General features: G+C 38.4%; 1 protein-coding gene across 2 annotated transcripts; it reads right to left on the reverse strand.

Moving 5' to 3' along the window:
* Nucleotides 1-30,659: 30,659 nt before the first annotated feature.
* fign (fidgetin) lies at nt 30,660-58,773 on the reverse strand. 2 transcript variants are annotated; one of them, XM_082508751.1, is made up of 3 exons: nt 58,507-58,773; nt 57,625-57,659; nt 30,660-37,388 (listed from the first exon to the last, which is right to left on the reverse strand). In XM_082508751.1, exons 2-3 carry the CDS (start codon nt 57,647-57,649, stop codon nt 35,155-35,157), a joined length of 2,259 nt encoding a protein of 752 aa, XP_082364877.1. In that variant the 5' UTR covers nt 57,650-57,659; nt 58,507-58,773; the 3' UTR covers nt 30,660-35,154. The 2 variants fall into 2 exon arrangements, with proteins under 2 accessions (XP_082364877.1, XP_082364878.1); XM_082508752.1 differs by lacking the exon at nt 57,625-57,659.
* Between the last annotated feature and the right edge of the window lie 10,347 nt (nt 58,774-69,120).

Raw genomic sequence — 69,120 nt, forward strand, 5'->3', positions numbered from 1 at the left:
TTCCTCCGAAGGGTGGCTGGCCTCTCCCTTAGAGATCGGGTGAGAAGTTCGGCCATCCGGGAGGGGCTCAGAGTAGAGCCGCTGCTCCTCCACATCGAAAGGAGCCAGCTGAGGTGGTTCGGGCATCTGACAAGGATGCCCCCTGGGCGCCTCCTAGGTGAGGTGTTCCAGGCATGTCCCACCGGGAGGAGGCCCCGGGGCAGACCCAGGACACGCTGGAGAGATTATATCTCTCGGCTGGCCTGGGAACGCCTTGGTATTCCCCCGGATAAGCTGGAGGAGGTGGCTGGGGAGAGGGAGGTCTGGGCCTCTTTGCTTAGGCTGCTGCCCCCGCGACCCGGCCTCGGATAAAGCGGATGACGATGGATGGACCATTATCACCTGCTGGTGAAAAGTTACATAGTCCCAAATCACCACATGAAGTAGCATGTTGGCTCTCACAATCACCACTTTCATTTTCAGGAATGAGGGCATTTTAGTTCCACATGAATTACCACATGTTCAGCAATAGCAGCACGCTGGCCTGGCATATGTGGTCCTTCCATGGATGATGTTCATGTAATATCTCTCTATTTTATTCAGGTCAAATCCTTCCTCAACCATGTACACAAAATTGTGAAGCATCTCATTGGCCTCCAACTCAAGCCATCTCTTAGCTGTGAACATTAGAAATATTAGCTTAGAAAATAGAGAAAATATGTCTATTCTTACCTGTACAGAGAGGCTGAGCTCTCTCATTGTTCCTGTTTGCAGAAGGACCAGTCTACCGGAAATGGTGAGGTGGTGGTACTATTCTAACAATACAACAGTTATCAATTTATCAGTTATTATGCAAAGCTGACTTGAGAAACAATTAAAGAAACTTCAAGTAAAGTGAAAACACTAATGCAATGCTGGAAAAACAGTTCTGAGGAGTTGTCAGTCAGATGAAGAAGAAATGCTAATGTGGCTGGTGAGAACGACGTTCCTGATGAGAGAATTGCATCAGACCAGTTGAGGAGTAGAATTGTAAAATGGCCTTTGGACATCAGTGTTTCTGCTATAAATAATGGAGGTGGCATCAAAAAACCACAAACTAAGCACAAAAGTCTCCGTTGGATGCCTTCACCATTAAATACTGTTTTCCTTGATTTAAGTGATTTGGCAAAAAGTTCTCCTGCTGCATATACAGATATTTATGAAGACATGTAAAACAGAAGAGGGCAGTGTTGAACAAGAAATAAAACTAGACCAGTCAACCGGTTTTATTTATCTTACAGTTGCTTCAAATTCTTGACTGTGAGGCATTGCCCATAAATTCCCCTATGATATGAAAAACACAAACAGTTTTTTAACATTTAAAATTACAGTTGTTAACACACAACAGGACACACTTGTGATCTATAGTTCCAGAACATAGGAAACAATCGTGCTGTAATGCTAATATGTTGCTGCTCACAGTCTACTGTTTGACTGATGAAATCATATTAACTAAAAAAACAGAGAAAAAAAAGATCCAGTGAATTACTCCTTTTACTGGATTGCAAAGTATGCATTGCAAAAATTGTGTAACAATGAGCTTAATTAGTTTGTATTAAACATACTTTTGCAACAAGTGTTAAAATGAAACTAAAATAAATCTAGAAATTCTATACAAAACATTATCTATATCTATCTAGACCATATATATTCTTTTCTTATTTAATACACCTGGGGAAAATACTGTTTGCCTGCCTGAACCATCCCTTACTATATTCTGCAGATATATCTAGACACCTAGCATTTCCTGCATCCAGGAGAGACATCTGATCTTGTGGCTGGTGAAAACAATGCCTATGCGGGGTTGAGTAATGTAGAGTACGGTAGGAAAAGTAACACCATCCATGGAACAGAATGTAGACTATGGTGTAAATGAAAGGTAGCTGTGAGCAATGGAAAATTATCTGCATTTTTGGTTTGTTAACTGCATGTAGAGTTTTGAAAAATGAACTCAATGTGAAAAAGGGCCTTGTATCATGATGCATCCAAACATACATTGTGAGGTGACATGATAATTATGTCAAGCTTGAGGATCGTAATGGTAATGCTGTCAGAGCGATCTGACTGGAAGGACTAAACTGATGGCACGGTGTCTGCTGGATTGCTACACTGAAAATTAAGAGATAAGAGTTATAAATCTATCAAGGCTTGAGGCCGGCTGAGAACTACAGAGACACTAGATAGAGAGACAGATAGGTAGACAGATATCTTTCTTAGGGAACAGACTAAGTATACTTTGAAGACTCTAAAATAAAATAAAAAATACAGAAAGACGGAAGGTGTTAAAAGTCATTCTTAAGTGTGGCACTGATGATAGAAAGTTGTTCTTGTGAGGGGGGAAATGGTGCCATACCTATGTAACATTCATATCATTTGAATTATGAATCAGAGCAGGAAGAACTCTATGTTCTTAAATGATGAATATTTAAAGGATTGAGTATACACATCATCATATTGACAAAGGAAGAATACTAATGTCCTCTTCTCTGAGTCTGATTAGAGGTTAAGCAGAATGCAGACTGCATAATTCATTTTCATTCTTGCATTTTTCTGCCTTTTGATTTGGCTCTTCTTGGGTTTGATAACTTCTTTGTGCCAAAGTCCGGCCCTTTCAAAACTGAAAATGTGGAAAGGTGCGGAATGCTAATGAGGGATAATTGGTGCTATTTGTGTTTAGCGTGTCAAAGTTAAAGATGAATTTCAACTTTCATTGTGCATAATATTTAATGTGCAGGACCTGCTTGTTAATGAGTCTTTTCAAGGCCCAGTAGCAGTTGATGTACATAGACTAGCTGCCGTCCCCACTGACACAGACATTGTCCACAGTTTATTAAATTGAATGTTGTATTTAACTGGTTTGGAGCCAGGGCAAAGCTACATGCTTTTGTACCATTCAAACTCCTCTTTCTGGAGGAATGTGCTTATTTCAGGGGGAGAGAGAGAGAGGCTGAGAGAGAAAGTGGGAGTTAGAGTCCATGCAGGTGAGAGTGTCTAACAGTGAGGAAATCAATATGATGTAAATTATTAAGAGCTCAGGAATGCGTCTGACCCCTACTGTCTTGCAGCAGACTGGGCTCTGAAGGCTGGCAGGTGGACGCGAGCTTGGACTCTCCCTCTAACACTCATTAGTGGCTGGAAGCCGGGGCTCCTTGTGAGTGGGAAGGCAGGGATCACAGCGGGGAAGTGATGGCCCAGGCCTCTCACATCCCGGCTCAGCCTTCGCTCTGGCTTTGCCAGCCTCTCCCTGGAAGCTCATTAGTAAGTGCACTGATGCATAAGAGCTAGTCATTAGCTGGGCTTTTTTCCGTCTTCATCTCTCTTTCCCCCGACACCATGTCTGATCCTGAAGACCGGTGGCAGTGCTGGTTTAAAAGACAAGAGAAGTCCACATTACCGCAGGTGCTCTAGACATATGGATATGAGACAGTAGTAGCCATCTGAGTTTATACTTTTTTTTCCTCTTTTATTTCATGGAGGGTGTTGGGTGGGGGTTGCAAGGTGCGGTGGGGTGGACAGTCAGGGTGGGGGAGGCAATTTGGAGTTTTTCAAATGGAGTCCATCCACAGCCCTTCAAACCAAAGAGTAAACATTAGCACTTGACCAAGGCTTTGGCTGGGCTCCCCTTTCTTCCTCCATGGTTGGTTTTGATCTGGGGTATTTGCTTTTGCTGCTGGCCAGATCCCCTCAGCACCTGATGGTTGCCCAGGCTTTGAGTAAATAAGATCCGGGGCCCAGGCCTCTTCGGGGCTGATGGGTAAATAAGGTCTCTGGTGTGTGTAGCGTGCCTGGCAGCAGGGTGAGCACTGGTGTGGAGGCCTCTAGAGACACACCATCCCCCCTTTCCTATATCTCGCTGTTTAATTCTGTTATCCTCTCTCTCTTTAACTTACTCCACCAGCACACACACACACACACACACACACACACACACACACACACACACACACACACACAGACTGAAGGGGGGAATGAAACCACTGAGGTTATTCAAGTGTCATATACATAAAGTTATTCACATGTTTTCTCCGTATATTCCTGTTATGCTTCAAGTTTGCAGATTGCCACTATTAGAATTTAAAGACCCTGTAATTAAAAGTGTTTGAACATCATGTAGGATCAAGCGCTTGTCTCTGAGGAGCAGTTTGGCATTTAGTACGTCTTTAAATGTCAGAAAGATAAATGATGATAATAGCACCTGAAATAATGTAATTACTTTTTCAATGGTAATCTTCCTAGCCCACAAACAAATGGGTTTCATATACTACTGAAAGATTAAGCAATTTAACACCTGTTGTCTCGGTGATTTATTAAAACAACAACTACAATGAAAAAAGGTCCAAACAGCAGGGGACCTTTCGAATACAGCAGCCTTCATATTGCTCAACCTACATATTGTTTACCTTGTTGCTTTCAGTTCCTCTAAAGCTAACGGTCGTCTTTTATAAAGACATAGCTGTTGTGTCCTAGTTTTCCCAGTGGATGTATATTACTCAGCTGCTGATATAGTTTTACACAAAGTTTTCTTTCTTTTTTGTCTTTCACTGAGCATTAGATAGGTAGTTAAATTTACATGCTATAGTATCATCCAGTCACTGTAACAAGGGATTTGCCTTTGTGGAAGTTTACTGAGTCAAATCTCACCAGCTTAATGTGATCTGGCACTAACCATGTTGGATGCCCTTATGCCAATTAATGCAGGTTGTAACTCACAGACTCCTGCTGACCAATTCACATCCATTGTTGATAGTTTTTGGCTGCAGGAGCCTCAAACCTCCTTGTTAGAGCCAAAAACCACAAGAAACCCACCACCTCTTTCAGCCCCATCATATTGTCTGTTGATTGCCAGCAATTAGTAAAGCCAGGCAGGCTGAGAAATGACAAGATGGGGCATGGCTATTGCAATGCATGGGCGTTGTTGGCTCACACGCCAGCTGAAAGCCTCAACAATGTTTGTTAACCCTAGGGGTCACAACTGATTCACTAACTCAGACAGAAAACAAGATTTACGTAGCACAAATCAATACACATTCAGACTTTTACCATTGTGCAGTGCCAATCCAGACACTTTGCTCTATCAGTTCAACATGACACTAATGTGTTTTTATTCCTGTTTAACCCAGCCAGAGATGAATCTGTTGGCAGGCCAAGAAGGAGATGGCGAGAAGCAGACTGCCCTTGATTAGCTGGGGAACACATGTCAACATGCAGAGGCTGATGCAGTGGCGTGTCATGAAGGCAATGACCTATCAGTTTTCAAGTTTCCTGCTGGGGATTGTTTATCCACTGTTTATTAATTCCGAGAGAAATCGGCAAATTTAATCGCAGTGCCTGATATTGTATCAAATGAAATAATGGCAGTGTACTTGAGTGTGTATCCCACTCATTGCTGTCTTAAGCAAATTAGAATGAATTCAGGTTTCTCCAGTTGGGCCCGTGGGGAGTGTTCACTAGCCAGCCTAAGCGGTCCGCTTTATTCTTGATGCCATCAGCTCTGATTTCATTAATGTTGCTTGTCAACCATACGCAAAAAAAGGACACACACCTGGCAGAACACTCACTGCAAACAATTCCAGAGTAAATTGTTGTACAGTAGGAATCCTCTTACAAGCTGGCAGGCCAATAATGTAAAATTTGTTTAATGTCTTCCCCGCTTTCCATGTTAAAGGGGGAAATTGGAAAGTGACATGAGTGACGGGTGGTATTCTCTGAGCATTGACCAGCAGGCACAATAGAGGAGTTGAGTCTGGTGCCAAGTTCTATTTCAGGGGCTGCATTCCAATTGATTAGGAGGCTTGTGAAACAAACGGTGGTGACAGAAACAAGAGTATGGCCTTGGCAACTGTTGGGCAGAATGCCAGGTGTGCAGTCTTTCCTTGCAGCAACTCTCTTACTCGCTCTGTCTCTCATACACACATTAACAGCACATTAACGACACCCACAATGTGACCATTGGGATAACTTAGCGGCATTATCTCTCTGCATGTCATTATGCATTGGGCCAGCTTTTGCTTATTTTCTCTCACCGGCACAATTGCTAGGACTCTTCAAATGAACAACCTCTATTTTAAGAGAAAAAACTATTTTGCAGGACTCATGAAATGCACAAATATTTCCAGAATTGCATAAAACTTGGTCCTTCACAGTGAGTACTGAATTATGCTTCAGTCAAGTATAGTTCTGAAGTACTTTGAGTACTTTTGCACTAAACTTCAAACTATATAAATTTTTGTATGTGTATGAGTGTGTGAATATGTGTGTGCGAGGGCAAGTGGGTGCATTTGTCCGTGCATATGCCTGGTCTTAGCGGCAGCACCCTGTAAACCCCAGCTTGTCTTTATAGTGAAGTTGATGATTGGATAAACAGTCTGAGTCTGGATTATTGTACTGGAAAATGAAAGCATATGCACAATTTGCATTTTAATGAGCAAGTAAGCATTATAAAACAAATTGTCCTGGCAACAGCAACTCTTACAATAAAGCTGTGGCTTAGTATAGCAATGAAATATTTTATTAACCCATTTATAGATAAGTTATCATCATAATTCTATTTTAAAGTGCTTTTAGAGTTTATTTAAAATTAATTTGAGCGCGCAAAAGCTTTTTTCTTTTTGATTTCTGTTTTGGCTCATCATATGCTCAACCTACACCCAGTCACGTGTTGCGTCTTGCTCTTTGTAAATCTGCTTTGATTGGGACACGTATGAGGAAGCCATGCATAAAATTTATGCATGACTGATGCAAAGTTCAGTAGGCCTGTGCCAAACAAAACACTGTTCAATTAAAAGGGAAGTAATGGCATCCTATATAATAAAGGATATCTGAGCATACACAAACTGACAGAAAAGCATGATGGCTTATTCATGTCATGCTATGTAATTTAGTTAATGCATTTCCCCTTGCTCTTTAAAACACTTGCACATTCAAATTTGCCATCATAATCTCTATGACAGAGGACATTAATTATGTTCGTCGGCTGATCTCTGTTTCTTCACAACATCTCTGATTAAAATTTCACACATTGTAATGATGTGCTTCAGAGCTAGAAGCTGTGAAATTTACAAAGCAGTCAGTGGGCTCGCGTTCCTATTCTTGGGAGGTTCATTCAGCGCACAAAATTTACACATGTACACACACATTCACACAAAGTATTTAAACAAAAAGAAGCAGTGCAAAAAACAATGCATATAATCCAAATCAAAGCTGTTAAGTGCTTGAGGAAAAGCTTTATTTACATGCAAATGGCAATATATCTTAGCAACTTGTTCATTAAAATATTGTGCAAATGAGGGAACAACAAAGCAGTAACTTCTCTCCAGATATGTGGGTTCAAATTTCATATTTGGGAAGTTTAATTAAGCAATAGATTATATTTTGAAAGGAGTGTTCACTTTAATGAATCCCTAGGGGCTGTAGATAAACACTGCAATGGTATCAAAGCATCCATCTATTTAATGGATGTGAAAATTAGGAATGTAAATGGCTTTGAGCCTTTATTCTCATTGCTCGTGGGAATATTTACCAGGTAAAGACGACAGTTATATAACCCACATTATACATATACTTTCATTTTTGGAAACCATATGAATACTGCTGAACCATTTTCAAGGACAAGCAGCAAACACTTATTTAAAGCATTCTTTTAACAGCCGCACCTGACAAAAAAAATGAAGCTGGCAGTTATTTTTTTTCTTTTACCATTAAAAACAAAACAAAACCCAGTTCCATGTAGATTATATTACGCATACTTATCTTTAACATCACGGTACAACAACACTACTGCTACAGTATCTGATTTTCACTCTTCTGTTTGGGTGAACTCTTGTCTGAGCGAAGAGCATATCTTCACAGAACCACTGGTCATTTCAGCTTTCTCAATAAGATGTTTGCCTGAGTGTGGCTCTCTATTCTGCAATCCCGAAACAGTGCAGAGTCAGTGAACCCTGGTACATTGTGTGATGGAGGAGGGCTACGTGCCCAACATTCACCTCTGTGAGGCCGGCTGTTGTTTATCCCTGTAATGTCCATTTTATTGGGAATCTCAGCGAGCCTTCACACTACCTGCTGTGCTCAGCAGTGTGGAGAAGCCAGGGCCAGTAGAGTGGTGGTCAGTGTCTGTCAATCACAATCACAAGGATCAGTTAGCAGCCATCATTCTGAGAAGCCGTACCCAGATGTTGCCTGTCTTCCATCTCCTCATGCTCTACCTCCACATACTATCCATTTTCCATTATTTGCAGTTTGAGTTTTCTGCCTTTACAGATCATAAACTAATGTGGTCTGACACTTTTGATCATTTTATTATGTGTTTGCGTTGGGTTATTTATTATTTAGAAATATAGAATGAAAGATATACCTGCTCCTAAAACGGCTGCAGACAATGTGTTAAATTTCGACCTCATGGGAGGCTGTTTGTTTCTATATTTGTGTTGGAGTCTATAAAAGGGAGGGCTGATGTTGGGGAAGAGAGCAGTCAGAGGTGATAAGACGGGAACACCACAATATACTCCAGCTGTTAGAAAACAAACACAAAACATTGATTTTATCATCTTTACAGACACCCGAAGCTCACAGTGGTTGATGTTTACGTGACACGAAGTAAACAGCATATTGGACTGTAGACTTCTACTCTGCATTTCATTTGCTGCCTTGCCCTCAGTATATGTATGCCTTTGACCTGTTCCCGCCCCTAATTTTCCCCATCACATTCAGAACAGACCTGCCAACGGTCAGCTTCATTACAGCCAATATCTTAAATCACCTCTCATGTGTTACCCACCAGTTTGGAGCTTGGTCTCCTCTGAATCGCAGTCATTTAAATGTTCCTGTGCTGATTGTGGGTGCAGGTGGTAATACATTAAGGGACTGAGACAGCCAGCGGCACAGTGCTGAAAGACCTTTATCCATTTGCACTAAGTTTTCCCTCACATTCGGAGGCATGTCGGTCTAATTAGGCCAATGGTTTTGACTGTGGCCATATTCATATGGGACAGCTCACTTTAAGTTGTACAACAAGGTGATTCTACATCATATATACTCCACCAGGCCAATAGATTATGCCATAGTCTTGGGAATTTTAAGAAGAAATTGAACATTAATGAAAGCAGAGAATGGCTGTGGAGAAGCATTGTGACAGAGTTATTGCTCTTTTCCTCAACATCCTTTTAGTAGACGAGTCTCAGATCTCACGAGAGGTGAAGATGTCTGTGGTACAAAACATTAGTTTTCTATTTGTGTAGATGAAAAAATGAAAATTGCTTCAAACTACTTCAGCAGAAGGTCAATTTAAAGTATATAAAATTAAATTTCTGCACCTTAATAAAAAGAGAGATGAATGTTTTACAGTGCTGAGTGTCAAGCCAATGGCGCTGGTTCAGTTTTATAAAAACAACTTGTCTCTGTGTTTGAAGCACATTGAGTTCTCAGTATGTCTCTGTCTCTCAATGATGAGCTCTTCAAGCAGGTAAAAGCTTCAGAAAGCCCTCGGTCCATTTCCATTCTTGCTTCCAGCAGTGTGAGTGGTGTGACAGCCTCTTGGGGCAAAGGGATTATTGAGATCAGGCTTCCCCCAGCTCTATGCCTCTGGCCCAGCCAGCCAAGCCAACCCAGTCAGTTCCTTGAGCCCCCCGGTGCCTTACGGAGCAGCCCACCAGGCGCACAGAGAGCAAAGAGGCACCAGGGACCCCTCTAATTGTCCATGCTTTGGGCAGCTCTCCGGCAAGCCAGCATGAAGAAGGCCCCCAGTCCCAAGGCTGTTCCACTGCTCCCCACTCAACCCTCACTCAGAGATTCTGTGGACGATATAGCGTCTGCTTTGAGGCTTTACGTTTCTGTGGCTGTCTTATAGTACAGCTGGCAATTTAAAATGTCTTTGAAAGTCTGCTTTCAACATGACCAGTGCTAGTATTACTATATAGCCCCATATAAACATATATATATTGTAGCTAAGAGGAACACTAAACCTGGTACTTAATTGATTATTAATTTTGTAAATTGATACTTGTTTACCCAACTTATTTTTTAATAAGAAGCACAAATATATTGTGGAACACTACCAGCAGAAAAAGCAGAACCCTAATAATTGAGAAATCAGTAGAAGTTGTCTCGTGGTATAGTTATGTATTTCTTTTTTTCATCAGTCTTTGAATATTGCATATAAATTTGTGCTTTATGTAAGTGGAGCGCTAAAGCCTTGAGAAGCTCATATAATTAAACCACATATCCATACTCTATAAGGAAAAAAAATGTTTAATTAATATATCTTTTTGTATTGTATCGTGGAAAAAACGTTTTCAAGAGAAGCGGCTGTTAACCTACTGGAGGAATAGTAGAGGCCATGGCTGCTGGAAACTGGATGACAAGGCCACCCAGACAAAGAAAGGGGCAGCGTGTAGTCAGTCGGTGGGGGGATGGGCTGGAAAATGAACGTGTACAGAACACAGTAAACAGAAAATTACTTTGATACCCACTGAGTGGTTCATTTATGACTGTGGTTCTTTATCAGTCTCAATGGGTGTGAAACTATTGTCTTTATTTAATAGCATCAGAATATTAGAAAATTATGTTTCTAATAACTTCTGTTAACAGTTTAGAGGTTATAATTATTTAATCATTTTCTGTATTCAGGAAGTACTGGACAGCACTCTAAAAAGAGATTGGTGAAATATATATACATATATATATATATATATATATTTTATAGGTGCAGATTAAAAATATCGAGTCATATGCTAACAGTGACACAAAATACACAAACACAGTGATAAACACTTAAGCACTTTGTTATGCTTAAGAAATTATTGTGTATGCTCTAGCAGCTCATTAGCAACACAACACCAGTCAGTTAAAATTATTGCAGCATTTACACTGTTGAATTTATAAATAGAAAAACCTTGCACCTGACACGACACGCAGCATGTTTCAGATGTTGTTTCACTTCTGTCATTTCCTTTCCAAACCCTTCATTGGGTATTGCACACACACAGTATTAAAAGGTGTTTGGGCAGGGCTTTTTTTTTTTTGCCTTTATCTTTCGTTCTTTCTCTACATAATGTCTACATAATAGCAAATGCGCCTGTGCTTTGAATATTGTGCAACTATTGAAAAAGTTATGAGCTCACTAAATAGGTAGTTAAGCATGCTGGTCATGCCAGTAAGAGCTACGCAAAGGATAGCTAGACAATAGCCCCTAACTGGACTGTGACAGGGTAATTACCGAGCTCACATAATAAAATTCTCTTTACATAGGTCACTCGGAAAGTGTAATTTAAAAAGCGTTATAGATTATTTTTATTGAAGCAATTAAATCAAAAAGCAAAAAAAGTAATTAAGTGTGGAGGTAATAATAGTGTTGGTCAACAGCATTTGTTTTGAAAGAGGGATTTGTCAGCCTCACCTCTCTAATGCAGTACAGACATCCTTTAATTTGCAATCTAGCATTTTATTATATTAAACCCCTTTTTTTTATTGCAATTACAAGTATGTTATAATGCCAAAAACTAAGCAGGATTTAATGAAATCATTATCATGGGTGATAATTGTGAGTAAATGCTAGATATGAATTTTCTTCCTCTAAATTAATGAATCGTTACTATTCATACTACTGGTTTATAATTATGTTAAATTGGCTGTCTTATCAGCAGTCAAAGACTTAGGATTATCAGCGTCTTGACTATGTGGACTGTGCCAAATTCCTTGTGGATATACGCCTGTTCCCTGCACAAAGAAAAAAGGAGAGATAATATTGGGAGGTTAAACTCCACAATTTTCTTTTAAAAGATGTAAGGAGAGCTATTGCACAAATGCTCTCCTGCGTTATGAGGGAAATCAGACTGACGGGTCTGTGGGGCATTAACATCCACTTGACTTTCAGTGCAGCCTATTTTACGTACCAACACATACATGTAGCTGACACATCAACAGTGTTGATCTCTGCAATTGTGTCAGGTAACCGAATTCAGATTATATGTTAATGTGAAGGGGAAATATTTTGCCCTCGTTAGCATATGGGCCACTTGCATTTCAGGAACATATTATCATTCAGCCTGCACATTTGTGAAATAACAGTAATAATCTAGTTGTCATAGAAAAAAATATTTAATGGACTAGGGGCAAAGATAAATTGGTAGAAAAAAAAAAGTCTTTGTTAATCAAACTCAAAGAATTTTTGCTTGGTGGAATATTATTTTACATGTTTCATTTCTGTTATAAAGGACATAGCTTTGCTGAAATGCATTAAAAATGTGACTGTTTAACACTGGGAAGCTCTATATGTATACAACACTAATATCAGATCTTCTGATGCTTGAAAATAGCAGGAAAGCTTTACCAGCTGTGTAGTTTCCACTTTATGCTTATATTACCCACCTCTTCAACCTCAGTGTTGCCAATCACATGAAGAAAAACAGGTGTAAAGTGTCACGTGCCTTTTGATTGCTCTACATTCAAGTAACTGTGACACACAGTAATAGGAGCTTAACATAGCTCAATGCAATATTTTTTAAAAATCGTGAATCAAGCTAAGGAACAGGAAAGAAAGCTGAAGACTGCTAAATATTTCACATGTCAGACTTTGGACATAATAGTTGTGATTTCATGCAAAACTTTGTGATATCCCTTTGTTCCATCTGCTGTCATTGGTAATGCGAACAGCAGAGGGCAGCTTGAATACATAAATACAAACTAGAAGGGCGCATCTCCCAGTTATCAAAGGCATGCTCTCTTTTACATCGCTGGTTTCCCAGCACACAGATCAGCTCCTGTCTGACAGCTGGCTGGTCCGCAGAGAGCCAGGGACTCTGATCAGCATCAGCCCTATCACAATACCACACTGGGGACACAGTGGAGGAAGTGGAGAATAAAAGAATTGAGAAATGTCAGGTAATTGACCAACACCGTCCAAGTAGCAGGTAATATTTTGAAAGCCCCGTGTCAATTTGGAAGGCATATCAAATCTCGAGCTCTCTCTGTTGTGTTCGCGCTCTCTCTCTCTTCCTCTCACTCTCCACCTCACTCTTTCCTGCAGGTTGCAGAGAGTTACAGCACCTGCTGCTGAAGAACAAACCTCAAAGACAACACTCTATGCTGCTTTTTTTGTTAAACCTGTGTTCAGCCATTGTCTACTCCCCTCCTCCCCCTTCCTGAGCTTCAGCTCTCCTCCTCCTCCCTCTCTCTCAGTCCCTCTCTTTCTCTCAAACACACACACCACCTCTCTCTAACCCTCTCTCCCTCTCTCACTGTGGCTCAAGATGAATCTGCCAGCATGTGCCCATGCTCTTCATCACTGTCAGGTGCCCCATGGTGGTCCTCCTCCTCTTTCTCAAACTGGGCACCAACCGCTGGCTAGAATTATTCCTCACCTCCAAAACTCTCCCCACTGTTTCTAAATAAATGTGGCTGTAGTAACCGAGGAGTGTTGCTCATCCATCTTTACCATGTTGTGTGTGGAGTGTGCAGTGTTTACTGAACTAGACAGAGACCCTAATAAGCCACACAGTAAGTGTAAAGACCTAAAGTAAAGAACGCAGCACAAAGTATCAGATTTTTGGCATTGGCTTAGAGTACTCATTTGTTCCACATGACAATTTCAAGAAATTAGATTTATTTATTAGTGCCAGCAGCCGAATTTGCATTGCGATCCTCTAAAAAAAATGATACAGAGACATCCACAGTAGCTATCAGGTTCGTAGCAGCTCATTAGCAGATATTTGACCAGTTATATTAGACTCATCGAAAGGGTTTATTGATAGATAAGAGACTGTTTTTGTTACATTTGACACGAGAATAACTGCTAATGTTAAATTTGTAATTAAGGCACAAAACATAGCTGCACCTGCATCTGTTGTCAGAATTTGTAAGTGTCAGAATGCCCGATAAAGATGCAACACTGTGCCCCAGCTTAATGTTTAAGTAGAAGACACCTACACATGATGTATCATGGTGCATGCAGCTGTTGAACAAGGTGTGCAGCGATTCCTTTCTTCTGTGCCGATGATCAGCAGACAATTAAAGCGGAAGCATTAATTTGTTTTTCTTTGAGGTAATTAAGCTCTTCCACTTGAGTGGTATTGTCTTTATTGTCTCCAGCTTCATGCAAATGTGCTTTCCTTTCAATCTTTTGTTGCATTTACTGTAACGTCTTTCATGCAGCCAACATTAAATAATGAGGGAATGCAGACAACACAAACGATTTTGTATTTTGCCTAAAAAATAAAAAGAACAGGGGTTCCGAGTCGCTTAAATGAGCAAAGCACCTGGAATGCAACTTAACTTGCAGTTAAGTCAAATGACCTGCAGTACCAGACCTTTAGTTGATCTCTGGTGGAGCACATTAGCTGGGATTCTTTCCTTTTCAGAGTGAATCTCATTCCTCAACACAAATGCACATACTAAGTTCCTAAAGTTCAATTTTAAATGGCTTCGTAATTAACAAGTAAGCCAAGCTTTAAAATGTCACATTTATTGTATTTTCATATCTCTGAAATTCAGTCCTGAAACAGAATGATGTGTGTTTTATAGTGGTTATGATAAGAGGCTTACACAGTCAAAATCTCAATATAGATCATTTTGACAAACGTCTTTGGTGGCCACTCGTTAAATTGGTTTCACCCGCATATTTGGGCCTTATTTAAAAGATATCTTTGAATAATGGTAAGCAGTTTAGCTCCTCTGAAAAGAGGAGGGTGAAGCAAATGAACTCCATTTCAGTCTGTTTTGTTTAATCTATAATGTTGTAGGTTTTCTGCAGTCTTTTCTCACTGAGTTTATTGCTTCCATATTCTAGTACAGATTAATACGGCTTAGGCATACCTATCTCGAATTTAAGGCAGTCAAATACTCCTTGTTGCATATCAAGGACGCAAGAACATATTATCTGATCACTCCTTGCATTCATTATATTAATGAATCAAACATGAATAAGTGTTGCTCTTCAAAAAAAAAAAAAAAGCGCATTACCATAAACATTAATATTAATGCCATTATGTGGTGATGCTGAGCTAAAATATCTAATGACATGTTTCAATATGCCAGTGTTTGCAAAAATAGAAAGAAATTCAAATAAATGTAATTGCTTCTTCAGTATTTATGACAATGATGTCTTTTTGTGAACGCAAACATGTTTTACTCGTCTTTAAAAAGATGCTACAATGTGTTGTTTGTCAGGCAGGTAAGATCTACAATATATTCTCCACCTTCAGTGTTTTTGCTTCTCACAGGCATAGCTGTTTAGAATAACAATGTACATCTGCTAGAACTTAACAGATTTTAAAATGCTGCATTTTGGTTGTACACGGGAGCAAAAAAAAAAAAAGGACCAAACAAAAAAAAAAACTCCATTAAATATTCTGTGAAAATATATCATGACATTTCTAGAGGGCGAATAAAAAAGTATATCATATATTTCAGCAACATGGAGCCACACGTTGATATCGACACACAGTGACTGCGTTATATATCTTTAGCTTTTCCTCTGGAGAGAACAAGAAAGACTCTGTGCAGTTAATCATAAAGAAAACAACAAACTGTGGCATACATCTGAAGAATGTGTCCCAAATATTTTGAAAAGCTGTTGCATGGTCACTTTTTTGGTACCAACAGGCTGGTTGTATTTTACTCCTGCTGCAACGTTGGCTGTCAACAGAGCTCCCATCAAAAGCAGCAGTACCATCCAGCGCCTAGAGCGTCTGGCTCTGTCCTCTTTTTCAGCCAGACTCTGGCAGCTGCACGCATGCACACTGGCCGAGGTCAAAGCTGTCACTTCAGAGGGCACTGTCAAATCTCAGCCAACGCTGGATGATGTGGGAGTGCTCCCTACAATCACCCAGATGTTTCCAATCAGCTGGACTTCTCCAATACTCCTCCACCACTTTCTGTACTGAGTGTGGAGTGTCACCCTCTACTACTGGAAACATTTTAAGAAAGTGTGTGAATGAGAAAATCAGATTAATTGAAAGCTCTGGTGACATTTCAAATAATAATTTACATTTTCCCCCCAACTCATCACCTGATCTCTTGGCACATTCCACTCCTTTAAAAGAATCAAAAGCCACAGTTAATACAAAGAGTTTTATGAGCAAGTTTTCACTGTAATGTTTCAGTGTAAGATTTTTAACCAATAACAGTGATGGGAATGTAATAACTCACTGACAGGTGCCTTATATTGCTTTAACTCTTCTTAACCCTATTATTTAACTGAACTATATTTGTTTTCTGTCCATTTTAATAAATGGTAAGACAAAATATGTTACATCCTTCAAGGCTATTTTCAGAAGGGCTGATAATTAATTGGCTTAATTAATATAACTGTTGTGCTGCAGTATGTATGGCTGCACAGTAAAAAAAAAGCCACATGTTTTTACAGCTTGTAGTATCTAAAACATAAAATATGATAACAGAAAATCTGTTAGTTTACAACTTCGCAGTTAAGTAGGAAAACTGACATATTCTGCTTTGTCACCTTGTCTCCATGTCAGACAAAAATAGCACATGTACTTATAAATTATAATAGCAGGATAAAAGGAACCAGGACAGATGTAGAGGACTTTGGTGTTAACCAGTTTTCACAATAAACTGGAAGAGACAAATTGTAGCTATATAGGCAAATGAGTGTTGGATTGTAAAGTGTTTAGAGAACTGTAAGGTCCTTTGTGTCCAAAAGTAATAAAAAATAATGAGCACTGAGAAGAAAAGACACAAAGTAAATCTTTGATTAGGCACAAATTGGGAAACTTTTAGGATTAAAAAGAAGAAGAAGAATTTTTGTAATTAAAAGCCCATTTTTTTATGTCAAAAATTGACTGGTCTTAATTTTAGTTGCACTGTATTGCATTACCTTTAAAGGCATTGCATTTAGTCTAACTCATGCCAAACCAAAGTTACATAAAAAAAACGTATTTTAATATAAACCCCAGACCATTATTTGGCATAGGTAAAGTTTAAAATGTAAAGTAAGTCAGTAGCTCAGATATATAGTGCGCTCTGTCCAGTGTGCTTCAGAGTGGACCAAGTGAGGGGATTTAGGATGTGAGAAGCAGGTTTCCCCCTACGGGCTTTAACAGGGTATTCTAGTTATTCAAAAAAAACCAAACAAACCCCAAAACAAAACAAAAAACACACAAGCTTGCCTATTACAGTTTGTCAGTGTCTCTGAAACTCAAAATGAATCTACAAGTCTTTTATTTATTTCAACTGTAGGAATTACACCCCCTGCAAAAGCAAATGTGTTAAACGTGCCGAATGGCATTATTTAATTCTAGATGTTTGTACCTCGAGGAGCAAAAATGAATGATCCTTGACTTCGCAACAGCACAACAGCGAGACAAGGCGTGCCTCAACCATCCAATGCAAATTACCGCAATTTAGAGTGTTATATTCAGCGGGAGACCATTGCTAAATGGTCAGACAAGCTAGTCACAGATATTAAAATAAATTATGTCTAATTTGAATTTTAGTCACGCTACATTAACTAATAGAAAGTTATTAACATTTCAAAAGACAGAAAAAAAGCTTTTGCCTGCAAAATTAACAGTGGCTGGGCTGACCTGTAAGCCATGCTGTCTGATCACTGTAATGACAGTGTAATGGCATATTTACATTAAAATCTGGTCTGCTAATATGGGATTCAAAATGGGAGGCTCAGTCAAGGATTATTTAGTCTGCCCTGTTGGCCTCTCGCTGAATGTTTCTTCCTTAACTTCAATACAAAGCAAAAAGTTCTCATTTCATGACTATTTATGTGGCTGGTCTCTGTGCTTTGCCTTCCCTCTCACCGCCCTAATGTTCTCTTTAGTTCCAACCTTTTATCTTTCATCTCCTCTCTCTTTCCTCTCCTTGGTCTTTAAAGGCAATAATTATTTCACTTCAGAAATGTCAAAATACTATACTTCAGTTGTATCTTAAGGAGCCTTGTTGGGATGAATGGAATTCTTCACCGACACAGATGAGTAGCCCTCTCCCACCATCCCTGAACCGTCTGATATTGCAGTCTTTGAAACAAGAGAATTTCTTTGCATTTTAAATACTCCCAATTCATTTCCCTCTACTTTGATATTCTCCAAGAAACCGCTGCGCTATTTCAAGATAGAGGATGTGAGCAAAGCAGTGATAGGATCACAGTGGCGGAGAGGCTTTAGGTTTAAGGTTTAATTGGTGTGAAAGCAGTGATGGAACGAATTTCTTGTAATGTTGACTATATTTTCGCTTTGAATTAGCCCGGCTCTGCACGAGTGCAAGGCTGAATATGAACGGAAACAACTTGGGCTGCAATTAATGATTAACCTGCAGATTTCTTTTGTTAATTGATCAAATCTTTAGATGAAAAAGAGTCAGAAAAAGCTGTGAAAAATACTGAAGACAGGTTCGAACAACACACCATGACCTTTTCAGATGTTTAACGCTCATGATTTAACAATAAGAAAGAGACTGAAAATGACATTTATGGAGGAGTTCCAGGGCAAAAACTGCTGCTCACCAATAAGAACACAAAGCTCATTTTACATTTTTTTTACATTTTATGCTAAAAATTGTAACTCTATTGCCATCTACGTATACAGAAATTCATATTAGACAGACACACTGCTTACAATCAGAAATTATGAAGTTTTTCCATGAATTTTTCCACAAATAGTTGCTGCAGGATATTTAAGAGCAAAACCATGCACTTGGCAATCCTGCTTTTATATGGGAATAGAACCAGAATAAAACCAGATGCCAACCAGCTGACATGAGTCTCTTATTGCAAAGAGACAGATGGGTTGAGCTCATCAGTGCAGACTGACTCAGACTGATTGCAATGTGTTGCCAATCTGTTTTTGTTTATTAGTATGATGACAGTTATTTGCAGATCTTTGCCAGTCTATCTGAGAGCGATTGTTTGGGGATAGGTTTCCCACCAGGTGACGTGTTATGTGTACTTAACTAGGTAAGCTTGAGTTCTTTTTTTAAAAATCTTTGTTATTTTATTAACTTTTTAGGATTTAGAATTTATTTTCTGCTTTATTTATACTGGATACTTCAACTGAACACTAGCAGGAGGTGTTAAAATAAAATGTTACTCAAAAGACTTTAATGGTGCTTTGACTTTGCTGTCCTTGCTTTACTTTGTTGCCTTTTAGAAACAAATCCATTATTGCCACATGGACTCCACATGACTGTTGGCTGTGAATGTTGGACTCTTCCTTCCTGCAGGTGGGAGGAGGTGATATGTATTTAAAAAAGCAAAATGACATCTAATATTTAGCATTAGTGCTTGTTTCCCAGACCCAGAGTGGACCTGACCATCTGCTCCCCTGGTCAGATGGAGCTATGATTTTTGGCAGTACTCAGAGCTATTCCATTGGCCTCCATCTCAAAGGACACCAAGTATTATCAGATTTCTCTTTCCTAGAAAAACTGAGATAGTGGCACTATAAGAATAACAATATGCTTAGAGGAGGAAGGGGTGGAGGATAAAATGGGTAGAACGGAGGGAGTGGGACAACAATAACAACAAGTTGTCTTGGTAGCAGCCAGATACAGTCACATTACGGATGGATTCACTTCAGAAACGTGGAGAATTAATATCCTAATGAAGCTTCGAGTGGCTATTAGGTGTGTGTAATGTGGCTCCAGGGGGCTGGGATAGATGTCCAGCAGCTTTAGGCCCTTATTTGCGCGCGGTCACCTCAGCGGTTGCTTTTATTAGGGTAACATTAGAGGAAAAGGGAGAATGCCACAGAAAGATAGCGTTTTATTACTCTGGTTCCCAGGGAGCCATGCTCTACCTGTCAGAGGCACACAAAGCATGCTGTTTTAGTTCATTTTTACAGCTAAATATCTCTGTTACAAATGTTTCTGTCTGTGGAACAACATTTGGGCTATTATCACCAAAGTGGTCCAGCGTTGCAGAAATGAGTTATTTGGTGTAATGTTTCAAACTGTGCGAAAGGATTTCGGTGCCGACAGCTGTGAATAAAAATTTCATTCACATTTTTCATTCGCATTAATATACTCACTTTCTCTCTTTTCTCCACCTCTCTCTCCCTCTCTTTCTCCTTCTTTTGACAGGCCAATTGCATGCCTCTGCTTTTTATCTCTTTACATTTTCGGGGAACGAATTGCTCTCCACTGTCACTGGGCTCTGGCCAAGAATTCATTTTTAGCGGGTCAAATGTTTCAGAATGTCATTTTTGACAGGAACCAACCAGCACAATGAATACAAGGGAAGACACGGCCTGCTGAGTTTTTTTTTCTTTCTCGATCACTGCATACACTTACAGCATGGCAACCATGTACTACACAAAGCACAGGCACAAATTGTCTATGTAGAAATCAATATTGAATTAAAACACTCCCCACTCATGAATAAAAAAATGAATAATGGTAAGTGGCTATTGGAACAGCAGGACTCTACAGTCAGCTAATGAAGGTTATGTTGCATGGCAGAATTCAGTAATTGCGAAGCACAAGTGAGGTATTAGACAGGATGTAGCTAATGGAAAACAATCACATTTAACATGGCTCCTTGGTTCTAGCTGTTCAATAAGTGAGCAGCAGGCTGGCTCACAGCAAACAGTAGGCAGGGGGAGGGTGTGTGTGTGGGGGGGTGTTCTCAGACAGCACAGGGTTTTAATGTGATCGGACTATAACAGACAATCTATTTACAGTGTGCTCTGGGGAGCTAATAAACAAATGTTGAGTAATTTCAGCCAGCAGTAATTACCCTTGCAGCTGACAAGGAGAGTGTGATACTCTCTCCTTCACCTCCGGCTCAGTCCACGAGGTGTGGGCTCTTTGGAGCGGTCCTCCTCACCTCATAGATGTGGCTGCTGGCCAACAGTTAAACATACAGGATCATTTACAGTACACTTCTCTCTGAGCAGTGGAGTGTCACATCTTACGCCTCAGTTCTTGGTAATTGCAATGCAGAAAGGAACAGTATGTACAGCAAGGTAGAGATTCACAAATTACAGAAAATTTACGAGCATGTGTTTCCATATAATCCAAATAGCCACAGAGTTGCGGAGAAGGTTGCGAGATAATTAATACTGGTCCGTGTTTTCATTGAGACTCCTCAGTTTAGCCACATGCTAATGCACTCTAACCTCATTTATAAATCAGCCATGGAAGAAAACAAATATTAAGTTTAGAAAGCAGATAAATTACTTTGCAGGTTAGAATGGAGCGAAGGCCAAAGGCATCTTTATCCAGAGAGCACGGACTTGACACTAACAGTTAGGTGAAATAGATTTTTATGCAAATATGTCTATTGATCTCTCTGCCTATCTTTGACAGAAAGGGATGGAGAGACTGCTTGTAGTTGGATCGAGACAATCATTATGGAATAAACATTAATGTGCCATGTTTACATCGGCATATAAAGGTAGCTGTGTTTCATATAGATTCCCAAAAGTTTGAACACTCTTGACAATTATTACCCGTTTGAGCACATTTGAACACAGATTAAACATACAACAAATTTCCTCTTCAGTTATATACTGTGTGTGTTGTGAGCAACTTGTATCAAACACTGATGTTTCCTGCTGCAGATACTGCCTACAGTGCATTAGCCTTAGCCCCCTCTGTCTTTCTGACCAGACTGCCACAAACAATGCCGCATATCAGATCCCTGCGTTCTCTCCAGAATAACAAGGAGGGAGTGGAGCAGTGACGTGAGGGGTCCAGTCTGAGGGGCTGACAGACGGATAGTGAGCCAGCCTGTCCCTTATCCTCAGACAGGCAGATGTCCCCTCTCCCCGCGTGGCCGGCTGCTGACCAGGGGAGAGCCAGGCGGCTGCTGAAATGAAGAAACTTGAGAGCTCCTCAGGGGGTGAGCTGGTCATTTGATGTCCAGCACAAGGGCAGAGTGTGATGCTGAATGAGCTGAGAGAGAGAGACGCAGCCTCTGCAGTCTGTTACAAAGGCCGGTCTGATAGGTTGGGAAGGAGGGAAAAAATACTGTGCACAGACAGACCATTACTACATTTCATCCATTTTGTCAGAGAAAATGGTCACAGAGAACTTGTGAGAATTTGGTGTGAGGAAAACATAGATAAACATTACAAAAAATGATTTCACAAAATCAATTAAGAAACATTTCTAACTCTGTATGTTTCACAACTGTTTTATCTATTAGCCTTTGTAAAACTTTACCAATTATCAGCTTTGTTATGGCTCATGATAACTCACTGGGCAGGGGGGAGTGATACTAACACAATCTACAACTGAAGTCCCATTGAAATATGTGAAGTACAGTCACTGAGGAACCATGGCATCTTTCTTACCTGGCCTAGGTTCAGTCTTGCAGGCAGTAGAGAGTCCTTTGAAAGCTACAGAGGGGAGATGAGAGGAAGCCCTGCCTGTAGAGGGATCAGCTCTGCCTAAATGCCAGCACCACAGTGCTGTAATTAATCGCCAGCAATGGTAGTCTCAGTCTTGCAGCCTCGCTCAACTTTTCCCTCACGACAAAACCTGCGGTCAGGAGATGTTAGGCAACATTAACTGCCTGTACCATTTCCATTTTCTGAGACAGGGCGGGGGTATGTAGCGGGGGCGTCTGGTGTTGTGGGGTAGGTCTGTAGATATAGGACTACTGTGGGGGCTCAGGTGAGAAGAGCGACGGTGCATAAGCCATGGCTATGTACCTTTCATCTTGGAGGAGATTTGGAGAGGTTTCAGACCACAGAGACTTCTTAATTCTCACTAATTCATTTGCGTTCCAGATTCACTGGGCCTGGGATAACCTGAGAATGATAATGAACTCGCAAGGGGAGTGCATGGTCCCTTGCCTTTGAATGTGCTCAGAATAGATTCAGATAATCTTTCCTTTTGAATCTTTCTCGAGGAGAAGAATCCTATTAAGAGTGATTGCTTGTCATGAGATGTTCTCTTAAGTTGGGGAGGTTTGGCCACAGATACACCCTGCTCTCTGAAGATATAACCTTAACTTTGTGCTTCTTTTAAATCACAGAAATACAATATATCTGTGCTAAGTTTTCGATTTCAAAATCATACTTTATAATGAATATTTACTTGCAAGCTGCACAATCCTCAATCAATACATTCTACCCACCAGCTCATAGAAAAAGTCTGGCTGTTTTTTTCCTCCCTGGAAATCAAGCCTCAACCAAACACTATATTATCATTACAAATGAGGTAGCTATCTATTTACAATTATGGATAAAAAATGCCACATTTTCAATACTGTACACAAACAACTAGGCTTGTCTGTTTAATGGCAAGAAAAGTTTGCTCTTCAGAAATTACTTGCGCCATTTCTTCCCTGCGTTTCTGCTGCATTTACCATTGAACTACAGAATGTTTACAGTTACAGTTTGTTCAATAGAAAAAAAAATCCTTTACAAATAAAACTCTTTTTTTTTTTTGCAACTGCACTCCTGACATTCACAAGCAAACAGTGTTTGTCCTTTGCTGTCAGATCATGACTGATATTTGGATTGAAAGAATTTTTTATATGCTTCTTTATAGCAGGCTGACAATGAATAGAGAGATTTTCAAGAGATTTATAGGTCTGTGGAGTTCTGAGGGATAGATCGCAAACTCTTGTGAAAAAAGGGAGGGAAAGCTGCCTTACTTCAGGGCTGGTCTCATCTTTGGTCAAACAGAAGTGAGCTTAATTTGTGGGTCTGCCTGGGGAATTTCAAAGGAAAAAGGCTTTGAGTGACGCCAAGCTTGAGCTCCCTGATGTTAGTGAGATGAATGAAAGCAGGGTCTAGAGGCTACGGGCCTTCTCACACTCTCACATTAACAAAGGTCTTTTAAATTCTCATCAGGGTAATTGTATAGGATGCAGTAATATGCAAACCAATGCTTTTGAGGAGACAGGGAGCACTTGTCTTATGTGTGATAATACTGACACATTAGAAAGTAACCAGCGACAACACACAGTATATTGTAATAGATTACTGGTTTAAAATAACTAGTGGTTATAAACAGCCAAAACATGTCACCGCACCAGTCGCACATAAACTCACATTGTGTCACATAACTTTTGAAGCTATGCACATTAACTATAAATTAAAATGCAGTTTAACTGGATATCTGATCATGCACAACACAACAGTCTTCCTAATTTTGTCCTTTATGCACATTTGGCCAAGAAATGACCTGATCTAAAATATAGCAGACTTTTATGATTTACTCACAATAAAGCTATAATATCTAGTTGTCAAAATAAAACAACTCTTATTTCCTCGCTGGTTCGTATTGCTGAAAATACAAAAAATTCATTCTTTGGCTCTTGGTGTTTTTCAACAGAAGACTTACTGTGCTATTGTATAGAACTGACTGGCCTTGATAGAATGACCTAACATTTTGACAGGACAAAATATAAAGCTGCTCTTTATTCTGTGGACAATTCACCAGATGCAGGCATGTGAATAGTTTTAATCAATAGAAATGTGGGTGTACTCTATGATTTATTCCAGGCTTTGCTTTATGTACAAAGAAACTGCGGACATTGCTAAGAGTGCAAGCTGTAATGGGACCCACTCAATTTTCCCTGAAAGCTCGTGTTGTGATGGTTGTTGCCGTGAAGTATTTACAAGTGCTATCTGATCAGCCTCAGAAGGTTGCCAACGTGACAGATGATTAGGTATGGCAAACGAGCCTCATCACCAGCTAAATTGATGACTCAATGCTCGATGACAGACAACTCTATTTGTATCTAGATAAGGCCCTGGCAGCCCTGTACCAATCAAAATGGAGTTATTATTGAGCATAAAGAAAAGCATTTGTAATATCATTAAATCCAGATATGCCTCTCTTCACATCTGGCAGGCAGCCATGCATGTGAAGAAAGGATGGAGGGAGAGGGGGGTTTAAGGGACAGAAAGAGAAAAGCAAGGCAAGAAAAAAACACTCGGGGCAATCATTCCTGGCAGTGTGCTGGCAGCTGCAGTGTTTTTTTGTAATTTCAATATGTTTCTCTGCACCTCAAGCGTGGGTGCAATAACTGCTTACAGATTGCTTATGTCATCAAATTTTGACAAACTTCTCAATTGCTTTTGGCCTTCGTCTGTAGCCATCTGCTTTCTCCTCTTCCTCCTTATCTCCCCCTGACCTCCATAGTCTATTTCACCTGAAAGCAACTATACTTGAAATGGGAAATGGTTGAAAACAAGCCATTTTTGAAAGCAACAATTAGTTGTTATTTATCTTAGACTTGCAATGACTGGTGCAGGCGCAACAGAGAAAAGCTAACACAACAACTGACAACTGATCCATGTGCTCAACCTTTAAGCACAGTTGAATTAGACTTGATTTGAAGCTTGGGATCAACACAACACCCTTGCAGTCGTTTTGTGATCAAAATAAATTATAGTTGAGCATAAAAATGGGTGAACTCATCAAATCCAATTAAACCAAAATCAAATCCTAGGTTACTGTTTTACAGATATACAGAAAGCATTGATATGGAGAAAATTTGGTTTTGGGAAATTGTCTTATGCACCAAACAGCTGAAAAATGCGGTTTGCTTAATCTTCAGCATCGTCTGTGGGCAACAAGTTAAATTGTAGCCAATTCCAGGTAGCTGCTTGTTACCTCCAGTAATGAAATATGAACTATAAAAGCAGCAAGGCTAAAGTTGTGGGTTAAAATCCAAAAAAATAAGCTTTAATACCCTAAAAATCCCTGTAGGGTTGAGTGGAATTGCAGGTCAGCTGGCTCGCGCAAATTATTATGGCTGCTTTAGTATGATTATATATATGATTATATATATGTAAGAGCCCTTTACCTTACTCGTCTATATTCCTGTTAATCAAGTCAGTCAGTTTATTCCAATGTCGGAGATTTCCTCTACTTGCACAGACTCAAAGCATAATAGAGACCTCTTAAATTGTAAACTCACCATGCGGCATTAAGATGTATCTTGTTCCATGAGCCGGTGATCAGAGTAAACAACACGCTCCGTATAATATAGTCAATCCACAGTTTGACATTTCTCTCTGCTTTTCATATCTTTGCTTGAAATGACAGTCTGTGTAACATGTGGAGGCTTTAAAAATGCCATGGCTGATATGAAATCAATTTGCATTTCCCCAGTGCCTGGATAACATGGCCCTGTCAGAGGACCCTGCAGATCTGCTGGAGATAATGACGTTATAGAGGGCAGCTTGCACTGTGAAGAGGATGAAATTGAAAGAGTGACGCTCTGTGTTTCCCATGATTGCCTTGACAGGGGGATGTGTGGCTATTGGACATGTACTCTTCTGTCTTTGCTCCCCATTAGGTCCACTTGTTCCCAGTCAGGGGTTAAGACAGACTAAAGAGATCCACCAATCTGACCAGTCAAAGGCTCTGTGTGTCAGTGATGGTATTTCAACAACATGAACTTTTATCCAAAGGAATGGTAAAAAACTGTCAACCTTATTAATGTTACAGTGCTGATTGTCGCTCAACAAATATCACAAATAATTCTTTAAAATCAGAATTTAGACAGCTTTCAGCATTATATACTATGGATGTAACTTAATACACTGACTAGTGAGCACTGAAAAAGAAAAGATCTCAGGAGCTAAGGCCAGTTTAAAGGTATTACTGTTTAATGGTTAAAAGAGAAGAGAAAAATAAAAAGGGTCTCTCCCTTCTGCTCACTGTTATCCCACTGATTTTAGACAGCTTTATAGCTAGCCTGGTATTCCAGGAGTAATTTGTGAGCCCATCATTATATTTTTCAAAAGAACTCCTCTAATGGCAATACCAGTTTGGCTACTTTATGAAAATGTGTAAAGAAATTATCCACATACAGAGGTATACAACAGTATGCAACCTAGAATTTGTTTTGGAAACTGGAAGCAGAGAGCTGATGATGCTGACCTGAGGACATGTAAACTTGATGACACCTGTGGAGGGGGTCTGCTTGTTATCGAGCCCAGTGTATGGTAAAACAGAGGGACATCTCTCCCACTGTTGCAACACTAATTTAAGTTGATATAAACTATAGGTAATTCCAGCTGAGTTTTTCCTCACTTTGCCCATTTCAGGCCACCGAATCTGAAAAACTCTGACCTCAACTGTGGAGTCAGTCTCGCTCTCTCTCTGCTGAAAAAGAAAATGTTATGATCGCTTCAGCTGCTATCTAATAATTTATTGTCGGCATCGATTAATGCGCTTTAGCAAAGGCTCAAATTCTATTACCACCGTTAATAATCATAACCATCATCAACAAGTAAATTCATGAAAATCACAAATGTTTGACCAACTGGCAAATGCAGAGCCTTCAAAATCATCCAATGGGATGATGTTACAGCGTTTATTTATTCTTATTTTTTTCTTTATTTATATTGCTTCCTCGGTTCCACTAAAGTCACGACTGTCCTTTGCAATCAGTTTTTTTTTCAAATGCAAAACATGAGAGAACTGATAAACCAAAGCAAAACAGTTAAAAGTCATTTCTTGATAATTAGAACTGACAGTCTGAAAAGCTTCTAAAGTAAATATTAGGAGTTCAAAATGTTTGGAAAAAAAAAAGAAGAAGAAATCACATGGAAGACATACACATGCTAATTATATTTGTGCATTGCAGACCAACTTATTTTCTGGGTTTCCATATGCCCAATTATTATTGCTATTATTTTTTTTTTCATATCGAGACAGAGATGCTTTGAATGCCTGGGGATTAAAAGGGTCATAGTATAAGTATCTAAGAGTGTATGGTGGGTGTGATGCAGCAGTGGGATCAGTGAAGTAGAAAATGTGATGCGCTATTACAATAAATACAAAAAGTCGACAATGTATGCACAAGTGGTCCGCTGGGCCTTATGTCTACCTTTGGCAAGCTGTCATCTATATTTAAAATACACTGCAGTACACTGGGATGCCAGCGTATAATAAGGAGTATACTTACAATATATGAGGGAGACAGGCTTATAATGAGACATCCTGGCTCTAATCAACCTTATAAAAGTCTGAAGAGGAACAGAGCTGCATCTGCCACACCAACAGTTTTCACACCCAGTTTTCAATTAATGAAAACATAATTTTGTTCAGTCCTCCAGGACGGGGATAACTTGAGGGCCTTCTATGTGGTGTGAACAAACCTTTGCGCTCTGTAGCTCTGTTGGTGTGTGCGAGACACATACACAGTCCAATTGTACTCAAAGACACACACATGCGCGTACACACAAAGCAAGAATTTATACTTGTCTGTATGGTTTGTTAGCACTCAAGAGATAAAACTTTACATGTTGCTCCCAATTAGCACAGCAGTGACCGTGCACTGTCTCCTGTGCTCAGCTTCCCTTCTGAAGAGGGTCTATTTATGTGAAGACTCATGAGAATGTGAGAATTGAGGCGAGAGAGAGGAGATATGGACTGTGTGAGATAGAGGGTGTGTGTGTGTGTGTGTGCGCGTGTTATGAAGGAAACAGGGTGAGAGAGAGGGAGTGAAAGAACGAGATAGAGAGAAAGGGAGAATTGAAATGGCTTAAGCATTCATTTTGAGTGGAGAGACAGGTCCTATTAACATTTAACAGCATTTGTGCAACTTGGTGCCGAGGTTATGATGCAAATGAGGAGGAATTAAAACTGGCCAGAGGTTTTGTCATTGATGGATTGCAGTCTGGCAGTGTTCACACTTCCTCGTGTCCATCAGAAGCGATTACTGTGTAATTAAACCTTATTTCTGGACTTTCTAGTGCATAATTACTTTGTGAATGTAACCATCATCTAAAAGCTACAAAAATGCTTTACCATTTACTCTAGCAGTCAGTTTCATGGGCTTGTGTCAGATATAGCCATCAGACAGAGCAAAAGAACTGTCACTTTTAATAAGAGGAAAAAAATTAAATGAAACAGTATGCTTATTACAGAAAAATTAGGCTTTCAAGAGTCCTTTCTGTTATTTGCATAATTTATCCCCCACCCCACCTACCACACATACACACACTGCAAGCTTTAGGCAATTTCCCTCACATTTAAATAGATTGCACATTTAAGGCTACTTAAGGAAAATTATCACTTTGCATATTTTAATTGTTATGAAGGAAGTGATTTGAGAGAGGTCTGTGGCTCATCCTCTTGAGCCATGCGGTTGTGAAGCTGTCTGATTCGGCTGCTCAGCGCTGCAGCTCCACAGATAACCTCCGAGTTCACACACATCCACTCCAGTTTCATCAGAATGCAAATGAAGCACAGAACACTGGGACAAGTGGATCTTTGATATTTACAAAATAGCCACTAATAACTTGAGTGTAATTTGTTTGACTCAACTTTATTTTTCTCTTATCTGTCCTGCTTTTTTTTTTCCTGGTCAAATGCCTCTTGTTTAAAAATTCAGAGGGAAGAAACAAAGGGCATGTTTGGTGCTAGAATTTCAGAGCTCACAACACTCTATCTATCTATCTATCTATCTATCTATCTATCTATCTATCTATCTATCTATCTATCTATCTATCTATCTATCTATCTATCTATCTATCTATCTATCCATCCATCCATCCATCCATCCATCCATCCATCCATCCATCCATCCATCCATCCATTCAATTAAACAAAGAGGGCACAATAAATGAGGCAAAGGAAATAAATCTGAAGAGTATTTTTGTCATTCAGCCATAAATTAGATAAAATTATCTTGACTAAATTACTAAAGAATTATTTCCAGGTAATGTGCTAAAGCATAAGACCCATGCTAAATAATGCCTGAAAACAATTCCGTCCTCCAAGGACAGTTCTCCATGGGAGACTGCAGTGTTTTAAGTGTTAGTATTCTTGCCTTGACAAGCTTATCAGTCCTTATGAAGTCAGATAGTGACAGGCACTGATAATACGAAATTCAATTTTTAAAAAAAACCCCCCCATCTTTTTGTTGGGTAATTTTACTAATTTAAATAATGCAAATCTCAAATCTTCATTTAGAACAGCTATATGGAAATTTACAAAATGTATGTTTCTCCAAATAATAAGGAATGAAGGACATAATACAAGCAGAATGTTTTTCATCCTGTCAAACCAGTGTCACTATCTTTATGTTTATAGTAATGAGAAAGACACATGTTAGATTTCATGATAAACTCACACACAAATAATATTAACATGCATACACAATTTAAAAAAAGAGAAAATAACCAGTACTAATAAAGTGTCTTTCCTCATTCATGTTAATTGCACAGAACCTTCCCACGCATGTACCACCTACATCTTAATGACACCATAAAGTGGAACTTTAGCATACCTGTTTGCTTTCTACTAAAAAAACATCCATCCATCCATCCATCCTCATCCGCTTTTTCCGGGGCCGGGTCGCGGGGGCAGCAGCCTAAGCAAAGAGGCCCAGACCTCCCTCTCCCCAGCCACCTCCTCCAGCTTATCCGGGGGAATACCAAGGCGTTCCCAGGCCAGCCGAGAGATATAATCTCTCCAGCGTGTACTAAAAAAACATCAATTATGAATTTATAAATGTTCATGGATCACGAAAGGTGTCATTGATGGGCGGTGCGTAATAAAAAAGTATGTTTCGAACTGCTGCTAACTGATTTATTTTACTCTAAAACACCAGTTAACTTAAAAAAAAAATTTATCACGCTGTAATTGATTTAACATTGTCTTTCAAAATGAATAACTCGAAAAAGAAATAGCACAGTCTATCACACCGTTGCAAATTTAATCAAGTAAGTTTAAGTACAAAATGCATTCAGAGTTCAGGAAAAAAAGAAAACACCTTTATTCAGTATTCAATAACCTTTATGTACCTTGAAATTAAAATACATTTAAATCGACTGTACTGTAAGTATGGCAATACATACACACATATAAACATGTATGTGGTGCACTTCCGTATGTACGCTGTATATCATTAGCAAATGTACAATACATACAGCTATGTGCAAGTTTGTTTTCTGTACAGGTATATGAAAAGTAAAAATTCAGAACTTTCATATTTTAATGTTATCCCTCACACTTGCATGTAGAATTGCAAGTGCACAGATATACACAATAACATGCGCACTACAACAATTCACAAAAGATTAAAGCAAGTCGTTATTTTTTAGGAAAAGAATTTGCATTGGGGACCTTGCAAGAGACAAGGTTAATGGAAACATGATATTGTGAATATACTGAACGTCAGTACTGTATGTGCAGGTTAACGTCATCTTTGTTTTCAAGGTGCCTTTTTTTTTTCTGTGACTAGTTCTTGACAGCGTAAAGACAGTCTCTGTGAGGTAGACTGCTCAAATTCAAGGGCAAGCTTTTATTTTATGCATTTTTTTGTTTGTTTTAAATTTTTATCCACAAATGCATGACATTCAAAATGACAGGACATGAGTACTACATGTAAAATATGTAGCAATGAGGTAGAAAAGGTTATAAAGAATGCCAGACTGAAAAAACTCATGATGGAAACACCATTTTAAGCAGTTCGGCAAAATCAAATCACAGAAAAACTGAAAGATATTGAAAAAGATGATACAAGTGACTGAGAGTCAATGTGCTTATCAAAGGTTCTGCTGACATGTTGTGACTGTATACCCACATCACCTTCAATACTGAATGATTTATAATAACATCTACAACATCTGAACTTTACAATGTATTTTGATAAATGTGTCTAAGTTTTCCTCATATCAGATATTTGTCAAAAAAATGTTTACCGTTTAGCTGTCATGACAAATAAAATCATAGAAATGTAACATTTTATGTGCCTTGTGTTACATTGTGCTCTATTACACATTGTTTGGGAGACAGCTTTCTCTAAAATGCACGAAAGATTACTTACATACAACTTAATTTGAGTGGACTATTCCCCCTTTCAATGTACATCTCTGCTGCTTGTGAACAGTTGATCTTTTGTACTTGTGAAATCTGTGCTTGTAAATCGTGCTCAAGGCTTCTTAGTACCTACTTGTTAAAAAAACACAAAAACAACAACAACAAGAAGAAAAAAACTTCTATATTCAGTCTCATATTCCAGTGTGTCATTTTCTACCAAACTCTGTAATAAACAAGTTAACCATATGTGTATTTGTCTTCCATGCAGATATGCTATGTCCATTCACTTTGATGGGGTGAGACTTGAAACTTATTATTTCACAAGCTCATGTATCTCTTAAACATTTAACATACTTTGATTCTGTAACTTAACAATGCCCAGTGAGATGGCAAGAGATTTTCCAATTATACATAAATACATCCGGCAATAAAGGTAAATTCGCAGCTTCCTTAAAACTGTTTTCATCTTATATAGGAGAGAAAATTAAAAAAAAAAAACCCAAAACAAACAGACGCATAAAAGGCAGTAAATACTTGATGTGTAAGGGCTTTTACAAGTAGCATCAACTTTTTCCAATTTCATGTGTTTGCCCTGAGCAGTGGCCAAATTTCATGTAACAATGTTACAATGTTTTAGGATAATTTCATTTGAGAAAAATTGCATGTGACTGGTGAGTATGACTGTTACAATTGACATAATGCGACAATTATTACTACTAATGAACTTACAATGAATGTATGTTTATTTTTTTTATAACTTCCCGGTAATTCCAGTCCCTTCAAAGAACTGGTGTTGGAAATTACCATTGGTATTACATGTACAGAACATGATCGATCCTGACTGTAGTCGTGCGTTACAAACAAACTACTGAATATAATAAATAAGTGAAGAGGGCATGAATATTCTTCATTACTGTTTCTCCAAATATGTGTAGGTCTACAATTTTCAAACTTAACAAATACAATGATTCTGTCCCTAAGCTGATCAAAATGTGTCGGGTTTAGTTACCGTTTTACCAGTTACAATTACTTGTATGGATTTAATTAAACTGCTTAGATTACTCTTCTGTAAAGTGTTACATAGATTATATGAAACTAGAAACAGACTTTTGGTGCAGCTGGTAGATTTCTTGCTCTGTAATTGTTCTAAATGCTTTGAAAACATCCTGATGTGGATCTTCAAAAATTAATGATATCATACCAGGTAGCAGTGATCATTGTGAATGTTGTCTAATAAAAGATAAAAGATAAAATATGTGCAATAGACAACAACAAAAAAAATACGGTCCTTAAGTGCCTCTACCCATCTACATCTGCATCTACTTCAGTGGCATTTTTCAATGTGCGAGTGCTTTGCTTTCCTTACTACTATGAGTACATAATACATTCAATACTTTTACTTGCCAATTCAGCTATCAGATTGGCTCTTTTATTGTTGGAAATGTTGCATGGGCATGTACTGATAAATGGCAGCAAATAGTGATTGAAAACATTGTACGAGTTTAAGTGTGAAAATTATAATAAAATAAAAACAATTTACCAGACAATGCAAGACTAGCCTTTGGAAATGTCCCTAAAAGGGAATGCCACTCAATTCATGGATGTTACACTTATAGCCTAAGAAGGAAAAGTAAACTTCAACATAATGGAATCATTTTTAAGACAAAACATGTGCAGGCTTACACACGTCTATGTTAGACAAAGATTCAGGGGTCTAGCAAGGTACAGCAACAAGATCACTGGTGAATCTTGGCTAACACAGAGCAAATTATCCTTAAGGCAAAGGCATAGTGTATCACAAACCTGACATTCAGTGGCATTCCCCTTTACGTATATCATATGGTGAGTAACAAGGTTCTTGGCAGTTATCAAAATGTAAAGCTAATAGATTTTTTTTTCCAGAAATTGTTTTGTTCGTTTTCAAAGGATTTTCTAATCGAACAAGCAGAAGAGATGCTGACATTTTGCTGTCCCTATGAATTTGTCTTTCAGAGATAACAAAGAAACTGAGGTAGAAAGAAACTTGGGCTATACATAATCCTTAGGTTTCATTAATGATAAAACAGCAGCAAGATGGAATGAAATCGCTTGGGGCAGTCGTCATTCTCAACCCCAAGATGTTTGTCTACACCCTTTGTATTTCTTTCAGTTCTGCATAACCACAAGCTAGGAATTTATGTCTGCAAACTGGGAACTAAACAACAGGATCATTTTATTTGATGTAAATGAAGATTTTTTTTTCTTTTGACAGCCAAAAGGGGAAAAAATGCTCCAAACAGAAATTTCTTTAAGGCTATAAGTCAAGATACACAATGATTCCATTATTTTTAAAGGCAATTGTCTGATCATAGAACAAGTTTCCATTTCAAACTAATTTCAAAGTTAAAGAATCCTAGACAAATAAATGAGAATTACTCTCAAACATTCATTGCAGGAAACTTCTCATTTTGAGGTATTAAATAGCCTTTCATGGTTAGATGATGCGATTTTAAATGCAAGTCAGATGCTTGTGTATTGTGTAGTGCTTTGATACAAGCTCATGAGGTACTAGACATATCATCAACATCATCATCACTTTCCTGAGTTGTCAAATAGAGAACATCAAAAGAAAAAATGGTAGAATTTTACATTGTGACTATTCTGATATTTTAACAAGAATTACATAGTAATTTAATGTTGAAATTGAATTCACTGTGTCAGCTTTTTTTCAAAAAATGTAACTGTCACTTTTATTTATAGCACATCAACCAAATTTAAGTTGAGTGAAAAACAAACAAACATATTTTCATATTCTCCACCTAAAAATAATGGATATACCAAAGTTATGGTAAGTAAATGACTTACACATGCATAAAATCTGTGTAAGGTAATGAACCCCAACTAAAATTATGCCAGTAAATTTAATTCAGCTCAAATTAACCACGGGTGTTCACAGAGAGCACAAAACAGACACAGCTGAAGAACACTGTTCAATAATAAAGAGAAAGCAAGGTTTTGTCACATTGTAAAGCTTTTTTTTTTGTATTAGCACATTTCACCAATGAAGATTGTGAGGCAAAAAAATACAACAAAAAACTTAAACAGCACCACCTCAGGCACTTGATAGCAACTAAATCTCAAGATCAGCAGAATAGTATATATATATTTAAATATATATATATGTGTATATACAAAAATGTGGGGCATCTTCTCCAAGCTGTTTGAGTTGTAGTTAACACATGGATTTAGCCATATAAAGTTTCTTTTCTGATTTTAACCAAAGTCTGACGTCCAGACTGATAACTTCTGTCAGAAGCCAAAAAAGGAAATTTCCTTTACTCTATATAGCATGTTCATGTCATCACTGTTTTTTTTTTCTTCCTCACTGAAGGCTAAACACTTATTTGTACTTAACAACTGGTTTTAAAGAAACTGTGTTTGATAGGTCCCATTTCATTGACTACAACCAAACATTTTATTCCACTCAGTGTACACATCAAGTTCTTTTTGTGATATGCTGGGCTGGAATTTGCAAAACACATTGTCAAAGTCTTGGTAAGAGATTGGCCTCATCTGACTGGGGTGGATGTTTGACAGGTCAGTACCAGGCATGCCATGGAGCGGACCTACGACAGCCTCTTGACAGAGTTGGACCACATCCAGTCCTGAAAAGCCTTCTGTCCTCTGAACAAGTAGTGACATCTCTTTGTCACTAAGACAGTAGTTATGCTGTGAGAGCAACTGACTGATTATCTGATGGCGTGCAGTCCCATCAGGCAAGGGAATTAACAATCTCTTGGTAAAGTACCTCCGCAGGGACTCTGGGATCTCTTCAGGCTTACTTGTGGAGCAGACCACAAGAACATGGTCCTCAGTAGAGGTCAAAATACTGTCAAGCTGTATGAGAAGCTCAGCCTTCAGGTGATTCACAGGACTCTCCTCACTGAGCTGGGCTGACAGCAGTAGGTCCACCTCACTGATGAAGACTACTGCTGGTTGGCGACAACGTGCCATGAGGAAAGAAGCCTGGATGATCTTGTCCCCTTCTCCCAACCACTTGGTCACCAGTGCTGAACTGCTTAATCGCAAGAAGGCAGCCCCCAGTTGGTTGGCCATGCAGCGTGCCAGAAGTGTCCTACCAGTTCCCTGAGGTCCAAATAAAAGGAGGCTCCGAGGTAACGTGGCCAGTCCGCTGAACATATCTGGCCTTAAAATGGGCCATAGTATCTCCTCTTTTATGGCTGCTTTGGCCATATCCAGACCTGCAATGTCACTCCAGTCCACTGGGGAGCCTTGCTGAAGGATTTCTGTGGTTACCAGCTCTACAAGGTTGGAATCACTATTCTTCAGCTGTTCCTCTGCAGCATGGATGGAGGAGGTAGCTGTACCTATATCAGACCCCGTTAGGGAGTGAGAGAGGTGCTGTCTGTGCTCTTCGGTTTGCTCGCTCATCATGGGAGATTCAAACTTGCTGTAGGGCTCAGTAGTTCTAAGATCACCTGCAGAGCTTTTTGTTGAGCCGTATGATGGAGGAGTTAGTGCTCTGCCAGAGTGCAAGTTAAATTTTCTTTGCTGATCAGAAGCTATTGGCTGCTTCGTTGGTTTAAAAGCTAAAGATGTCGCTTCAGCATTTCTTTCAAAGCCACTGCCCCTGTTTGAGTCTGAGATGCTGCCATCTACTATTCTGTACATGGGGCTCTGTGCAGAGCGCTGTTGGTTGTAGCTGAAATTACCATAGCTTGAGTCCATATCTCCATGTCCACTCATGTAGAAAGCTTTTCGTTTTAATGAGTTGGATGTGCTGCCATTCAAAGGTGTTGGTGCAATTGGGGTATGATTATTGGACTGGTAGGTGTAGCCAGGCAATGTGGAGGGAGGGATTGGTGTAGGAGCTGCAATACCAGACGGCAGATAAGCAGAAGGAGGGGGTGCTCCCCCAGGGCTATAACCAGGGCCAACTGCAGCCTGCGAAGCATACCCTGTTGGAGGATAATTGTAGTTGGGAAGGTTTGGAGACCCAGTGTTGTAGCTCGGCACTAAACTAGGAGGAGGCGGGGGAGGGGGTTGTAATAGCCCAGCGCTGTGCAAAGGAGAAGGATGTGGGGATGGGAGGGCGGGGGTACTCTGGCCGCTGTAGCTAGAATGCAGGTAGGAACCGTTGTAGCTGGCAGTATATTCCTGAGAGGGGAGGCCCGAGTGGAGAGTAGTGGCTGTGTGACTTCCACAGTTACTACTGGAATAGCTAGGCTCAGACAAACTGCTGGCCACCCCTGGGGAGCTGCCTATGCTAGCTGACACATCTGTAGGGGGTAGGGCAGCTGTCATTCCAGCTTTGCTCACAGATATAACATCTGGAGCACAGTTCATTGGGTAAATCCCCTCCTGCCAGGACTCATTCTCTGACTTTCGTCCATTCATGAGTCCAGTAGTGCTATCAGAGTAGGAGCACAGCAGGGTTCTTTCATTTGGGCCTTCTAGGATCCCAGAGTACTTCTCTGCATATTTCTTAAGCAGATTGGAGGCAGTCAGCGCAGAGATGTCATCATTTGCCCACGCATACTGGTATGTTCGCTGTAAGTGCCCCCGGTAGGCCTCTACTTTGTGTGCTGGCGAGCGAGTAGTGGATGAGATGTCAAAGTGTTGCTCTGCCCATTGTGTGTGCTCTGGGGTCCACTGCATCTTTAGACCTGGATATTTCACATAGGGAAGAAATATATCAATGTAAGCATTGAATTGTGGTTTACCATCATTTAAATGCAATAATATTCTACAGTCAAATTATAAAAATTCAAACACACTGAAGTCCATAGGTGTTTTTATGACCGTTTTGTAAGAGGAGTAAAAAAAAACATACAAAGTAAAAAAAAGAAGAAGATATATTTGTTTAACCTATGTACTAAGTACATTTTATACAATATCAGAAATATAATGTTTAATACTATTTGCTTCATAATCTCTACATGTCTCTTATGACAGAAAACACTATCTGAATACACATCACAGACACGATGAGGATGTGGGACCCATCACTTGGTAACGGTGGTATAATCCACCCAACACAGAGCAGAGTGACACAGACATTGCAGGTCAGTCTATAATCCAACTCTCATCTGAGGCATTCTGAGACAGTTTCAAATCTGCTTGGAGGACAGCAGCAAAGCAATCTTCCTTGGCAGCGCTCTGTTGCTTTCATCACACAAACCCCTCAGCCCAGCATGAATTACATCCACATCGAGTCTGCCTACTGCTCCCTCATCGGCAGAGTGAGGATGAGGGAAAAAAAACAAAAAAAAACCCCCATGCTTCACTTGTCTTTTTCTCCCCAGCCTCTCTATGTAGCTTTAAAGGTTTGAATGACAGAAATAATCAAGTTAAATACTAAAATAAATCTGCAAATAAAACTTTTTACTCACGCTGTCATCTATTACTCTGAGATTATCAGAGGGTGTACTATATCCCCAAAGAATTTAGATTACTAGAGATTACAGCTCAAGGCAATCTGATTGTGTACACAGTCTCACATCTCTCATGAACACTAATCTGACCAAATGCCACAAGAAGATATGAGAGAGGATGCATTCAACTCAACTGTTTCTGCCCATTAGAATGTCTGTCTTTGTTAAAGAGGCAGTGTAGTGTTATACTGTATATTTCAGTAGGTTAAGTCCATACCACAGCAACAATCAGCTAATGTCCAGATTACAAATGCTGTCGATTCCCTTCTGACTCCCTCCCAGCTATTTGCCCACCAGCAACTCTAGACACCAGCAGCTAATTAGCGGGATGATGCTGCACTAATTGTGTTAATTTACAAGGTTTTAGTCAAAGAGATCCATGCTATAGCTCACATGGTTGTCAACCATCCAAGCTAATCATAAAGGAAAGAAAACCTGAGGCAAAAAGCCAATACATAAAAATAGCATAGCTATACTGTAGTTGAATAGAAATGTTTACCAATATGTAGAAAATGACATGTAAAAACAAATCCTGTTACTATGGAGAACAGTGATAAACTTTAAAATCTGAAACAATAAAATAAAAAAAGTCATACATGTCATACCACAAAATCTTGCAAAAAGTGTATTTAATCTAATATTTCTAATATTAATGAACTTAAAATGAAGCGTCTACACGCTTGAGAATTCCAAAAGTAGTTACTGACTAACATTACTGTGTTAGTCACTCATTATATTCCAGATCAACTGTTTTACTAGGTATGTAGGTGGGTCAAATGCAAATTAAAGAGTCTGCAGAGGAAAAAATATTTTTCCATTACAGTCTGACACCCCCTTTCTTTATTCCTCTCTGCTAATGTGTTTTCTACTGTATATATATATATATATATATATATATATATATATATATATATATATCTGTAAAATCTCTGTAAAATCATTCAATAGACTTCTTTAACACTCAAGGCACATTTTGTCAATAACAAAATTGCACGCAGCTTATTGAGTAAGCTTTTTCTATTACAGCTAATCCTCTCTGAACAATGTGCCACTTTGGACAAGCAAAGAAGTGCTTCTAGCGAAGCATACTTGAGATCACTGAACATCAAGTATTTTATAAAAAGGAGACCATTCAAGATGATCAAAATTCAACGCACTGCTAAAATAAAGTACATTTGCACTTACAAAAAAAAAAAGAAAAAGAAAAACTTACACCTAAACCTGGCCTAAATAAATGGGTATTACATACACCAGCAATAACACGACACACTCCAGTCTTAATTGGTATCACTGGGTGTTGAAATTGTTTGAATGCATCAACCAGTTTAATTATACTGAAACATTTATAAACAGTAGTATTTTAACGAAAATCAGAGAATGGCTTGATAAAGAACAAATGTTATAGAATGGATGATCAATGCATACCAAAAGAAAGCATATGAATAAATACTATACATAAATAAAAGGCAAATAATTACACATATAGACACTAATCCATCAAGAGGCATAAATTCATGTGTACACACACATAGCAAATTAATATAATAAGCACCTACTTTGGTTTTACATGACAACGTTGTTCTTTATTGTACCCTCATAGAAATTCAAATACAACATCCACAAGATCCTTTGTCCTTCTTTGAAATGGTATAATTACAGAGAACTCTATTAGAGGAATGTTTTCAGATAGCCTCAGGGCTTGAGCTCAAATTCCACTCATCAGCGACTCACAAATAAGGCCTTTGTTAGACTTTTCTCTGTTTGTTAATTCATTGGTCTCAATAATCCTCTATGGCATATTTAAGATGATCATTGTAAGTAAACATTTGTATTGAAAATGTGTCCAATTCTGGAGTTATTTAGTTCATAAGACATCTGACTGACCCCATGATAAAGGCAAGAATTATCTGATAAAACACATAATTGTCCTGCACAGAATAATATAGAACAATTTCAGTTATACATTATAAATAAAATATCATCAGAGAAGATCAGAAAATACATTCGGCATGTTATGCCATGCTGTGTTATGGTGTTTAATTTCAAGTTGAGTGATCATCATCGATGAAACAGAGATGCTGACCTTTTTGGGAACTATTAATCTGGTAGCCTAGGCCGTTTTTAAGCAAACAAGAGTGGGCCTCCACTCTGTCCATCCAATTTCCTAGTGCGTAAATTGGACCACCGCTTGCACAATTCTCTATTCATTACTGTGCTGCTGAAAGGAAGCACAGAGGTGGCAGAGTGGTTTTCTTTTCCTTTTTCTGTCTATGTGTGTGAGTGTGAGCGAGAGAGAGAAAGCTAAATGCCTTCCAGGAGGGTTCCCAAGCATAAAGAGCTGGACTTTCCTTCCTCTTTTTGGTTTTGGGGGAGGGGAAATCAGGGGGTTGGGGAGGTGGGGGGTGAAAGCTGTCGTAATTGAAACGCAGCCTAATCAGACTCATTACCATTTTTACCAATTTGCACCACCAAAGATGCTTATTAGGTAACTGTGTTTAATAAGCCGCTCTTTAGAAAACTAACTGTAATGAGCTCTTTAAAGTCAAACTTGAGTGTGATTATGCACTGGAAGTGTTTTGCAGAGCTAAAGCAGACTGGTACATTTAGTCATGTACAATGTCATAATTAAGCTGCACAAACTCTGCACTTCACACCACACAATAGTCCCAGCTGAGGCAGTAGACATGCTGAAAAGTATTTATAATTACTGATCATTACAACCCTGGGGTTTTCATCGCTGGACGTAAACATAATTATGGGAGCTTTTGCTTTTATTCTGCACACAGAGCTCTCTACTTGACAAGCGTGAAAATATTGCAGACAGACAGTAATTATGTTTATAAATAAAAACAAGCTGATATTCATATTCAAATTCACTGGAGATATTCTAAGTAGGGGTGGGGCAAAACATTCTAATACAATGTGAAATGGTAATCGGTATAGCTACAGTCATTCATCTCACATATCAAGTTAAGACTATTTAAACTCAATTTAGAGCTCCATGTAGCAGTAGCTCCAATCTTTGGATGGCAGAGTGCCATTTAACCCCTCATTTAGAAATGATATGCCTTCCTCAGTTACGGTCTTTTCCGCAGCTACTGCCTATACATTTCAGTCTGTCTATCCATAGTAGCAAATTACTACAGGTCTCCAGACTATCAAAGTCAAATGATGCCATATGATTCTATTCTACTCCAAACTTAAAAGGAGGAAATGACTGTACAATGTGCTTATAGTATGTTTATGGCATCTTTTGAAAGTGTTTTTATAATGCCAATAATACAGGAAGATATGAGCTTGAAACCCATTGGAACAGAGGAAGCACCATTTCAAAGTAGCAAACAGGAAAACGTGTCTGACTTTAGCCTGAGCACATGTATTAACATTATCTATCTAAAACTACCCAATGCTGAGCCATTTGCACAGTTCAGATAACTAGAAACAATGTAATTTATCAATGAACCCGCTGATTTGATAGATTAACAATGAATGAGATAATTTATGTATATTACAATATTACATATTATATCTCCTGTCAAAATAAAATAAATAATGGAAAAAAACAGGTTTAAAGGAGGATTTTTAAAATTCACATTTTATTATTTATTATACTACTTTTTATCCATTTATTATTGTACTTAACTGGGTTGTTTCTGGAATATCAAAAAAAGACATTGACACCGAAAATTTAAAGAAAATGTACTGAATCGTGTTAAGAATCAAATTTTAAAAGGCAATAAAAATGTAGAAACATCTTCCACACAAAAAGTTTTGCAAATTAAGTTTATTATTAAGTACTGAAATTAATTTGATATTTATTAAAAAATGTTGTAATTGAAATTACTAGGGCTAGTTGTCAGTAATTCAGAATTAAGAATTAATGCAATGTGGATAACACACACACACACACACACACACACACACACACACACACACACACACACACACACACACACACACAAAACAAAACAAGTTGCCATAATTGCAAGTTTCTTTAAATAGCAGTAGTAGCATTTAAGAAATTTAAACTTGTGTGATTTAATTTCAGTCACGTATTATTCAGATAAATTAAGTACAAAGATATAAAACACTTCAGTTTGCTTAGAGAAAAACATTTAATGCATCCAGGACATTTAACTTGAAATACTTTATAAAGGCCGGCAATGAGAACTCAAAGAAATTAAAACTTTAATATAATCCCACTAATCAGGATCCAGTTGGTGAAGTAATATATAAATATGGCATCAAGAATACATTTCATATATAAATTAATTATGCCATTATTATAACTTATGGGACAACAAGTTACAATTCTACAATTCTTTCTCGTATGTGTCCATAGACATCTAATATCAAATTTAGAGGTACAAGATTAGTTAACATTTTCTTAGTTTCGAAATTGCACAAAGACTTCTCTAGGCTTTTTTTTTTTCATAATTTAGTTTTCTATTGACCTTGTCACTGCTAGTTCCTCCTGGGAAGGGCAGCAAACAGACAGCTTACCTCCTTCACACATAACTACAAAGTCATCTTTTTCTTTGCACCGGCAAAAAGGGCACTTCACCAAAGGCTTAACACACACACAAAATTCATTTTACTCCATAAGATCTCAGTCCACTCTGTTCAGGCATCCTCACCTACCACAAAGAGTTTGTTGCGCATCATCATCATCATCCCTCACTGGTGTCCCACATGTAATCACTGCCTATCGTGAAAACACATAACCAAACTGCATGTACTATTCCCCCCACCGAGTGACATTGTCTGTGGTGGGCAAAATAACATGTGGCCTTGAATAGGAATTCACCCAAAACAATAAAATCCATCCATTTTCTTGATCGCTTATACAGCTTAGGTTTGTGGGAAGCCTGGAGCCTGTCCTTGCTGTCACAGGCGGGGTACACCCTAGACAGGTCATCGGTCCATTAGAGGCCTAACATAGAGAGACAGACAGCCACACATCTACACACCAACTCACTTGTATTAGCTAGTGTAGAGATGGCTGTCTGCTAAGATTACTTGGAATTAAGACTGTCATTACCAGTAGATTTGAATTAATAAAACTTTCAAATCTAGAATTTTTGTAACTTATCAAAACTATTTTATGTCTGACAATTTCTAAATTGCAAAGTCATGTGGTGCACCAAAGCAAACCCTCTTTCGGACTATTGCTAGGTCCAAGTCTGCATGTTTTGCACCCCTAATCTAATGCACTGGTTGCTTATTAGGTTTTTACATAAGATTATAGGATTACCATTATGAGCCAGGCATGTTAGCTAAATTATCTCAAAAACTGGTGTGGTCTATTTTGCAGAGATATAAACTAGCTGAACAAATGTGAGGCAAACTACTTGTCTTTAAAGTCATACATAATATTTTATTTAAAAAACGGTATTAATGCCAGGCATAAAATTACCATTACAATACTAGTAGACCACCTATTAATAGTCATCACTACAGTAATAGCTTAACCAAAGTGGCCCTAGTAGTTGCAATCACCATTACTGAGGTAGCACTCATTGTATGTTACTAACACTAAAGCAGACATTTAAAAACTACATCTTTCTCTATTGCTGTTATAATTGACAGTAAATTTATCGCTTACAACCAGAGATGGGTAATCTGATTACTTTTTTCAAGTAATGAGTAAAGTAAGGGATTACTATTGCAAAAACGGTAATTAGATTACAGTTACTTTCCCGTAGGAATGCTGCGTTACTGCGTTACTAAAAGCGTGATTTTTTGCGAGAATGTCTCACGACAGCTGTGTTGGTGACAACAGCTGTGTGCAGATCAACAATGGATCACATATCGATTGTGGGAGAGAGTATGAGCGTGCAGCGTTTAAAGCGTGGAAGTACTGACCTTACTTTGAGTTTGATTCCATAAAAAGTGACAAAAACATTAGCGTCCATCGTGCGTGGGAAAAAAATTCTTTTTACAGCGAAAAAAAAAACGCTAAACTTCCAAGCAAGCACCGAGTGCGCAACAACATAATGGGAAATTCACAGAGAAACTCGCGGATTCTTCAACTGACCGCGGCACACCTGCACCAGGGTAAACCTCCGCCTACCCTAGTCCTGCTTTACAGGTGAAAATAGAGCAACAGGACCGCTGAGTCTTTGACTTTATTTATTTCCTGCTGTGTTTTACTTGCATCTATTTGAAAGAGTGAGTGTAAACACAAAAAATATTTTCTTTTATGTGCTGGAATGTGTAGAAAATAGGTTTAAATGTTAAACTAATTTATTCAAGTCAGAGAATGTTGCATATAATAAATTTTTTTCTTGATGCATAAAGTTAAAAGATTAAAACTGATAAAACAAGTTAAAAAAAGAGACTTTTCCATTTGATTACATTTTGTATGATGGATTATGTAGAAAAAGTAGAATTGGGCTGAAAGATCTATCGCTTTATCACCTCTTCAGGTTGTAAATCGTGTTTTTAAAAAGTAACTAACTAACTAAGTAACTAAGTAATTAATTACTTCTGAAAATAAGTAATCAGTAAAGTAACGGGATTACTTTTTTGCGGAAGTAATCAGTAATTAGTTACTGATTACTTTTTTCAAGTAACTTGACCAACACTGCTTACAACAAAATCACCGGTGTTGTGATTTGGCACTATATAAATAAAACTGAACTGAACTGAACCGAGCTAAGTCTAGACCTTCAAATTTGTCCATTCCATTACTCATTTGGGATCATAACATGGAACAGCGGTTTCTTAATCATGTAACTAGTGGTCTTGTGAGGGCTTTTAACATGAAGCCAGTCAGGATTGTCAAATATTTTGTCTTTACAGCTACATTTCAAACAATCAGTGGTCACTTGATTTCTGCATTACTAAGGCATGTAGAAGAACAAATGGAAGAACACCTTGTACCATCTTTACTTCCATGAAATATTGAAAATCCCAGCAAAACCAGGATTTCAAATTACAGAACCATTTTATATAAGTGCATATGTATCACTTTAACAGCATCAGACAAAGCAACTATTAAAAGGAGCAGGAGTTTGTACTTGATGAGATCTGAGTAAATGGATGGATCAACAAAACGATTAAAGTAGACTGTTGGTTTTTTTCTGCTTTGAACCAGAATTCGAAGCTCCTTTTGAATACATGTTTATTAACGTAACCATAGAAAAGGTCAATAATGTCATCTGATCTGTATTCCCTGCTTACATGGCATGATGACATAATCGTCACATGTTTATCTTTATTCAGTGTAAATCTCTATAATTTTGAAATTCAAATCTAAAAGCATAATGCATTTTTACTATGTACTCCAAATATTCGCTCTAGGGTAACATGTATTCCACATATTTCTTTGCAATTCAGTAAATCATAGGTTGAGAAAATCTCTGAGCTATCATTTTTTCGTCTAAATGATGCTCATTAAACCATAAGTCTTCAGGCCAAGAAGCCCCTGAGGCTACATCTTCCATTACTACCCTAAGTATAGCTAAATCCACACATATGCTAAACTAACAGCCCTCCATGCACAAGTAAAACTTGTACAGTGAATATAACTAAGACAATTACAGGAGAGAGCCTTCATAGTGTTCTGTAGTGCATAATACTGATGAATACTCAAATGGCTTGTTAGTCAAAAGAACACAGTCATTGAACTCAAGCACTGGGTGAAGCTTGTTTAACCATAGAGCACACATACAGTAGAAGCAGTGATCTTGCAAGCCTATATGAACTTTGCTACTCCACTCCTCAAGGGATCACTTACACACTTCAAAAGAGAAGAGAGGCAGATTGTGACCTTGATACACGAAGGCTCATTGACCAAAAGCTATTCAGTAACATTTTCATTCCCAAACGTCCTGTTACCCCAAGGAACTCCCCAGTCCAAGAGGAACAAGAGTATGGAAAAAAGCAAACAGTAAGGTGTAAATTTGGGTTATTTATTAGCTTGTTTTCTTGTTTCTGTGATTTTTATCACTTGTACTTTAATGTAAGGTATTGAACTGGTCTCGCCGAAAACCTGCTACTTGAATTAGAAAACAACAAGCTAAGCCCCTTTGGAAATTAACAGATTATCTTGTTCACTGGTCCAGTCACAACTGTGATTGCTTTCCACTTCCAAATATTAGGCTTTTAGCCATATTAACCTGGTTAAGACATCAATGCAATGACATTATTAAAAAAAAGGTAATTGTTCCCAATGCTGAGGCACAAATCAGAATTGTTTTTTATTTTCCTTTTGATCAAATTCCAAATGACACAATCAGTTGGGGTATTTGAACCATTCATTGGATGGCCGCTGTTTTAAATCGCTAGACTGCCAATGGGGAGCCATCCATTGTTATATATTACTGGTCAAAAAAACCCAAAAAACAAACTAAAAATCAAAACCCTAAAACAAATCAAAAAAGGAGCGACAAAACGTATTTAAATTTGCCCCAAGTCATTCCCTACAGAATTCAGTCTAAAAGCACTTATGGAAAAGGAAATGGCCGTTATTTTTGCATACACTAGAAATCCAAGGCCATCTGTTGTTCTATTTACTATTTCTTACACATTGAAGTGATTAAAAGTTCAAATTGAACTCTAATTGAAAATAGCCAAGTGAACAGAAAAAGGATGTTTGCCTGTAACTGCTGTCAGCCTTTCGCTGAAGCATTCTGAAGCATTCTGTGATATCGACTGCAAGTCTCAAAGAAGGTCACTTCTCCAACACAGGCCAGACAAAAGGTGAAATGAGACAACTGAAGCAATCTTAGGTCAATATGAAATAGAAATCTCTCAGCTATACTGTAATAAAGTTACTGAAGTGAAGTAGTGAAGGGGAACTTTTACAAGGAAAGAGCTGTCCAGGAGATTGGTTCGCCCACTGGCAAACAATGGCTTCTACTGTAAGAGGTGGCATGGTGAGCACAATACCCTGGAAATGCAATAGGACATTTGTTTTTAAAAGTGTGTTTAAATTCAAATGTAATTTGGAAGTTTTATGCAAGTGATGAAAGCAATGCTCTGGAAAAAAAAGGGTGTAAATCTTTTAATATTCCACTGTAGTGGTTTTAAAGTGACAAACCAAGAATACCTGCTTAGATCAGTTCTTATTGCAGCTGGACCGTAAAAACAAATCCAATGACAGTATAGGAGACGTTTTGTTCAGTGTTTTATACAAATAACTTTAATATGACTGTTATATTTAAATATTAGTAATATTTACAGTGATGTGAGGGAGGATACCAACATCTTTCACTTAACAGCAAACAAATATTGGAACAAGTAAAACATAAAGACACTGACAACTTTATGAAGTATCCATTCCTCCTTATAGAGTTCAGAACTTGAATTGTGAAAAATAAAAGACAGCACAACTATTTTTATCTTCAAGCATATTCAGTTTAGATTATATACACAAACACCTGTTGAGTAAAATGCAGAGACACTGAGTGAACGTGATTTTCAACCTGCCCTTTGATGCACAGTGTTCTCCAACATACTTCCAGAATAAAATTCTATGGCTTGTTCATAACCAGAGTTTTGTAATTTTTCAAGCTGGCCTTGACACGACCTCTTTAAGTAATCCAATGTGAAACAAATGAAAAAGGAAGAACTTTTTTAAAAAAGCAAGTGAAAAAAATAGTTATTTTTTAAAAATCTGATAATAATTTAGAAAACACCTAAAATCCTTTTGCTGCCAGATCTCTGGATTGTTTCTTATGTGTTAGGGTTTCTCCATAAAGCAGGATCATATTTTGTCAAATCACAATTTTAAATCTTCTTGCTTTATTATAAAAATCAATTTAGAAAAAAAACATTTTGATATAAATTTTGCATGTGACAATAGCAGGATAATATAACCTTTCAACATAAGGTAACGTTATGGAAAACGCATTATGGATTATTGAAAAAGTCCATATTAGCATTCATTTTGTATCTCTGTACAGTACATATCATCATTTAAAATTCCCATTACAATGGTTCTACGGAAATTTCATGACATCAAATGAAGTTCAGCCCTGTAAAACTCAAAATCATGAAATTATTTTATAGGGCTTAGACGTTTGTAATAGGGTTTAAATTCCAGATATCTGTGGTTGGAATAAATGCTTATCTTCTGTATAGATGACTGTTGCAACTATATCCATGCTTAAGAAGGGTAATAGTGTAGTGTACTTTAGTGTAATTCTAATACTTTAATTTTTCCAAAAGCAGAAATGAGTGAGGCAGTATAGTGCAATTGTAAACCAGTGTGAGGAAAGTGGGAGATGGGGAGCCTTCAGAGTGTTTTGACATAAATGAGACATGAATGCAGAAAGGGATGTGAAATGAGAATTATTCCAGAGCATTCCTTAATAGATTATGAAATGAAGGAAAGAAAAAAGGTCAATCTGTGTCACAAAGCAACTGTGAAAAATAAACGAGGTAATTAATAGAAATTGAGAGGTGCGCATTAAAACTATTTCTACATTTTCTTTGTTCGACTAACACTTTTCAAGGGTTATAAATCCATTCCTTGAGAAAGTTCAGAGATGTGAATTATACACTACAATGCGTTAAGTATCACAAACAGGATAAACAGGCACAAAGATCTCCAGCATTTCATTACGTCGACTTAATACGCGGTTCTTTATACCGTTTAAAATAATGATTGTTCCGCATTGTGCTGTATTCGCATGTTCAGAGTTCAAGCAATTTAAAGCTAATTAATTAGACACAATTCTATTAAGAAACAAATCCCACTCATCAATATACACAACCTAGGGTCACCCATTGCCCAAATGTGAATTGGGTCTTGGACCACATGGACTAGAGAATAGCACAATAGCACTATTAGACCTCACAATAAACAGTTTGGCATGGATATATTCGATGGAGCACGAACTCATCAGTGCTGATGGATTTTACTTCCCTTGACAGAAAGCAGGACCGTCGCTTGGAAATATAGCTTTCTCTTCAATGGTCACTGTAAGAAAATTGGTGAGGAGTTTGATATCCAAGCTAACAAATGGTCGTGTCTTACTATATACATAACACAGCAGCACTGTGCTTTATGTTATTCATCATCAAATATTGAAAGACAACTGTTCGTCCCTCTGCGATTGTAAACATGTGCTAAGATTCTTCCTGCAATGTGCCAAACTACACAAAGCGTATTAAATTTAAAAAGAAAGAAATGAATTAATTCATTGAATTAATGTTAATTAATGTTAATTAATTTACACATATTGTTATAATGTGTCTGAATTTAGTAAAGATGGGTGACTAAAAGGCTTTTCAAAAAATACTGAGGATATATTCAATAATCTGCGTGATGTTGTGTCTTACATGGGGCGATCGTGGCTCAAAGAGTTCCCGGTTCGTCTTGTAACCGGAAGGTTGCCGGTTCGAGCCCTGGCTCGGACAGTCTCGGTCGTTGTGTCCTTGGGTAAGACACTTCACCTACCGCCTACTGGTGATGGCCAGAGGAGCCGATGGCGTGATATGGCAGCCTCGCTTCTGTCAGTCTGCCCCAGGGCAGCTGTGGCTACAACTGTAGTTTGCCTCCACCAGTGTGTGAATGTGAGAGTGAATGAATAGTGGAATTGTACAGCGCTTTGAGGGCCCCGAAAAGTGCTATATAAAATGCAATCCATTATTATTACGTCTTCTGTTCTTAAGTTTTTCTTAACAACTATTGTGCCCTAAATTTTAATTAATCTGATTTATGTTGATACAGCCAAAAAAAACCCTGAACAAACAAGCAAACACCAAAAAAACAGCTTTGATTGTTAAATGTTCTCTGCTTTTGCCCATCGCCCATGTGCTGCTTGTTCTATTACAATGAATGTTTGAAAGAGGAAAGTAGGCACAAGTCCTTCTGGCAGAAATGTGCAATAAAAAAACATTTACTCCTCTGTTTATTTGTTTTATTTTTGTTTTATTTTTTTTCCTTTTTTCCAGGTTTATGTGTGGATAGTTAAATAAATCTGCCTCTGGCTAGTATGAGCTCCCATGATGAATGGTGCACAGAGTGAACATACAGTAAAGTATACCGGTCCACTTTGTAGAAGGCAGATTGTACAGCCGTGCTCATTTGGGTATGCATGAAATAACAATACTCTACTGGGAGCATTCTAACTTTCAAACACTTGGGGTCAACTACACGAGCAGATTCCACATGTGCAGCCTGTGGCCACTGAGGTCTGGAATCTACCTCCCTCCTGGCTGGGTGACGTTGCATGTTCTATTTCAAGACCGAGGGTTGAAGTGAGGCTGCAGGGAGTGTAACACTGACCCATATGACCTGTGGCCTAGAAAAGCTGCCTGAAGCTCTGCACACTAAAAACTCCTCACTCCTTTGCTACAGCTTTTCAAAGGCAAACAAAACCTTTGCACATAGCATGTGTCTTTTCATGCCAAATGATTTGCATCCTTTTTATTCACATCTTTGAACTGTTGTCACTGTATTCCGCGCTGTTGTGGAGCCTGATGCTCACTCTCTGAGGTCTCAAGTGGGAAGAAAGAAAGGAAGCCAAAGCAAAACTGCTTTACTTTCAGGCTCAGTGTCTACAGGCCACATGTCTCCAGTCATCTGTCACTAGTTTACATACATACTATGACACTTCCTCTCTCTGTGGGAACCCGTTGTCACCACTTGGCCGCCAGCAGAGGCTGACTGGGTGCTAGATGGGTCTCCCCCAGGTACCTCTAGGGAGCCACATTAGACCTAACTGACAGACTGACAGGCGCGTGCGCACACATACACACACACATGCACACACACACACGCACACACACGCATACACACACACACACACAGTCCATCCCTTGCCCAAAACACTCCCTCCTCCTACAGTACACCAGCTCGCATGCTCCCAAGGCATGGCACACTTTGCATGAAGCAGTGACTTTGCTTTACATCAATTTTTTCAGACATAAAATTATTTTTTCACCCCTCTAGCCTCTCCATGCTACATGGAAGTTTTGAAATGAATAATGGAAACAACAGAGCTGAAGACTCATGGGATCCATTTAAAGATGTGGGAGAGGCGATGCAGTCAGGGGCTTGTGCTGCAGAAACATCACGCTCCAAGTAAATGAATTTACTATTGTTCCGTACCATATAGAAATGCTGCGTGCAGGTCGAATAAAGCCAACAATGATATAATAATATATTTTCCTTCCAAAGGACAACATTAGAGTAAATATATATCAATAAAAACACTTCAAACTTATATTTCAACCAAGTAAAAAGATAATCTGTGACTTGGATACAGTGCAGCAAACGTCGTCTAAAAGTATGAAACCATTCTGCTGTCTACAGTTACAAGACTATACTACAAGCAGGTATCACAAACAGAACACAAGGTTTTCTTTACTGACAGCAACATCCTAGACAGACAAATGGACAAATGGCTTGATTTCCGTTGCGAAAGTGGGAGTTTCAACTATGTTTAGCTATTCTCAGCGAAACCTTCGTTTGCCATTTCCACCTTGCCTCCCCAGATACTTGCGGTGGATGTGAGCAAGCGAGTGTGGGGCAGTCCACTATAACAGCTATTTTAGAGCATGCAAAGTCAACACGACTCCCTGAGGTGATTTCCTGATAATGAACACAAAAGAGGTGTCAGCCCTCATAAAGCTCAGTGATGATGCTGAACTCTCGAACGTTCATTTCTTGCGCTCCTTCGTCTCCTGATTTAAATTAATCTAATACCAGGCGGACTCTAAGAGGGACTGTCAAATAGGCCATATGCAAGACAACAAGGCTTTCCGGGACTATTCACTTAAGAGTTAGAAACAGCTTTATGAATTTAACTTATCTACATTTATTATTAAACAATAGTCACACAACGAGTATTTTTTTTTCTTTCTTTCCCCACGTATCCAGTCTTCCCGATTTACTTCTGCGCAGACTGCTGTGGTCACACTACAGTGTCACTGCAGACACCTGCTGCCTTTGCCGCAGCCTGACACCTTAAACCTTCATGGCAGCATATACTCAACCTTCTATCCCCCCTTCCCCTTCCCTCCACTCATCCTCATCTCCCTCCTCTCCACATCATCAGGCAAACTTCAACGCACGCTCTCGACCCTGGCACTCAAGGCTCCCTCTGCTAGCTCCTGGCACAATGCCAGCCCGGCAGTCACCGGACTCCACGGAGGATGAATGAGTCGCTAAGAACTTTAAGGAAACCACTGATAGCTCACATCTCATCTGATCATCGTTTTAGCTAAATGCCTCAAATTGATATCTGAGACAATTAGCCTCAGGTGTGATGAAAAGGGGATGAAAAAAAAACCAGTAAAAAAGATGAACTCTTATATTCAGAGCTAATGTGTGCATGCTCTTGAATATAATTTTTGAAGTTTATACAAGGATGTGTTCCAGTCTATGAATTATAACACTATTATATTGTCATTATGACGATTGCAAAGTAAAATGGTTTTGACACATTGTTAGTCTGTGAGAGAAATTTATTTAAAATGACTTAAAAAAAAAAGAAATCCAAATTAAATTTAGAGCAAGCTACATTTAGAATCACAGTAGCAGGATCAAAGCCAGTCAGCTGTTATCACAATTAAATATTGATTAGGACAAGCCAACACCAAGACAAATGTGACAATTTACACAAAAGAAGTAGGGTATTTACCACTAGGAATAACCTATAATGAGTCTGACAAACGTGGTGAAATGAAATAGTATTTAAGGTTGTCTAGTTGCATGGGCTTTCAGTGAAATCAGTAGAATGATGGCCTCGATTACCAGTTTAATCAGACACTGGTTTGTGAGAACACAAGTGGAATTTCAATACAGCAAAAATATTGAGTTTTTTTCTTATCCTCTAGTGAAAGGCTTGCTCCTCTTTCACAATAAAAAACCTCCCCAACAGCAAGCACAAAAAAGAAAACACCTTGGAAGAAGGACAGGAACAAACACCACTCTTCACCAAGGTTATTCAGTGATAAGCAACAGTACTCAGGCATACAATGACAGCTCAGAGTGCCAGCTATTTTCAAAAATCATAGAATTGTAGATTTTGTTAATCATACTCCTTAAGTGTTGGGTATTCACTGCCTCTGAGTAGCAGTAAATTATCTGGCTAAAGAAATAAATTAAAGTTATGGAAGCAGATTCAGTCATAAGGACATAATGTTGTTATTTCTCAGAGAGGAATAACATCCTCGAACTGTCATCTAGAGTTGTCTGCTGCCTCTTCATTCAGACCTTGCTCATAAAGCACCTGAATGACATTCTCAGTCAATCAATTATATTTTGTATTATAAATGTAATTATAAAACGCTTGAGAGATGTAAAGAAAGCTACATTAACAGATGAAAAACACGGGAAAGCAACAGTTCTCTTTGCAAGACGCAGACACTATTCAGAAAGAGCCACAAAACAGTCTGGGCAGAAACCAAATCTTTTTGGTCGGTTAGAAATAAAGAATTTTGCATGACTAATTAAAATGTAAACAGTGTAATGAGGACATCAGTGATTTAGGCAAACGTCTCTGTGGCTGCCACTGGGGGTATGATAATTACAGAGGCAAATCTATGAATGCACATGAATCTCCTACAAGTCCAGATTAAAAGCCTTAGTGCTAAACCTAGTTTAGTACACCTGGGAATTGTCTATTCTAGCCAATCCCCAACAGGCGCTGAACTGCCTTCTCTTCTTATGAGTGTAGAGACACCTCATGTGAAGGAGATGAAACAAAGCCCTTGTTTCAGTGTGCTGGAAATGAGAAGAACAAGGACTTTAAGGCAACAAATGCTATACTGTGTAAATAAGATGCCTGGCAATGAGGGCCTAGACAAACCTGCCCCTGCAACGTACCCTATGAAAGTGTTGCCATTATAATTAGCCATTTGCTGAATCCTAAGCTCTGTAATCATATTATGCTTTATGGTATGGATCGTAATGATATTATAGCATGTTTATGCAAGGACCAGTGTCTTTAAAGATAGAACAGGGCACCGTGTCCATCCTCAAACTGGTCCTCAACATACACAAAGAAAAACAGGCTGGCTGACCTGCAAGCACACAGACACACAAAAGCGCCACTGCACATTTTTTTTTTGACTGAAAAAATAAAACAAACTGCAATAAACAAAGGAACTCTAAAGGGCCGTTTAAATTACAGACAGTAGTAAAGCAGACTCTGAATATCTGTTCGCTTCTTTAATATAAAGCCAGCATTGTTTTATCAATTACTACCTGTTAAACTAAATTAATGTCAGAGTATTTTGTTAGAATTAGAAAAAAATGTGACAGGCCCGCAGCTAAGAGACATATGAAGGGTAAGTACAAGCAGCCAATAGTAGGCACATGCATTTTAGAAAATGTCTATGCCATATGCTGTCACTCAGAGGGAAAAAAAACAAGTCTGAGCAGACAGTCACTGTGTCTAAATGAGATGGTAGGAGGAGGAGGAGGGAAGAGAGAGGGAGGATGTCAAGGATTCACGGTCCTTCATCTTTGCAGTAGAGCAAACACGTCCCTCAGTATAGCAACAGACAGCTGCCTCCACCTTCTAATGCAGTCCAACTTAAATCACTGCAAGAATTGTCAGTGCAGAGTGAAACACACACAGATAACATAGCAAGCTGCCATAAGGGAAACGACAGAGATGTGGATACAAGTGAGGAGACGAACAGAGAAAGAAACAAAGAGAGAGGAGGGGGAACATGTTAAAGATTGGAGGGTTTTTTTTTCTGTCCCTTTGGCTTGAGTCTTACTCCGTTGGGGGACTCCCTTGCTTTTTATATGAAAAACAGGAAAGACACCACTTAACATATTTTCTGAAAGATGACAATCCTGCACTGATCTGGTACAACACACTGTAGTCAAGGGGCTGAATGGGATTTCATCTAGTTACCGACAAATAGATCAGTCCGTAAAGATGAGCATTTCATCTATTTACAAAAGCCCTGCAGACATCCCACGGGGTGTTTACAGAGAGTCAGCTCAAGGTATTCAGGGGCTGGCTTTAATTGTTGTGATTAGTACATATATAAAGTGTCAGTTCCACCACACACCACTTCCCTAAGGTAATAGTTTAAACCGTGCTGTCAATTTTAGTGATCACTAGTAATGTTACACACTTTAGATTATAGACAGAACATTTAGAGATTTAGAGAAGCTAAATTGATTCACAAGGACAAGATGCATTCACAAGATGCACAGTCATAATAATTTTTTGCTTCATGTTTGTGTACTTATATTACTTAATTATAGATGTACTCAACAAGAAATCAAGAAATCACCTGTTGTTTTAATTTGTTTACACTGTGTTTCAGGAAACCTGTTTAGATTTATGTGACGCTATTAGCACATATAAAGAAGCAGCAGTAAAATAAGCAAGAAAAAAAAGTGAAATATCCAAATTGTTTTTAAAGTATGATTAAAAAACCCAAACATTTTATTACATTGCACTGCAGTGTGGAAAAGAAATGGATTTCTTTGACCACCATTAGCAAGGAATCCCTTTGTCAATATTTCTATATCCTTCTGCCATAAAGTACATGCAGTTTTTTTTAGTTTACTTCATGCAACTTCTTGTTATTCTTTGCACTCACTCTTAAAAGTGTGAACATGTGTGACATAAGGCAAAGTAGGTGATGAAAACAGGAGTCAAAACTGAGACTTGTGTCAAATAGCAGCTTAGGTTGTTATCATAAGTGCTATCCTATCAGAAATAAACAGAGCTGTCAGCTTCTTTTCCATGCACAACAGAGGTGTCTGGGGTTAAGTAAGGATCTGCAAGAATCGGCTAACACGCTGCAGGAGCTCATACATGGAACCCTTCCAGGGTTTGAATCCTGATAAGTATGCTCAGGGTGAGTAAGAAGGCTATTTAGTGTGTACAAATACTGTAAATTTATCAAGATAAAACCATAAACCCACCTCTGAAGTCATAATAGCCACAAAAATTATACTGTAGGTGTAAACCTCCAGGAAAATGCATGCGTTGCGATATATATATATATATATATATATATATATATATATATATATATATATATATATATATATATATATATATATATATTAAATTGTCAGTTAAATTACACAAGTCTATCATTTGAAATCATACATTTAAAGATCGTATACACTGTACATGACATTTAGATTACAAGCTCTGGCTACAGATTAAATAAAATATATTTTTTAATGTTTAAAACTAAGTGTAGCCTCAGCCAGTGTGCATGTCAGAGAAGCTCAGACCAAAAGTCTGCAATAAAAATACCTACCACACATGGGGTATAAATATGAAAAACATTTTTTTTTTTAAATCAAACCGACAAAATTAATACCCACTTAAAAAAAAAACACATTACAACCAAACACTCAAACATAATGAACGTGGCGGTAATGTACATTTTTTCCACTGAGTGACGGATGCTGGAATGCTGTTATTTTTGAAGAGGAATGAAAACATACTTCAGCTCACTGCTGATGATGTTAATTTCCTCTCAAAGCAAAACATGCAAATGAAATGTGCGAACACAATTAAGTAAATTGTTCTATGGAGGTGGAAAAGGTTCACTTAGGACAAAGTGTTTGCAAAAGAGAGAAAGCACACAACTTGTTACTTCACTGACTTTGCGTTCATTTACTGGCTTTTCACGAATCATTTCCACTTTATCATAAATGACAGCATTTTTTTATACATTGCTTGTGAACTAATTTGTGAGGAAATACGATATTGTTTCACCTGTAGGTCTTTCTGGATTGTGACAGCTAAAGATAAAAGCAGTGTGTGTTTTCCTTAAACTTGGGTTACTTGGGTTATCTCATCCGGTATTTTGTAATGTTGAAACAAGACAGCAAGCTTGTATTACCAGTAGTTTTGTTGTATAAATTATTTTAGATCATGCTTCATAACTATAGTATATTTGTGATGCAACCTGATTACTGTGGAACCATGACAATATATTTATGTTCTAACAACTCTGAAGACACCCATTAATTCAAAGCCATGTCATAAATCTGAAAATAAACTATGTTTAAAAAATGCAATTTTCTAGATGGGCAAATATTTCTATTTATGGTTAAACTATACTATAAAATCAGACTCCATATAAGAATTGCTGGTAGGTTTGAAATGAGAGCTCTTAATACTAATTTGTAACCCTAACAAAAGAAGTCATATTGTTAGAGTTATGCATGCAAGGAAATGAAAGCAGGGAAAGGACAAAGAAAAATGAAAACTGGACATCAAGTATGTCAATTACAGAAACCAAACCAATTAAAATGGGGGCAAATTTCTTAACCTACACAAGGCACTTTGAACTTAATTGATAATGCCACTTGTACAAAATTAATATCACGATGTACCCTCGTCTATGATCTACAATCATTAAATTATTTAACCTAAATCAAGTAAACTTCTGTAGATGAACCAGGCATGCACAAAGAAAAACACACACACACACATTTACTGCAATGGAAGCCTTTTTTCAAATATGACAATTAAAAATAATAATATTAAAGATAATTACAAATTGAACATACCATATATACTGGTGCTAGTGATCATGTCTTCAAGCCTAAAAACAAGAGGAGAGGGAAAACAGCAGAAACGGAATTTTCACGAGGAGGAATTCCAAAGGTTGCTTCTCATTACAGCCACTTTTTGCTCAGCTATCGGATTTCACAACTTTCAAAACGCACGGTCCCCTTTTCTTCCTGTAGGTATTCATTTAGAGCGTATAATTAAGAATAATAAAAACGAAGAAGAACGCATCGTGCGACTCATATTTTTCGAAGCAAAAAAAAAAGAAAAGAAAAAAAGAAAAAGCCCTGGAAGGAGACGCAAAAGCCACACAGGCGCGGCTGGAGGCTGTCACTTCTTGCGCGAGTTGAAACAAGAGAATAGGAAGCATGTGAGAGACTGTGGATGACACAAAACACACATTCTTCATGCCGCCCATTAGAGGAAGAGGCTAAACCAGCGTGATGCCCCCTCCCTTTACTTTTAAAATAGATTACTTGCCAGCAGTTGTCCCACTAAGCGCGCAATGACAACCCATCTATTAACCACCCGCCTGCGGTTATCGCGGCAAGTTTTATTCAGGCTGACATGCAAAAACTTCTCGTTGCAGGGAAGTTATTTTGGAGACTGGATTCAGCCGTGCGTGTAACCTTCGCTTCACACAACGGAGTGTTGCACGTTAATTGTAAAGTCCCTTTCCAACTTCATAATCTTCTTTTGGTATTTTCTAAAGCAGCGGCCGGTAATTTTGATTCGAAGAACGCAGAATGATTGGCCACAGACTGCGCTGCAGCTCTGTGACGCGCGACACCGTCTCTCTCGCTGCGAGCATTTGTGCGTGCAGAGCTGCTCCGTTTCTCTTTTTAATTGTTCGCATCACTGAGAGACATAACAGGACTTACCTGTGTAGGTGACAGGGCAGCGTCAGGGTTTATAGTACCATCGATCCAGTGAGTGTGCAGATGAATGGCTCGCTGGGGTTAAGCGTGGCTGCTCACGATTTGAAACCATTCCAAGTTAGTGAGGTGAAGACTGACCACAGCCTCTGCCATGTTGGAATTCCAAACCCTGGACAGCTGCTCCACTGACTGAAGGCAGTACGCTGCACACTGCGCATGTTCTGTCCGGCGAGAGCCAAATTCAAAGAGAATGAGCCTTAATGAGCAGCAGTTCACTTGTAGCCTATCATGGCAAAAATTTTGCTCTGGGGCAATTTGACGTATTAACTATCTAATTATACTTCTGCAAGCACTGCTGAGAACTCGTTGGCACTGTGTATGTGTGCTGCTGTAAACACTCTTCTGAGCCACATGTGTATTTGCACATTTATTCAACTGTAGGTATGATGCGTAATTCGTTTGGCTTTGCATACATTTTACATATACAGAGTCAACAATGAGAATGAAAAGCATCTGTTGTTTTCCAGGTCATACACCAAGCGTATCAGCTGCTTTTTCTGCCATTGTTGATCCAAATGATGGCATGAATAATGTGAATAACCACATGCAGTGCATCAACAGTGCACTGGTTTAGGGTAAGAAAATATTAAGCAATACGTAGACATATGCATGTTTGCTGGGAGTACGAATTTACAGCGAGCAGCAGGTAGTTAGACACTGTAGTCTATGCAAAGTGCCTTGCAACCTCACACTGAAAAGAAGACTGGAAACCAGTGCATCAAGCCTAGAAGAAATCACATCTTTACCCTTCACATAACCCCCCATAAAACTGAAATTCATTTACACTATTAGGTATATATATAGATCTATATATTGTATATAGATATATAGATCGATACAAATCAATGAGCTATCAGTGCTGGTGCTGGTAAATCTTTTTAATTTCAAACAGAACTAACATAGTTGTTTCCCATTGTTTCCTAAAATGAACTAAAAGCCATCTTATTGTAATTTGTATCAAACTGGCAACTACCAAGGCATGTTTTTGTGTGGCGTAAACTGTTATCTTCCTTTCATTGTCATGATGTATATTTTAGCAGGTTACTCTCAAACTATTCACTATGATCTGTATTATCTGTGGCCTTGAAAAAAGAAGGTGATCTCTTTCCATTGGGGTAGTGCTGCAGAAAGACCCTGGTTAGACACATGATATGAGGTTTGGCACCAGAAGTCGCATTATGCCCTCTCATCTCCATACTCAAGGCCCTGGGAGTGATGCATTGATTTAGCCTTCAGTACTCCCTTGACTGCACCATGCTAATTCCAACTGCATAAACTCTTTGGAGAAATCCTACCCATAAGGCAGGACATGGAGCAGCCACTGAAACTCTCTGGGAAATGGCAGTTTAAGCTCATACACTCCAGAATCGTTTGCTACTGCTGCATGGAAGTCTATTCTGTTAGAGATGATATGAAGAAAAATGCCTTGATGACAGAAGTCAATTCAAATACATTCTGCTGCTGATTATTGACAGAGGGGGCTCAGATAATTTTCTAATAATAGGAGAACAATGTCTCAGATTACCAAAACTGAGTGTCCATGCTTGTAGGAGCGGCCAGTGAAAATCTCTCTGTGTTGTGGAGGTCACGGTGAAAACAACAGCAGTGCATATCCATGTGTAGCTTTGTCCGGTGTCTCCTTCCTCATATGGGCATGTTCAGTATGTGCCTTTGTCCTTGTGTCAGCAGGCAGGACATTCTAAATTATTTTGCTCAGCTGCCTCCCTGAACTCTTGCTACAGCACGTCAATACACACATCATGCAGACACCTGCACATACAGCTACATGGAGCACAGTTCATGTCCATCACACACTTGAATCCTTGACACATATCAAACCCTCAGAAAAAATAAGGTTAGCCAGATATGATTTTATCTATCTATCTATCTATCTATCTATCTATCTATCTATCTATCTATCTATCTATCTATCTATCTATCTATCTATCTATCTATCTATCTATCTATCTATCTATCTATCTATCTATCTATAAAATTTATGTATTTGAGTTTCTAAAAACGATATATTCAGTATATTCATTTATCTCACAGAATAACATCAGTTTAAAAATTATAATGCTCATGCTTGAACACTTTTGAAGTATAAAAAGTTTATAAATTTAACATGCTCACACAGACACACAAAATGCACACACACACATAAGTGCGCACACGCACGCACGCACGCTCGCGTGCACACACACACACACACACACACACACACACACACACACACACACACACACACACACACACACACGCAAGCTGAAATTGTTCATTTCCCCAGGAATGAGGTTAGGGGTTTACATGGCATGTGACTGGCTGTTTTTTAACCTTCTGCCTACAGACTCTTATGTCATGTGTGATCACTTCAGCAATGTTGCTGGGCATTTATTTTTCTCTGCCATGAAACACTGACTCTGGAGAAACCAGCTGCATGCACCGGGGCATACAACTTGATGTAACAGTTTAAATTCCCCAGATCAGTGGTTTGGAGAGTTATTGACTGAGCTTTACTGCGATTGTTGTTTCACAATAACCATAGAACAGGTAGTGTCACATCTTCTAACAAATGTAACAATATATTGAGTTCTTCCACCAAAATATTTTCCTTGCTTCACACTGTGTTTATGTTCTCTATCATTACACAAATTAACCAAATTTGATTTGGGGCTCTTCATAGTGTAAACAACATAATTTGCAGAGCTACTGTACAATATCTCTGGGCTATCAGAGTCAGTGATTCTCATCTTCAATAGAGATTTTACACACACTTAAGATGCTGCGGCATTGAAACATTTGGCTATTATAGCGAGAAAGATGTGTAAATAGTGAAAAATTACAGACTTGATTTCCCACAATATTTCAAGATGTGTATCCAAGCCCCTTTATAGACTTAGGCTAAAATCCTAATAGCGACAAGCTTGAAGTGAATAGAGCCCACAAGAGGATAAGCTACTAAATCTTGCAATAAAAGCAATGTGATTTACAGTAAATTCCGCAAGGCTGACAGTGCCAAAGCTGAGGGCATAAACACTCTTTTCAATGCTGCGCCTCAGTTCTGTCTGCTGTGAACTACAATCACACAGGCATGCTGCTCAGCAGCAGTGACTTTGATAAATCACCAGGAAGTCCCACTGTTGGCTTAAAACTAGAACTTGTTCAGTTGCAATTCTGCATTTGTCCTTCTTTAATGTGTATGGAAGTGGCTTTAGCAGTAATCTGTCAGTGATTGATTAGGTGTGGCCAAATCCCCTTTCCGTTCTCCTCTGTTGACTAACTGTTCAGCTACTGCAGTGTATTTACAGAAAGATGGCAATATTAAGGAAGAGACTGCCTTATTTACCTGCAGCATAAACAGAGTTACTTCCACTTGGGGGACTATACACTCAAGATGCCTACAAGTTAAAGAAGAAACAAAGAGTGACATGTGTTGTTGTTGCTAAATTTATGCACCAATAGATAAAGAAATAGGCTTATAGACCTATGACTCAGTTCCTTTGGGAAGCAATAGAGTCTGAAGCTGTCATTCATGCTTGTAACAGCAGAAAAAGTTCAAATTATATCTCAGTGCATCACAACCACGGTTTACCCTGTGTTATAAAAACAGAAGTGGAGCATGTATGCAAAGACTGAAATATATTTATTTTGTATGTGACTCGAGAGGTTGAAAAAGCAATTTAGACAGGGTGCTGGATATTGATCACACTTACCAGCAGATCCATTTTAATTAAATATTAAGAGAGTGTGAGGCATTGATAGCAACTGAGCAGCAACTGTTTCTCGCTTTTCTTTTGTCATCACTTAAAAAAAATAAAAAACATACAAACTAAAAAAGAATGCATTCTAATAGCATCCATGTAATTATTTTTGAAGTGTGAAAGCAAGGCTGTGTTATATCTGATGCATTTTGTATTCAATGAATACTTTAGTTATTTTTAAAAGAAGGTCTGAGTATGAACATCCGTGCATGAATTTTAATGGAGATACTTAAATGGTAATTATTCCACTCAGGCTCAAACGTAGGTAACAAATGGAATTCAATCAGTGTCCGTGCATAATGATGGTCATTAGGAGAAAGAAAATAATAATGACATCCTATCTGCATTAAACCTGCAGACACTTTACACAATGATCCTGCAGCCATTATTGATCTCCATGGAGATAAGCAATTGTCACTTTTCAACATTGTGCCTGAATGTTAAATACAGCTCATTTTGTTTTTCCTGCAAACTATTTCAGCCAACACTAAATTTTCATTTAATTTACTTCACTACTTGAAATCTGTGGTCTAGTTTCACATGATTGTAATTTGGGTTCATTGTCACTGCTGCCTCTCCAGTTCTCACTATTTTTTTCCCCTCCAATTCAAGGCTTACATGAAAAGAACATCACACCTGTATGTGGCTGTAGTCATATTTCATGATCTACTCTTGTGTGTTCACGAAATCTTAGTATGTTATATGCGATGCAATGCTGCTTTCACAAAATCAATGCACACATAGAAAATGCTGTAGCTCCCTCCTACTCACTACTGAATTATGTTTTGCTAAGTAAAAGTGAAGACAAAATGCCAAATGGTTAAACCAGCAATCATTAGCGCTAAAATTGGGAGTTAAAAAAATGAAGCGAGAGCACATTTCCAGCATTTTATGTTTGCTTTTTTAATGTATACTCCCCCCCCCCCCCCCCAAAAAAAAAAACAAAACCAGTGCATAAAACACAATTAGTTGTAAGTAACTCATTATTAGTTGAAGATTGTAACAGTTGCTTACACATATTGTACAGTAGACAGCATGTATTGAGTCTTAGCCAAAACGGCCACTTGGTTGAATAATTAAATAAGAACTCCAATCAAATGATCCATGATTTGCATGCCTTCTGTTGCCAACTAGCTCCATCTGTTTGGTTTTCAGAGCTCTGACACAGTGGCTCGTGTGAGTGAAACAGCAATAATGTAATTGTGGATGTGACAGATACACCAGATGATGCAGGGACTGTTTGGAAGTCTGGTCCAAGGCATACTGTACAGCATGGTGTCATATGGTCTGCAAGAAAGCATGACAAAAACAGTTTCATGAAGACTCTCTACTGTCTACTGATCCTGATTAACTTTAGTGACTGGCTCATTCATTCAAATGTACAGTCCTAATATTGGAACTGCGCTTAAAGGCTCTCTTGAAGCATGCATTACAAAGTTACTGTATCTTAATTGAATAGCAGGCTTCAGAGCTTGGAGGGTGAAGGACAATAGGAGCAGGGCCAGTCTGGCTGGGTGCCAGTGGACAATGCAGAGCCGGCCTCAGCTCTCAGCAGCAGGCAGAACCCACGCTGAAGTCCACATCAGGAGAGACAGCCTCTGCTGCTTTGATGGATCTGTCATAGCAGCCGGTGTCTGCCCTCAGCTGGAGTTCAGGTATTCACCACCAATAACATGTTACTATAGTATGATAGGCTCTTATTCAGTATTCAGCATTTTTTTTATTTATTTTTTTGCACATATCATGATGTGTTTGGAGGACAGCGTGGCATCTCTGATTATATTATTATTAAGACATCCTGTTAGCGATCTTATTAGCAGTCCATTAAAACTGGTGTTCACTCAGTTTTAACCCAGTTTCATCTGAACATTAAGACGCTCTCGTGTCATAAATTACTGAAATCTACACTAGCATTTCTATAATTTTTCCGATAACACAACAATTAAACAAAGCTTTCACCGACAATAAACAACATTCAAGACTCTGTCAAAGACCTCAGTGATAAGATAGCCAATGAGGCAGAACTTTCTCCAGTTTTATTCTTTTTCCATTGAAGTGCATTTGCTTAATAAACCAGTAATGCCAAGGTCATTCAATTAATGTCTCTCCCTTTTTATCAGCTTCAGAGTAACTGAGTGCCACTTTGCCCATCACACTTAAGTGCTTTTGTGTCCAAGTAGAATGATCATACAGTGCAATTTTTCTTTATTCTGGCTGATGGAAATGGAGTGAAATAATTAAGATATCTGAATTGAAATTATGCTATTTTTCTCCTTTTGTACAAACTGGGTGTTATTTTCACAGCTATCATTTGTATTTGCCATGAAAACATTTGAATCAGGAGATACACAAAAATTAGATACAATGCCATGTTTTTTTAATATCTTATTTCATATATATATATATATATATTTTAGAAAATCATAGATGATATTAAAAATATGACAATAATTTCTCAGTCCACATGTTCAACCCTGTATGCTGACAATAGCTTTTGTAGATGTTTGTCATCCACTTTGCAGATTATGCTAGAAACATATGACATAACTAATTTGCAAGCTAAAGGTCACATAAGCAAATAAGCATTAGTTAAATATGGAATGGAAACCCAGATAATATTTTGAGGATGGTCTTTTTTATCTAGTAGTTATATACAAGTAGTTAGACAAATGTGTAAGGAGTGGTAGTTTTTAAAACTTTACACTCATACATTAGATCATACTCCATGCACTACAAATGATTATGCCATTTTTGAAAAAGCTCACAATATTCCAATTTATTTATTTATTTTTAAAAGCACTTTCTGTGACCCTGACACAATGAATAAAGACAATTTCTTTAACAGCACATTGTCACAAGAATAATATGCCAGGTTCACTGCAGAGTTGCACTTTTTTCCCCATTTTTGGATGCCTCTGTTAACTCTGAAAATGAAGATAAGGCTGAAGCACGTGATAATGAGGATTATACTCTTTGTGAAAAGTAATCAGTCAAATATTTCAGACATACTTGGTGTTTGAGAATGAGTAGTTTAATACTAGCTCAAAGGTCAAGAGTTTAAAACTGTCAAAAACTGCAACCCACATATGCACAACAAGTAATGTGACAATAAGTGTGATTTGTCATTATGCAGACAAAATTTAATTGGATCTATCTATCTATCTATCTATCTATCTATCTATCTATCTATCTATCTATCTATCTATCTATCTATCTATCTATCTATCTATCTATCTATCTATCTATCTATCTATCTATCTATCTATCTATCTATCTATCTATCCATCCATCCATCTGTCTATCTGCCTGCCAGACCATATTCACAGCTGCCTACTATAGTGAAGACAAATGTAAGAGAAGCACATATTAGTGAAACACAGTGACCAGAGTTGGATTCATTTTGCAAGGCAATGCTTTTCCAAACAGCTCCGAGACTTCCTGATCAGCTGTAATCCCCAGCTTTCACACATAAGTCATTGAGAGCGATGGAGTCCCCTCTGTTTACTCACTCCAAACCAAATGATCTTTCACAAGTAGACCACTTCAGATGTGAAATGGAATTTGCCAGGGTGTTCTATCCCAGGTCCATTTCTCTGTACGCTTTACCAATTCCCAAATAGGGTTCGGTCGCTCACAGATAATGTCTGTGAGGATTGAGCCTGGCTCCTCTGTTGTTTTAATGGCCCACGGGGAAAGGTATTTGACGGAAGTAAAGAAGTTCTTTTAAGCACATACACTCCGTTGAATTTCATTTTGTTTTAGTTGCTGAAATGCTTTTGTTCATGGGACAGTAGGGAATGTCTATGATAGTGAGTGAGCTTATTATAATATAGCATTATTGTTCACACTGAGTAACTATATGTATATATATATATATATATATACTTGCATATACTTGCATGTTAGAGTTTAGAGCGATTAGAACTGATGGCTTTATCTTCGCAGTCATTGACAGTGTTATTGCTGTGGTACATAGTTATGATAAATGGTTGTTTTAGGAGGGCTGCATTTACTTTGTGGAGTCATTATGAGAATATTATGTATGAGAAAACAGTCATTAATATTCATTATAATTGCAAACTACTGAGCTGAATGCTGATGGAGTCTGCTCAGTTGCCAACACGGTCCTGCTTTTTCACTCATTGCATTTGTACGGCATTCAGTGTAGGTGTCTGTAACATAATATGACTTTTTCCCCCCCCCCGTAAGCTCATGACACCCTTGTGGGAAGTAGAAATTAATACAGTTGTCATACCATTCTCTTGCAGTACACTGCAGTTCAGAAAGATGACATGAGATTATCAGAAAAAGATCAGTTTTTCTTTTTTTCGTAACTTGTTTTGTGATATATTTGACTGACTTTTGTGGAAATCAGTGCATTAGCTGCTTCATATTCTCCAAAGGATTCAGTGTTCCTATTCCAGTTGATAAGGGCTCCAATTTTGTTTGTGTCTGGTAATTGGAGCAATGTTGAAGCGAGGAGCACTGATACATTTCCCAGTCTATGTGTGAATGAGGCTGGCTATGGAAGGGAAAGGTCAGGCCCTGGACTTGCCTTCCTCCCTCAGGGCCCTGAGCAGTAGGGGCCGGAGAACACCACAAACAATTAAACATGTTGCTTCTCAGGGTAGAGCAGCCCGACTCCTGTTGGTTAGAGAAGTTTTTACCTCAGTGGGTTGTTGTTGGTCACTCTTCAGAGCAATAATCTGCAGGTCTGAGCAATCAATACAGCTACGACAGCTTCAGCCTCCATTAGTGCAGGCATCTCTTGAGTGCCTGTGCATGAGCAGAAGAGCACAGAATAGACATCAACAAGCACTTCCGTGCACGAAAACACATATACACATACAAACATATATTCAAGCTCATGCTCTGAATTGCTCTTCACACATGTACGCACACTCACACACAGACACTGATACAGGGATGCAAAGACCCTTCACAAATTCACATTACATTTATATTCAACTGCAGCATTTAATTCAATTTCCACAACATTTTGATGCAACGCATCAAACACATGCATGAGATGGGAGATTATTTAGATTTATATTTGTTTAGATTAGGTTTAGTTTAACATCATAAGATTTTCTCCATCATAATTCCTCTTCACTGCACTAGCTGAACTCGACCGTAACAATATGTTATCCTGAGCACAGAATGAAATTACTGATGCTGTCGTTTTCTTGGAGGGGCAGCCTTTTTTTCCTCTGGTGGAAGGAAAGACTGCGGTCGTCATTAATAGCTATATGAGTCAAACAACATGAGATTACATTATCACCCTTATTTAAACAAAAGCACCATCATTCTGTAACCAAGCCCTTATCAAATGGCTTTTGTTTGTTCTGCCCCACCCCTCACTCTGAAAAGATTTTCTGTAGTATCTAACTCAACACATTCCTATGATTTCCTGTGCACATTTACTACAAGACTCTTTATTTCATCAGTACTTTAAAAACTGAATAGAAAATCTAAGCGCATAAAAAGTACAAAATTAACCAAATCTAAAGACTGAAATAATAATAATGATGATAATAATTAAAGGGCCAATACAAAACCTTAAGCACTGGACCCAAGACCATGACAATTTTTGAAAACCATTATCTGTTCTCCTATTCCTGCTCTTGGCTGCTTTTTAGGTAGAACAATTATAGACTCAACAAGTGGAATGCCACTAGAATATCTCCAGCAAAATCTAGTACAACAGTAACTTTACATTTATGCAAACACAGACATACCTTGCTAAATGCTTCCTAGTTGAAAATCACAAAAAAAAAGACATTTTTTCTTTAGTCCTTGAGGTGAGAGAAAATACAGGTTTCTTTGCCTTTAATTCTTGCTACTTGTAAGGTCCAAAGGTTAACTATTACAATAACATTATTACTGCAACAACAACAAAGAGTAAGAATAGGATGCACCACATGTTTCAATGGCAGACCTTGCTGATCACGTAAATAATATAAGCACAACGAAAAAATAATTAAAAAAAATATGTTTCCTTTATTTTGGGGGTCTTTCGTTTTCCTTTCATTAACAACACAGCATGCTAACGAACAGAAGAACACATTTTGGGCAAAATTCATTGCAGTTGATTGTTGGAGACAAATCCTGTATGTGGAAAAGTCTCAAGGTTGGTTTAAAAGAGAGATTTTTTTTTTCATTTGCATTCTTCTTTATACTTGGTGATGAAAAAAGCCCTTTAGTAAAGCGATCAACGATCTGGGTATATGCATCAGAATGACATGTTTACATAATGCAGAACAGATAATGATTAACAAGTGATTAATAGAGTCAATAGATCCAAACACACCTTACAAATCTATTTTGAGAGGACAGGTGTGACCGCAGATTTTAAGGAAGCCAGCTCTCTTTTTTGTCATTATATACTCATTGTCCAAGAATTAGCTTAAGGAAACTGTAGCTTTAAATGTCAAAAGACACATGGGGTAAAACCAATGTGATTGCTTTAAAAATTATTTGTGATTTGTGTCACTGTAGTTGTCTCTTTTTTGATTTCATTTAATTCTTAAGATACTGCAGTTTTTATTTTTCTCGCTTAAGACGAGTCAGCCTTTGTCTTTTGACTTTTTTCCCTTATCAGCTGTGTGTAGTCACAGTTCCCTGCAGGTTCAATTTCCCTTAATTGTTCAGTGACCTTTCTATATACCCTTAGCAATTAGCTGATGAGTTTGTCTGTACAGTGGGTCAGCATCACCGAGTTGTAATCAACACAAACGCAAGGAGGTTGGTCAGAAGAGAGATGAGCTTGGCATTCAATGGCTCGTACCTCACTATA

The sequence above is a fragment of the Aulonocara stuartgranti genome, assembly GCF_965226115.1.
Source record: "Aulonocara stuartgranti genome assembly, chromosome: 16".
In the NCBI taxonomy this organism is placed as follows: Eukaryota; Metazoa; Chordata; class Actinopteri; order Cichliformes; family Cichlidae; genus Aulonocara; species Aulonocara stuartgranti.

Coding starts and splice junctions, on each gene's coding strand:
- fign (XM_082508751.1), bottom strand. CDS start 57,649: ATGATCACTAGCACCAGTATATATG. Junction 37,389..57,624: donor CACTAGCACCAGTATATATG/GTATGTTCAATT, acceptor TGAAATATCCAG/GTCTAAAGATGCAGTGGACC.